Raw genomic sequence first — 72,089 nt, forward strand, 5'->3', positions numbered from 1 at the left:
ATAGGCGAAAAGAATTAGTGACTAGGGTCACCAAGTGTAGTGAGGTTTAGAAGCTTGTTCCATTACGTCTATTTTCCATTTGAGACTTAGTAGTTCGTGAGTGTGCAATCCCAATGGATAAGTTTTTAAATGCAGGTACGTGTAAGAAACGTGAACTGGACAAGATAGAACCTAGTGTTTTCGATAAACCAAAACCGAAGTACAGGAATTATGACTAGATGTATTTGGACTTCGGTTTAATCTGTAGCTAGTACTGTTTTTTAACTAAGAAATGCCTCAATATGTAATTTGTCTCAAAGTTTTGGCAGCAGAGAATATGCTACATAGTAGACCTAACCTGAGGCAAAATTTTGATACTGTACACAGAAATTTACAAGATAAAGATCGACAGTACTTTTTCCGTAAATCAACAGAAATAAAACGACATAAAAGTGCACTTTCTCAATAAGTTTCTGTTCCCAAAAAATCACTATTAGCATCGTACAAAGTAGCATATTGTGTGGCACGTTGCAAGAAACCCCACCCCATAGCCAAAGAACTGGTTCTGCCTTCATAAATTGACATATGATTGGTAAATCTGCTGATATACAACTGAGAAGTATACCTTTGTCCCATAGCACGATCAGTCGTAGAATAGCTGACCTGGCTCTTGATATATAGGAGCAATTAATTGAAGAAATTAGGGGTAGGTAATATGCTATACAAATGGATGAGGTAACTGATAGCAACATTGATGCGAACTTGTTCTGTTATATGAGATTCATAACCGAAACCAATATACTTTTTAAAGATCTATTTTGTGAAAGTATAACACTCTAGTTCTTTGACTTTGTCGACAAGTTCATGGAAGAAAACCAACTGGTCTGGAAAAAAATGAGTTTTAATATGCACAGATGGTGCTGGTATCATGTCAGGTGTTTTAGTATAATGTAACCTCTTATCTGTAAGAAAGCTCCTGATGCGTTGAGGATTCACTGTATTATTCACAGGGAGTTCCTTATTGAAAAAACCTCAGCATTGAGTTACACGACATATTGTCATTCGCAATAACACTTGCAAACTACATCAAGAATCGCCCCCCCCCAAAAAACAGATTTTTTTTTTCACAAAAATGTGTGTTGATATGGGAACTGACCACACTTCACTTCTGTGTTATTACAACTAACGTTGGTTGTCCCTTGGCAATAAAATTTCCCGTGTTTTTGAACAGACATGAACTCTACCAATACCTTCCAGAAGAAATCATTTCTATGCCGAAAAATATAGTTGACAACGACTTCGTCTACAAGTTAGCGTAGCTTTCTTATATTTTCCATAAGCTAAATATTCTAAATATATCTCTATAAGGGAATGATACCCACATTCTACATCTATCACACCAGGTGTCAGCTTTCAAAAGGAAGTTATTGCTTTGGAATAAGAAGATGGAATAAGAACACATGTTGGTTGTTTTCCTACATTGAGCACGTTAATAGAATAAGCAAAACTACAATTAAATGAAGAAATGAAATCTGTGTTTGTGCAGCACTTTTCTCAACTGCATGTCCACTTCGAAAAGTACGAGTATTTCCACAGGACACACACTACAACTGGATTAGGGATCCAATCAATACAGACCCTCCATCACATTTCAAAACAACAGAAGAGAAGCAGCTTATTGAGATTACATAAGGCAACATAGTAAAGATGATATTACACCCACCTGGTTTGGTTGAACATTATGTCAGTAGCCAGTTAGTAACATCTGTATTTCTGTTTTTACTACGGTTTGTGATTTTTCCACCGTTCAGTGAACTGACAGTGCCAGTGATATACATTAAAACATATATGTTTCTAAGCTTAATAACTCATATCTCATATTTAAAGTGCATCATCAGTAAATAAACATATGAAAGAGGGATTTTTGTCTTTCATTATCGCATATTAAAAGTAAATTGTCGAGAGAGGAGGCGTGTGCTGCTTTCTGAAGCTCAGGAGATCACGATAGCGAAGTTTGAAAACCCTTGTTATAGGTGATATTTGTTGTCGTAGCTTATACATATCACACTTAAACCGCACAATATACAAAATGTCTTTTGATGAGTAGCACAAGGAAAAATACCGTGGATAGGAAGTCATTGGCAACATAGTGACAAAACTAAATTGTTGTTACGAATCGTGTGAAAAGTCTTCATGAAACAATTATTGTTTCCAACACTAAAAATTTAAGTTTCAAAATGATTGCCGTTTGAAATGAGCCTTACTTCTCCATAACAAAGAGTTCAACTGACAATCTTTAATAAAACTACGCTTCCAGTGAGGTGGCGGTCTGGAAATGCGAGAAGGAAAGAGTCATGTTTGACTGAAAATAGCGACTGAACTGTGTGCTATCAGTTCAGAGACGCAATTGTCTATAATCTTCAGCAAAGACATAGGCTAAAGATTTCATGAGACGGGTATTCCATCAGTGAACACTTAACTTAAAAGAGTGCCTGGAATCACTAAGACAATCATCCTCAGCTCCCAGCATCATAGTCTCTGAGCTGGTGTGAGGGTAAAAATTCCGAATATATTGGTTTAGAATTCAAAGCGACAAGTTTTGACAAATAATACTTAAAATAGTTAGGCATAAAACTGCTAATAGTTCAATCTCGATAATCTTTTTCTCCTAGCCCTTATCGTGCTCCGAGAGTCGATGTTTTAAGACTCCATTCTTCCCTGTCTTCCCAGTTTTGAGTTCCGTCTGTTAATTAAATTATTCTTCTCTTCTTTAAACGTCCCTCTTAATAGTCAAGTCATCTGCTTCTTGGACTCTTGTATTTCACTGTCGATTCCAGCGATTTTCTTATTAATTTCTCATCATCTATCCTTTTATCATGACAAAATAAATCGTCTCAATTTTTGTTCTATAAAATATGTATGTACATTTAGAATAATTTTTTATTTATGATTATTATTATTAATTATTACTGTTTTGGCAGATAAGTGCAATGGATTTAGAATCTTTGAATATAGAATTATTCTATAAATAGTATTTATGTTTAGGGAGATTTTTGGTTTATTTATTATTTTTATTTTGTTGGTTGTCTTTGTTATGGTTGGTGTTGCTTTTTTTTACGGAGTACTTCTTATTTAATAAATTAATCATTTCTTCTATCCGACCCTCTCTTACCAACAATTCCTTTTATAAATGTTTTCCCTGAAACAGTAGAAGTTCGCTATAACTATGAATTTTAAATGGCTGACAATAAATCTAATATCAATGAATACATATCATCTCTGAATCCCGAATTCTATTAATGTCAAAATGGTTTTATGGTAGATTTTATATATCAATTGCTTATAGTTCACACATATAGTTTCGTTCTACAACAAACACTATTTTTATCAACTTATAAAACTTTTGAAAAAATAACGATATCAACAATAACAATAACAATAATAATACAACTTTGAAAGCTAACCAAATGAAATTCAAAACTTAATAAACTCTCGAAATTTGAATCATTTTCATTATCTAAAATAATTTTTATTTTGTTACTTAACAACGCTGTACCATTTACTAGGTTATTTAGCGTCGATGTTAAAAGTTATGTTTTACTTAATGACGCTCGCAACTGCAGAGGTTATATCAGCGTCGCCGGATGTGCCGGAATTTTGTCCCGCAGGAGTTCTTTTACATGCCAGTAAATCTACCAGGTCGATTTTAGCGTCGATGGGCTCAGTGATAGCGAGATGATATTTGGAGAGATGAGGCCAAGGATTCAACATAAATTACTTCACATTCGCCTTATGTTTGGGGAAAACCTCGGAAAAGCCCAACCAGATGGTCAGTCCAAGCGAGAATCGAACCCGTGTCCGAGCGTAATTCCGAATTGACAGGCAAGCGCCTTAGCTGACTGAGCTACCCCGTTGGCTGAAATAAAGTTTTAATGATAAGAAAATAATAATTAAATTTTACAAAGTAGCTTGAAATTAAGTCACTGCACGGGCTGTATCTATATTAATAATAAATCTGTAGCCGAGATTTTTCTGGTAATTTTCGATTTTCCAAAAGTCCTAACATATATAATTAACAACCCTGAAACCGAAAATCGCATTTTTGAAATTTTTGTTTGTATGTCTGTCTGTATGTTTGTTACCTTTTCACGCGATAATGGCTGAACCGATTTATATGAAAACTGGAATAAAATTAAGTTCGTTGTAACTTAGATTATAGGCTATATAGCATTCAAAATACTTTATTTAAAAGGGGGGTTATGAGGGGGCCTGAATTGAATAAATCGAAATATCTCGCTTATTATTAATTTTTGTGAAAAATGTTACATAACAAACGTTCCTTTAAAAATGATTTCCGATAAGTTTTATTCTTTACAAAATTTTGATAGGACTGATATTTAATGAGATAAATGAGTTTTAAAATTTAAATAACGCCATCCAAGACGGTGCAAAGAATTAAGAAAAAAATACTTCGTCTATAAGGGGCCTTGGACAACAACAATCGAAAGCTATTAACATAGCCTACAGACAGTGTTTCTGTGTTTGTATGACGTAATATCAGAAGCTAAATTAACCGATTTGTATAATTAATTATTATTTCACCATTGGAAAGTGTAGTTTCTCTAGATGGACATAATGCTCTAATGTTATTACAGTAACGTCTGAGTAAATCGAGGACAGGTAGGATTAAAATAGCTTCTTATGCACAGAAAATTTGATATAGACTATTTTGTACATTCGTTTTCTGTATCTCTTAAAATAATATTTATGTACACTCATTTTAATCTCAGAGAATTAACGAACAACGAGAGTGTATTGATTTAGTATGCAGTAATAGTACGTTAGCTTAGCAATCCATTATTTTATAATTCAAATTTTAACTATGCGCAATTGAATCGTGTTAAAATACATAAAATATATATGCAATAAATGCAATGCAAAAAAATTGGGTAATGAGCGAAGCAGTTTATCTTGCGCTGTTGTAAAAGTTGTTCCCTGGATCAAACGTCCTATTTTAATAATGTAATTACTTTATATTTATTTCTAACAGGTGCAGCGGAGCGCACGGGTACGGCTAGTAATAAATAATGCTATACGTTTGTTTGAATTTTGTGAACACAATATCAAAGTTATAGGATTGTTACATTACTCTTGGAAAGGCAATTCTTCAAAAAACAGCAATACAACACCACAACAATGCGGAGCTTGCGTCTTTAGTCAAGATGGCGCTAATCATGCAACAGCAAATTACAGTTGCATTGTGGGCAAAAATTTACGGTAATGATCGTGAGGCAAAAAATGGCGAGACGTAATTTTAAAGTAGTATTGCAGCCGTCGATTTTGGATAAGTGGAGAAAACGACTTCTGGTAACGGGAAGCATCCAGGAAAGAAAACTTCCTGGAAGACGCAGTTTTAGCACAGATGCAGCAACAACGGGTTGCATTCTGGAAGCGTTCGACAATAGTCGAAAAAGTCGACCCTCTAAGCTGCACGTAAGCTTGGTATCAGTCATGCCAATGTGTTTCGTGCTTTGAAATGTGAGAAGTACCATCCTTTCAAACCGATTCATGTACACGAACTTTACGAGAACGACCCTGAGAGGAGGATGGAGTTGTGGAGTTTGTTTTAAGTTGATGTGCAAACTACGAATATTAGTTAAGAAAATGACACTTTTCTGATGAAGTTGTTTTCCATGTGAACGAACATGTTAATCGATACATAAGTCATTATTATGCTAGAGAGAATCCTCAAGTTATTAAAGAGACGTATTTAAGATGTGGAAAAGTTACAGTTTAGACTATGATTGATTGGGTAGGATTGTTAGGAATACGAATCTTGGATGACTCTTAATGCTGATCAGTGTTGTGATATCCTTCATGAAACTGTGATGCCAGTGATGCAAGGTTCAGAATACGTACATTAATTATTGCAGCAGGATTATGTTATTTTATTGCGGCGAGGAAAATTTTTAATCGTGATTTGTAAAACAGGTGGGTGGGAAGTAGAGGACCGACAGAATGGCCAGCCCGTTCCCCTGATCTTACAGCTTGTGACTATTGATTGTGAGGTTATTTGGAGGAGAAGGTTTATGCCAGGAAACCGCAAGACGTCGACATGCTGAAAATAGCAACTGAGGAAGAATTTCATGCTATTCCAATGAACTTGTATCATAAATCACCGAATGACTTCCCAAATCGTTGCCAGTTTGGATGTAAATGGTAAACATTTTGAGACAATAAAGTCACTTGGTTAGTATTATTGTAAGTGACTTGTTTAAATTTGAAGACTTGCCTTTCCAACGGTAATGTGTTATTTCCTGTAACATTAACACTGTCATCATACAATGAAGTCACACGTGGGTATAGCTGTATTTCAGATACAGTCTGTATGTTATATTGTTCTATTGTTACAATTAAGTATATATGTGATGTCTCTTAAGGTGACATTATTTTAGCATATGATGTATGGTAAGGAAGATGTCACAGATTTCTGATACTCACAGAACCCTCTCTTCATTCTCATTAATATTTCATGGCATTACTCTACTTCGTTATTGGAAATGTTGTTAAAACATTGTCAATTTGCTAAAAATTGTTCTTAAAGTTTCAAATAAGTTAATTTTTATACCATTTGTAAAATTAAGATAATGGTTCTTGTTATATAATTTGTTCGTATGTAAATAGGGCATTTGCAGGAACATTGTTTCAAATGAAAGGTATCAAAAGGTAATAATTATTTATGTTTGTCAAGAATTTTAAAAATACGTTGCTAGTATTATTCCTTCCATAAGCATTTTTGATAATACGGATAACACGCTACCGTTCAGTAGTTGCTACACACGTTTTTCCACTCTACTGCATTGACTGATGTGAAAGGCCTAATATTCTATTGCGCAAGTAGAATATTATCGCAAGCGCAAGTTCGGAAGTTAGTTAAAAGACAATGTGAAACCAGAAAGAAAGCCGAGTTCCATTTATATATATATATATATATATATATATATATATATATATATATATATATATATATATATATGGCAGTACTGAAGTCGCCGATCTCTCATTGCTGTTGAAGCTTGCAGGAAATCAAGACAACAAAATGCTGAAAATTTCAGTCTTTGTACTGGTACTTGCTTATGCATTCTTTTTCACCTTTATAGGTAAGCAGAATTTTGCTCTAAATCTAGCATTACACTGCATAATTGAAATGTTTAATCAAAATTACAAGTTTATGTTAAGTTATGTGTAAGCGAGAAAATTAATACAAATAAGCTACATTAAAGATTGGTCGTTAATACCCCAGGCTATGGTGCAGTAATTGAGTTATTTGTTTCTTATGTAGAAATACATTCATAAATAATTTCGGAATTATGTATTGTACACATATAAATAAAAAATGTTGAATAAATAAGAGTTAGAGTGCTATTTTCGTCAAAATCGCGTTTTACTGAAATAATAATAATTATTCATGTAACATTAATGAGAATAAAATTCTAGACTCGTTTCTTTATCGTTTTATTAGATGTTCATAGATGGCGCAAAGTTATTGGATAAGGTATATTTGATTCACTTGCGTCTTTTATTCCTTGTCATGACTTAATAACAATTATAATAGTAATAATAATAATAATAATAATAATAATAATAATAATAGTAATAATAATAATATTTTGCTCTAAAGCTAGCATTATACTGCATAATTGAAATGTTATGATGCAGTAATTATTGTTATTATTATTATTATTATTATTATTATTATTATTATTATTATTATTATTTATTTATTTACTTATTCTGATGGAATTAAGACCATCAGGCCTTCTCTTCCACACAGCACAAATTGTATATGTCAATAGCTTCAACGTATGTTATGACTAGAGATCGAAATGTTAGTCAGTACTCTTTAAAATTAACTGTGTACGGAGTTTGTGCGATGAACCAAATGGCTTGAAGAGTAGTGGCGTACGGCGCTGTACCATGTAAACAAGAGTATTTTCGCATGAAGAACAACCACAGTACACACAGAAAAGAATGATTTCAAGAGTAGGACTGTGTTCTGTATTACAAAAGAATAAACATGGCCTTTAGTGTAAACTTTTAAATTAAAATGTTACTATATCAGAGGCACTGTTCTTAACAACATGTTTAAACTTATTGTTGCAATAGACAATGATGTAAAATTTTAACTTCAAATGTTACAGGTTTCGTAGGTACCGTTCTTAATGGAATGTTTAATAATCTTTGTTGCATATTTTAACTCAAAACACCGGTACAACTGTAACAAAGGTTCTTTATGCAGAGTTTAAGTCTGTACTACGATGATATTTGTTGTACGATTATAATTTTAACTTCAAACACAGGTACCGCTGTTATTGCAATTTTGAAGCTTATATTACGATAATCTTTGTTGTAAAATTTTAACTTAATACATCGGTACAACTGTAACATAAGTACGGCTCCGAATAAAATGTTGAAGCCTGTATTACAATAATATTTGCGCTGTAAATTTTAACTTAAAATACATGTACCATTATGATACAGGTACTACCTTGTGCAAAAGTTTATTTTCCAATAAAATTTTTAAAGTGCCTGTCCTCAACTTTGTTGAATGTTGGCCTGCACCATCATTTCATAGAGATCTCTGCTAAATTCGTCCGCTGATACTGTATTACTAGTAGAAGGTAGATCGTCAGATTCACTTCATTCTATCAAATTCGAATGGTTTATATATATATATATATATATATATATATATATATATATATATATTTTTTAATTACAGTGCTGCTGTAAATAGCATCTTTTAGAACAGATTATGTCAGCATTACATAAGTTACACACAATTATGTCGCCACTTACACAGACATACTGTCTTCCGAATTCCTCTACTCACTTCTGTACTTCCGCACTTGTTTCAATCACCTTTATTTCAACGAGTGGTTCATAATATCACAAACATTGATAAACTGAAGCATACTACACTTGTTTAGGAGTAAGGAACCTGTTTTAGAGTGACCCTGTAATGCACGGTACTTGTGTTTATGAGCAGGATGTCCACTGACGGATACGTGACGTAATGTATACACCTTGCACACTTATATTTATTTCAATATTGTTGGACTTTTTAATTATGACTAAATTCCTCGATCGAAAGTATAAAAAGGCACTTACGTACTTATTCACTTCAAGTCATCAAATACATATATAATTATTATTTATTCGAAGACTGAAAAAAATTTCTAACTACGTTTCAATATATCCTGACATAACAGGTATAACTAACAAATAAGCTCTACAAAACAAAATCGAGTTCCAAGATAAAAGAGAATTTAGGATAGCTTAAAAGTATATGGCTGAGGATTCTACTTGTTTTTGTGACAGAAGCGAGCATGTGCGACATTGGAATGTTATCATGAAAAAAAAGACAGACAATATGACTAATATGACTTGAGAAAATATTCCTGAATTACGTTCTATGTATATCTGTCCTAAAGTCAATCTTCTTTCTGTTAAATTCTCCTTCATCTAACACAAAATGTTAATTATAACTAGGTCTGAGGAATATATGCCGTTATACTACCAGTGCGCTTCCTGCACCTCTAACTTTGAGTACGTCTCAGAGTTGGGGTGAGTTAACGGAGTGTCTTTTGTTCGTTTGAACTCATGCTTATCATCACGGTAAGTCAGTCCTCAGCATTTGGGTGGTTGAAAGCCATTCCTTTGACTTCGAAACACAACTACCTGCTAAAGAAAAATTTAAAGACATTATTGTCTTTGTTAAAGAAAAATTACACTATTTTAAAGACATTTAATTTCCTGTCTGTAGAAAATACACCTAATAAAACATTCAAAATTATCAGCCTTTTCATTTCACTATGTTAATATGGTGGTGTATTAAATTTTTGTTTTACATAGCTTTTCAGTTCTCATATTGTTGCAGTGAATAACAAACCACATTTTCAAATTTTCTGTTGCTAAAAAAAAAGAAAACACAGCCTTACATCTAGAAAAACTTCATTCCACTTCTGCTGAAACAATGAGGATATATTTTTGAAATATTTTATACAAGCATTAACTATCTCATAATCTGTATCATATTATAAATTTCCTCATTCGAAATTGTCACAAATTTTACATTGGCGTAAATATTCATAATGTTTATCCAGTATTTTTTTCATCTTGTTTGCTACATTTTTTCCTATTTCGTGTTTAAACTATTCGGTTTGTCACAATATAATTGACAAAATAATATTTTATAAAAGCAGAAATACACCTAATATGACATTGACAGGTATCAGCCTTTTTATTTCCCTATGTTAATATGATGTTGTATTACGTTTTTGTTTTACATAATTTTTCATTTCATATATTGTTTCAGTCAATAACAAATCACATTTTAAAATTTACAAAGGAGAATGATTACCTGTTGCTAGAAAACAGCCTTACATCTAGAGAAACTCGTTCCACTTCTGCAGAAACAATGGTGGAATACTTGAAATATTTTACACAAGCATTATTTATCTCAAAATCTGTATCATTATTACAAATTTCCTCATTTGAAATTAAATCACAAATTTCGTCCTCGGCATCTTGCTATTATTCTTCTTTACAAGACGTTGAATGTTGCCTGTTACGAATAGCAGTATTCGGTCGTAATGTAACCGATCAACTAACGTTCACTGCTGAACGAAACACACTCAAATCCCCACCCCAATGCAATTACGTACTGGTATATAAAGGCAGGGGCGCATGAAGTGCACTGTAACGACATACAATTCTTAGCCCTAATTATAACACTTCACATTAAAGCAAAATTTCCGGTTTAACACCATCAGTTATCTCCTGGATGCTGATTACTTCTGAACCTGAATAATTTCGTATTGTTATAAATGCAATCGTTCTCGACATAATGAAAATGTCATATTTTGTATCCACACTTACCAACATTTAATCCAGTAGGCTACTGCTTGCTTTATGAATTCTATTACAAATTTATTCTACAATTTATAGTGGTTCGAAATTAATTCAAACCGATTAAAATTTATATTCAAAAGTTTTTTTTAATTCCGCATTCATATAAGATTTTAAGTTATAAGTTAAAATTTCGACTTACTGAACTATCCACATTCAAGACAATATATATGTTTATACCATACTTCATATAAACTACAACAATGACCTGTAAATACATAATTTGTTTACGTAACTGATCTCACATATTCTAAAATTATTGAATCTGGGAATGGTGTCTCTCATTAAGTGCAACACGCTTCGTTAACTTTCATAATCCTAAAACTCATGATATTTATTTTATTCTGAAAGAGTTTTTTTCTTCTCGAGGTACGATTTTGAATTTCGTGTAGTTTTCTCGTGAGCAAGCAAGACTTCGAAAGTCACGAAAGCCAGGTTCCTGCAGTTTTAAATTGAATAGAATTCTGAAAAGTAGTTGATTCTATATTCCAACAGAGGTTAAGCAAATAGTGTTACTTAGTTTTGTATTAAACTACTGAAAACATTCAGAACTAATCATGTGTTGTAGTGAACAATTGAAGAAATGATAGATTCAGAAAAGATATTGCTGAGCCATAGTTATGGTACTGTTCACGAATCTCATCGAACCATACACATTAAATAGAATAGCAGCAGCCAATGATATAATTTATAATTTAGTCAATTACTTACTCACTGTTCTGCTAATATATTTTCTTTGCCAATTAATTATACGTATATTGCTTTCAATATTTTCCACTATATTTCTGAAGAACTCATTAATGAATCATTTATGCAAATATTAATTTTCTATTTACTTACGTACTTAATGATTTATTTACGTAAACTAGTTAATAAGTCACTCACATACTATATGTATCTTACTCATTTATTTATCTTATCACTATTATTTTTGTTTTCTCTTAAGTTTAGTTGCTTATTTCCCCGATGTAAAATTAATAATATACAGGAAGATTCAAACCACCCTTAACTGTCATTTATGTCGGAAACTAGTGCATTAAAACTTTTGAGACAAAAATATTATAACTAAAGAACATGTGAACTTCCATTTGAGCTGGATTTAATCAGTCAGCCCTAAGAGGAAGTAGGGTTAGTGGCGTATTACTTTAACATTTCAAATGGGAATCGGGTCAAATAAGGTACCATTTGATAGAGTTCTTCAAAACAAACAACTTTCATAGGTAACGTTTTTATCGATTGTTACTCTTTCAATGAAAAAACGCATGAAAAGACAATTTCATCGAAATTGAGAAATGTTACAATATGAAAATGTAAACAAGACAATTAATGTTGACATATGTAACTAAAAGACTGGACAATGATATTAATTTTTACAAATGTTCAAACTGTCTGCCGTTCTGAGCAGCACACACCCGTTACTCTTCTTCTAACACTCTTAGTGACTCCTAACACTTCTGCGGGGTCAAGTGACTGGAAGGTCTCTCGGATTCGCTGCTTCATGTCAGTTCTTCTTGTGGAACGATCTTGATGGACGATGATTTTTAACCGTCCCCAAAGATATAAATCCAAACGTTTCAAGTCAGGAGATCGTGCTGACCATTCTACAGGTTCGCATCTGTTTGTAGTACATAGGAGGTATTTGTAATCACTCTTCACTTTTAGGTACTTATTTTATTAGTCAGTAGGTACAGAGAAAACAAAACAATTCCTTCTTACTGTACATTGTTGGGCAAGGCCACCTGAGCTTATTATCTGGCTAAGTGCAGTGTACATGTAGACCTGGCCGTAGATATGTATTGCGGTGAACTAGAGGAAATACTGCAAAGGGGAAGGGGTAGTTTACTTGTATTCACTCCTCGACGGTGCTGCAGGCCAACAAATCTACACTGAGCCAGGTAATTGTGCGTGTGTACTGTGTCAACATTAAATGTTCTTATCTTGTTTACATTTTCTTCTAATAACATTTCTCACTACTAATGAAATTACCTTTTCGTACGTTTTCTCAATGAGAGAGTAGGAATTAATAAAAACCTTTCCTTTGAAAGTTGTTTGTTTTGGAGAGTTCTATCAAATGGTACCCTATTTGACTCCGACTCTCATTTGACGTTTTAAAGTGATAAGCCACTGGCCCTACTTCCTGTTAAGCCTTGGTTTTTCTGAACCGACGAGGTAGTGAGTGGTTTCTCTAAATGCGAGGTACGCAGATCTCGCAAAACCACTTACTATCTCTCGTGTAGACCGGACTTGTGCGAGGCGCATGCGTCGGTTCAGAAAAACCAAAGCTTTAAGGTTGATTGGTGAAATCAAGCTCGAGTGAATGTTCACATATGCTTTAGTTAGAAATAACTGTGTGTGTGTGTGTATATATATATCACATTCACATCAGATTTTATACTTTATTTTGTGTTCACTTAGACTAATTATTTACTCCTAAAGGCTACTTATTTCTCCATTTACCCATTTCTTAAATCAGCCGAAACATCAGTCACCGTCTTTGTTTGGGTGCTTAGTAGGGTAAACATTGGTAATTTCATGGCAGTGGTTATTTCGTGACACTTTTTCTTTCCTCTTTTGAGAACTAACCAATGGTGTTACGAGATTCAAATTTCCGCCAAGGGATTGCATATGTTGTCAGGTTTCCAGAAACATACAACTACGCTTTGTGTGACTTTTGTAGCTGCTTCAGTGAGCTTTTATATTTGGAGAGAGCAAGTTAGCGTCGATTTCTCAGGCGTACAAATTTTGTGGATGTTTGTAATTACATTACAGGCTTATTACTAAAGGTAAGCATATGATATTTGGTACAATGATTTATTATATCTTAATGAAGTTTTAGGATATGTTTTTGGAATTTTAGATACAGTTGTAGTCGCCAAATAGGCTTAGATTTACTGATAGAAATCTTAGCTGTATGAGGCGAATTTTTGTTGAGCATTAAGCGTTACATTTTATACTATTTTGAAAATTGTATTACAATACGAATTTTAGAAATCTGAAGATAAGATGTGATAACAGAAATGAAAAGGGAGACCCAATGGGTTCAGTGAAGCTTCTTTTTTATTTGTTATCATGCTAAGTGCCAATGATAAGTGCTAGATGACTTACTTGCAAGAATTGTGACAGAAGATGAAACATGGCTCCAACATTTTGGACCGGAAACAGAGGCAGACAATGGAGTGGTATCATGCAAATTCACCAAAGAAATAGAAATTCAAAAGTGCACCTTCGGGAGGAAAAGTTATGGCTAATGTGTTTTTCGATTCAGAAGGACTCTTGCTTGTGGACATCATACCACACGGAACCACCATTAATTCTGACTCGTATGTGGCAACTCTCACGAAACGTCAAGCTTGACTGAGTCGTGTTTGACGACATCGGGAGAAGCAGGATGTTCTGCTATTGCACGATAGCCATATGTCAGTCACAAGACCCCAGGCCAGATCAGAAAATTCGGATAGACAACACTGAAACATCCGCCTTACAGACCTGAACTGGCACCGTGCGATTACCATATCTTTGGTAAACTGAAGGATCCCTTCGCGGAACGAGGTTAGAAGATGACTCCCTTGTGCACGCTGCTAAACAGTGGCTCAGACGTGTTGGTCCAGACTTTTACCGTGCTGGTCTACAGGCCCTCGTTCCTAGGTTAAGCAAGGCAGTTGAAAGGGATAGGGATTATGTGGAAAAGTCACATTTTGTTCCTAAAGGATGTATCTACATTCTGTGAAAATAGCAAAGCTGTAGGATAAAAATATAATTTTTAAACAAATCTTATGCATTACTTTTGGAATTACCCTAGTAATATAGGCTATAATAAAGTCCGTTATAAAAGGGTTCACCCTTTCAGGGCAAAGAAGATCCCTTTTCAATTTCAATTTTTACTTTGATTTCAATCTTATTATGTGTTGATATGTAATTCTATGTTCTCTTTCTATGAATATTAGAGGGAATTACTATGTTTGAAGTCTTGTAACAAGAAATGAGAATTTCATTTGACTTTAATGAATTTTTCCACAATTCTTCTATCTTTCATTAAATTATCAAGGTTATCAAGGAATAACCAACCTTTAAGTTCAAGTTGTGGTTTTTGGCACTTGTTCAAGAGCGTGTCCAATCTTTTATGTCTCCAGATATGTACAGCAAATTATCGTCTTTTAGATGAAAAATCGGAATAAGGATATATTTACACATTTGAATTTTAAATTAATTTTCATGAAATTATCACGAAATTACCAATGTTTAAACTATATGAAAAACCATGTTGTCTTATGAAAGTTTTCAAATTCATATTATAATGTGTATGCAAGTATGTTTTCATATGGCACATATTTAAATTAGATCTAATGAAGTATTATAATTTTATTTTAGAAATTTCAATTACATACATAATTTTGTTAACATATATTATGTGATCCTTAGAAGATTTTACTCAAATATTATTAGGATTTCTACTTCTCTATAGTTTCTTTAATGCCAAGTTATTTGGAAATATACCTAAGTGTAATACAGCATTAAACTTCTTTCGACTGTTTGTATATATAAGAGTTTGCATGGGTTTTTTTCTACAGGAATCAGCGGAGCTCAAGATGCGGAAGGTGTAACTGAAGCAACTGAGGGGAAAAAGGTACCATTAGAAATGGTGAGACAGATAGAGCAGTTTATCAAATTATCTTTTTAATCTAAATTTCGAACAAAATATTTATTTTAATATTAATTTACAATTTAATATACGATGCATCAATGGTTAGTACGCAACTATAAAGCCACAAATATGGCGATGTGTGGAAGACAGGATCATGGAACACTCAAACTTGCGTTTAATATACGGTATGGTTTCATCCTATGGCCTGTCAGCTACCTGGCCTTACATATTCTGAATTACATGGTCCGAAAATCTTGTATTTGGCGTAGAAATGTTGGGAACAATGAAAAACATTGATACGAAAAGTAACATTACTGCTGAGGAACTTAATCGGAATGCAATTTCCCGGAAAATTTCCTTTCAATCCTTCTCTCATTCCCACATTTTGTCTTATTTCCTCTCTTCTATCCCTTCAACAAGTTAAAGTTTAGCCTGCTAGTAAGGAATTTCTGTTTTTAACCAGTAAGTGTTTATAATAATTATTGATACAGCGAAAAAATATTTTTTTTTGAGTTAGAAATGTTATTACATATGGGAATATTGTAGTTTTAAATGCCTTTTCCTGGGCTTACCACGCTGATTTTGGTAAGTGGTAGTGATGTTTGCTTTTATAAGGGGTTTATTTTATAAGTTAAACATAAATGAAACAGTCGGAACTTTTATAAAGTGAGGTAACTGTTCTTTAAATCAAGATCAACTCTTAAAAAAGTAATAATCATCGATCCTGCAATACGCTTTAAACAGTCCAAAGCACAACCTAAGAATGACGAGAAGGAGAAGAAAAGAATTATACTAGTCAACAATACAGTACTTTACTTCCGTAACAAATACAACGTCCAGAGTAGCACAGTGACAGGTCTGTTGTTGGGGTTCCGAGGGAGAGTCCCTAAATTTTTTGTGATGTGCAAAGGGAAATATAAATTAGGCAAAGATATTGAGGACGAAATTATGGAAAACATAATTAAATACTCAGTTGCCACCTTAAGAAAGTCATCTATATGGTAAACACTCCACATAAATGTCAAAATTATATTGTGATTAAAAATCTGTATTTTTATCTAAAATTTTTATTTTCATATTTTTTTTTCGTGTGCTCATTCATATACAACCATTATTGCAAATTGTGTGTTAATCTGTGTCTATAGGCAAGCCTTGGAAGGTCAGACAGTAGAGTAAATAATAATGAAATAGTAGTAGTAGTAGTAGTAGTAGTAGTAGTAGTAGTAGTAGTAGTAGTGGTAGTATTAAGAAGCAGTAGTTGTGGTAGCAGTAGTAGTAGTAGTAGTAATATTTCAACTACGATTTCAATTTAAGTTTTTTTGAAAAAAGAGTCATAATCCAAAGAACGCAAATCTGAGATATTAAGCATATGTAGCGGTCTTCTACTCCATTAGTTATTAGAGGGAAATACATCATGGACCTATGTTACACCATACGAGTGGAAATTATCAGTGGTGCGCGTTTGGCAGCGAAACCAGATGGCAAGTGTTTGATTCCCGGTCGGGGCAAGTTACCTGGTTGAGGTTTCTTCTGGGGTTTTCCCTCAACCCAATATGAGCAAATGCTGGGTAACTTTCGGTGCTGGACTCCGGACTCATTTCACCTGCATTATCACCTTCATCTCATTCAGACGCTAAATAACCTAAGATGTTGGTGAAGAGTCGTAAAATAACATACTAAAAAAATCAGTGATTTTCATGAAACAACCATAGTGCAAAGACTTTTTTTTGTAAAAAAAATAGTTATTGTCCAGTCAGGACGATGTTAACATTCATAAATATTCCATCCGTATCAATTTGAAACATTTATCCATACAATTTCAAACTCTACTACATTGGCAGTACTGTTTCTTACGTACGCGGCAAAAGCAACCTCAGAGAAAATACGTGAATTGTTGTATTATTGATGGAGTCATTTTTGGGTGCAGAAATAAACCCATGGAAGAAACGTATCAACAGGAGGAGAAGAAACGGGATAGCATAAAGAAAAGAGAGGCACACTTCAGCCGTAACAATTTTTTTTCTTAAAACAACCATTGTCCACAATTACCTGAACATATATTTCTATGAGACAATTTACGTTATAAATGGACTTCAGTTTTCCCAAGTTTCTACAACACCTTTAGAAATGGCACGATGAAGTTCATACTTTAAGTGTCAACAACATTCATGCCTCTTTCGTATCTCTTTAAAATTTAGTTTTTACACAGTGGTTGTTTAAAAAAACCTTCAAATGCTTATAGTCCCTCGCCGTAACGCCATGGTCTAAGTCTAAAATTAGACTCTAAAACATAAAGCTTGGACTCGTCTAATAGTTCAGACCTCCATGGGAAAGAAATAATTTCTCATAAAATATAATCCTGTACGTGTAAGCGACCGTTGTTCACGTAGCAACATGACGAATTTTGGGGAGCTGCGATTGCTTGAGAACAAAAGGTCTTGTAAACTATCTATAATGGACTAGGAGAATCATCGTTCTGAACACATGATACCTTCATACAGATTCACCTCTGCAGAAGCATATGGACGTGAGGCCAGCGGTCGGCTGGTCAATCTTGGCCCTACATGAGCTCTTGCTTACAGGTGCTTTTGAAATTAATTTGTTATTCTGCGTCCAAATTCGCAATAAATGCGTTAGATATTTTGCACGAAGTTCTTAATCCTGGACAGAGTTTCCTTATAATATACTTTATTTAACACAAATGTGAATACAAATTGACCCATTATTTTATATTTTTGTTCTCAAAGCGTGGCTCGATACCTCGCAGAGTGAAAATTATTTGGGAATATTGGTGGAATGAGAATAGTAATGGAAAAGGGTTGAACTCTAAGTAAATTCCCTCGCGTACGTTTTTTTTTACCAGAAACACCTTTATGACCTAGACGGAGATTGAACCCGGGTCACGATTGACATAATTAATTATCACTAATCTAGAACATGTAACACAAAAATTTTACTTCTATTTCAGAAGAAACGCTGGTAAGTTTTCTGACTCTTTAAAATATAGCGAATTTGGTTGAATTTTTCCCACCGAACACACGTCCGTCATGGTGACCACTATGCCACCAAAAATTGGGAAATTATTCAATATTTGTTTCTTCCATATTCGGTACAATATTTTACTCTCAAATCTGGCTCAATCTTGACCCATGAGTTTGTTGTTATAATATGAAATATATGCAATGCTTATTAAAAATATTATTGGAATAAAAGAGAACTAGAAATTTTACAGCTAACTTGATCCAATATAAAGTACACTAATTTTGAATGTTTTCAAAGAACCAATATAAGTCATCTAAAGCCCACATTGCTCTCCTTCAGACAGTTTTTAGATAATTGTCACCACATTGAAAGGCATTCTTCGTTCATGAGTTCTGAGTATTATATCTAAGGAATTTAACTATCAAGTTAGTCGCTAACTCACGCAGGTGGTCCCGTTATGTTGCAATGATTGTTGAAGTCCATTTAGGGTAGCTCTTCAATTGAATGATTCACTGCATGATGCCATTATTATACTTAATCACCCATTTAAAGTTCGTGTGACTCCAACCTATGTATATATTTGTGTGGCTTTAGTTTTTTTTTTAGTGTTCTTTTCTCTCTGTTTATTTCTTGTGTAGCTTTGCTTTGTAAGTGTATGTTTTCTGTTTATTTCTATTATTCTATTTGCATTCCAGGTGTTGTGGAAGAGAAGGCCTAATGGCCTTAACTGCACCAGAATAAATAAATAAATAAATAAATAAATAAATAAATAAATAAATAAATAAATAAATAAATAAATAAATAAATAAATAAATAAATAAATAAATAAATAAATAAATAAATAAATAAATAAATAAATAAATAAATAAATAAATAGTATCGATTCAGCCACAGCATCGCATCCACTTCTGATTGGACACAGTTCCTCTGCCTCTCTGCGATGTTATTATGTAGTCTCCTCAGATCGATGGCATCTATTCGAAATTTATGTTCCTGGATTTGGTGCATCCTAAACCAGAATGCGTCGATTCCACAAATCACCAAGGCGCTATCTATCCGAGGGAGCTACACTTCCTCGATCTAACCGCACCCGCTTATTGAAGCCCCTGCGGCTTCTATGCATATATGCAGCTACCGCATACAGACGTCATCTGTAGGCGGATTCTGGAACCACGTCCGTCATGTCCTCCTGGTCAAGCTGTAACTAAAGATGATTAATGACATGATACTAATGAAGGTGAAATGTATCTGAGATCTAACGCCAAAAGTTACCCAGCAATTCTGTTTTGTGTGGTTGAGGGAAAACTTTAGAAAGAACCCCAACCAGGTAACTAGTCTCGACCACAATTTGAACCCGGACTGTCTCCTTTCATGGTCAGCAAGGCAGATATCTGAATGCAGCTTTTTAAATGAGTCCAGTACTCACAAATATGTTCCAATTTAGTGACTTTCTCTTGAAAATTTGATAACTTTTTTCTTTTCACTTCGTTCCTCAGTTTCCTGGAGTCGGATAACTTCGTTGCTTGTCTTCCTCTTACTTTTTTCCGACATATTTACTTTGCCTATTAGCAGGACATGACCTGAGTTAATATGGTGAACACTGAAATGCGCACGTATGTGCATGCAATAAGTATCTCGTGTGATCTGTGGCTATCATATTCTGCGCCCGCGTACTGCGAGACAGATTTGGTTCTTCTTTTGGAGCTTTCGATATGATATCGTTCACATTTATTACCGCAGAGTTCACATATGTACGAATCGTCTGGGTCGTGGAATTTTTTAGTTCTGCACAAGGTATGGTGGAAGCCGTGTACCGCTATTCTCGTTATTATGTGCCTTTCCTTTCCGTTTGGTCCTGTCCATTCTCGTTTTGTCATGACTTCGCTGCAGTTAAAGTCTCTCCAGATTTCCGACTTCTTTGCTTAAGCAAGTTCGTTAGGTTTTCAGTCTGGCAGGAGGAAGTTAGTACTCAGTTCTTCAATAAGGAATGGTTCTCTTGTTAATTCATATGTGAGGCGGGATGGTGTTGTCGTTGCCACTCCTAGTGCCTTCTTTAGAAATCTTGCCTTCACTTTTTCCAGAGTGGCCAAGATTGCTACATTAAGGCTTGACCATATGATTTCGATTCCGTAACACAGCATAGGCACTATTTTTGTGTGGAAAAGCTTTATATGCCGTTTCTAGTGAGAGCAGTCTGATATGCAATATTTCGTTAATTACTCTTACTGCCAGCGCTGCTCTTTCTGTGACGTGTCTTGTGAAGCTTTTCGCAGTCGGTTGAAGTATGACTCCTAGGTACTTCACTTCCCGAAGTATTCTTATACTTTCGTTGTTAATCTTGATGTCCAGGTCGTTTGAAATTCTGCCGCCCTTTCTGAATACCATGAGCTCTGATTTGGCGGGTTTAATTTGAAATCCATGCCTTTTGCACCATGTTGCCATTTTGTCAAGGGTTTGTTGCAGTGTCTTAGTGTCATGTGCTGCAACTGCGATGTCATCTGTATACGCGAAGATTGATATGTCTTTGTTTTCTTTCGCTTCTTTAATGAGGTCTCCTGCTGCTAAGTTGAATAGCAGAGGGCACATGGGTCACCCTGGAGGACTCCGTTCGTTTGTGTCACTTGATGGGAGTGATTTAAATTGTCCGATATTATGACGTTATTGTATATCAATATTTTATTTAGGAATCTGTACCAGACACTGTTGTTCCCGAGGGTGAGTCGAAGTTTTTTTTTAGCCAACTTCTGTCGAGGATGTCGAGGGCTTTTGTGAAATCCAGGAAGGAAAGCGACAAATAACTTTCCTTTTCTTTGTTTTAGTGCGTCATTAATTTCCCTCAACAGGAGGGAAATTGGGATCAATGTGGATCTCCCAGCTCTGAAGCCGAACTGTTCGTCCGGTATATTTTTTTTCTATTACGTCACGTATCCTGTTGTAGACTAGCTTTGACAAGGCCTTGAAGGAGTTACATTCCAGCGCGATGCCTCTATGGTTATTGGTGTTGGTTGGCTCTCCTTTGCCTTTGTAAATTACTTTTATTGTGGATTATTTCCATTCTTCTGGGATATCACCTATTTCTATGCATTTGTTGAACAACTGTGTCCATGTAGCATTTAATAAATGACTGATTGTATCAGGTTTTCGTTGAATAGGTGGTCGGGGCCAGCAGCTTTCTTGTTTTTGAGTGCGTTTAAGCACTCTGCTACTTCTTTGGTTGAGAAGGGAGTCCATGGCTCGGGGGTTTCCTTTATCTCTGCGAACGCTTCTTCTTTTCCTTTTCTGTTTAATATGTTTTGAAGTGGTTTTCCCATTCTTCCATAGGTATGTGATATGTGGCGTGATTTTTCTTCTTTCGGAGTGCTATGTGAGGGTTTTGAATTCCGTCCTGAACCATTCGCTTTCCTTCTTCCTCCCAGGATATTGCTTCTTTTTCCTTAGCAGTGCTTTGTAATTTCGCCTTGCCTCCGCGTATCTCTTCAGGTCTTCAGTGCTCTTGTTTCTTTTTGTTTTGATACGGTGTAAGGCAGTGATCACTTCTCTTCTCTCCCGGTAGCACTCGGTGTCGAACCATTTTTCTGTTATCTTGGTGTATGTATGTCTTTATTTACACTGAAAGTGGGCAAGCACCCGGTGGTAGTGGTATATACAATATAAACAATACACAATAAAATGATAAGGAATACACAATAAGATTTACAATACTCAATACGATTTTACAACACATATAAAATTTTATACACAATACAATAAGGATACACAATACAATTTAACACAATAATAATAAAACATAAATAAAATACCTAATGTTACAATACAACCTACATAATTATGTATAGGTCCTACATAAGTTTCAATAGTCTTTCACTTTACTCTCATATCATTCCCTGTAGTGGCACTATGACGCATTTCACTGACACTCTGTAACACATTTCACTGACACTATAGAACACATTTCATTGACGCTATAAATTATCACTGATCGGAAATATTCACTGCATTGTAAAACCATAACTTCACTGACTCACATCGCTGCACTGATACAACAGTTCAAATAAGTCAAATAATTACATCCTTATCCATAGTTATAAACAGAACTACATTTAAACTAAACATTTCTATCATGAAAGAGTGATGGAAGGGAGAAAAATTCTCTCCGGCGCCGGGATTTGAACCCGGGTTTTCAGCTCTACGTGCTGATGCTTTATCCACTAAGCCACGCCGGATACAACCCCGACGCCGTTTAGAATTGTCTCAGATTAAGCTCCATCTCTTGGGTTCCCTCTGGTGGCCGCCCTCTGCACTACGTCATAGATGTCTATGAACGCAGGACCGAAGTCCATACATGTGTTGAGGTGCACTCAGATGAGTGACTGATTGGCCGGGATCCGACGGTATGGGCGCCGTCTTAAATCACAAAGTGATTTATTACGCATATCATATATATATATTTTGATGTACCGAAGTACATACGATATTTCCATGCAGATATTCTGCGTCATCACATGATGAAAGAGTGATGGAACGGAGAAAAATTCTCTCCGGCGCCGGGATTTGAACCCGGGTTTTCAACTCTACGTGCTGATGCTTTATCCACTAAGCCACGCCGGATACAACCCCGACGCCGTTTAGAATTGTCTCAGATTAAGTTCCATCTCTTGGGTTCCCTCTGGTGGCCGCCCTCTGCACTACGTCATAGACGTCTATGAACGCAGGACCGAAGTCTATACATGTGTTGAGGTGCACTCTGATGAGTGACTGATTGGCCGGGATCCGACGGTATGGGCGCCGTCTTAAATCACAAAGTGATTTATTACGCATATCATATATATGGAAATATCATATGTACTTCGGAACATCAAAATATATATATATATATATAAACTTTTCTAGTCTAAGGCCCTCTTACACGCTATTTTTAAATAATTTACAATTCAAACCAAGGAAGTAAATTCGTCAGGCTAGATAAATACATGTCACCTTAAAAAATTAAATGTTGAATGTCACCTTAATTTTAATTCGCACTTTATACACAACTTTTTAAGTTATTCTTGAATCTCCTTAAGGATGGACAGCCCTCAAAGACCGATGCAGGTAGGTCATTCCAATCATTTATAGTCCTATTTAAAAATGAGAATTTACCTACATCCGTTGTCTGTTTCCTACATTTGATTTTAAAATCATGATCGTTCCTACCATAGTACGTTGGCTTTTCTAACCGAGTCGTTATGTCTACCCATGCTCTCTGACCTAGATGTGCTCTATACAATGATGTTATTCTAGTTTTCCTACGTCTGTTTTCCAAAGTTTCCCATTTAAGTTCTTTTATCGTATCGTTTCCATCTTCTCTTTTACCTTTAACAAATTTAGCTGCCCTATACTGGATTCTTTCTAAGGAATTTATCTGATATATTCTATAGGGATCCCAACATGTAGTTCCGTATTCCATTAACGGTCGCACTAACGTTAGATATGCTATTTCCCTCGATTTGGGGCTAGCCTTTCACAAGATTCTCATAATAAAGTGAAGTACCCTCCATGCTTTACCCGTAACATTATCAACATGCTCTCCCCAAGAAAGTTTGGAGTTTAAATACACTCCTAGGTATTTACAACATTGTTCTTGCGGAATTAGAACACCACTGAATTCGTAAGTAAGACTAGTTTCCTCTCGGGTTTTACAAAATATTATAGATTTACTTTTAGAACCATTTATTTTCATCCTATGCTTTAACACCCAGTTATATATTTTATTCAAGTCCGTTTGAATAGCATCTACATCTGAATTATTTCTAATCTTTCTATAGATAATGCAGTCGTCTGCAAATAGCCTCACATTTGATGTAATATTCTGGCATAGCTCATTTACGTATATTATAAAGAGTAATGGACCCAGAACGCTGCCCTGTGGCACCCCTGAACTTATATTTCCAATTTCCAGTATTTCATGACCTACTCTAACTCTCTGGGTTGTACCTTTTAAGATTTCTTGCATCCATAGCACCACTCTTTTATCTATTCTTAGCCTACTTAACTTATCTATTAATATGCCATGTGGCACCAAATCAAATGCTTTCGAAAAATCAAACACAACTGCATCGATTCTTCCGCCTCTATCTACCTCTTCAGCTAGATCCTGAACCAGCGACGTAATTTGACTATCACATGAGAAGCCTTCCCTAAAACCATGCTGGCGGTTGTAAAACCAATCTTTCGCATTTAGAACATGACGAATATAATCCGATATCAAATGCTCCATGACTTTGCATACGACAGATGTAAGGCTAATTGATTTGTAGTTTCCGACATCAAATTTATTTCCACCATTGGCGGCTTATACATATTTAATGCCTAGTGCCAAAATCAGTGGCAGATCCAGGATACCTTAAGGGGGAGGGTAACTCTTTTTCCTACTATTTCTTCCCTGGATCCGCCTATGGTCTAAACCAAAGACAAGAAATAAGCAATAATAATAATAATAATAATAATAATAATAATAATAATAATAATAATAATAATTAGAGACGAGAATTCCATGCAAATGCATGTTTTTATAGGAACATAGGACATACCTCAAACTTAGTACTTATCCATTTCATTACCTTCCGGTTCCAAATATGTTTACTTTTCCCGTGCATATTTGCATGTTTTTGACTTTTTAGGGATAAAAACATGCATAACGCATATTTAGGTAATTTTTAGCTTAGTAATGCATATAATATACATTACATTCAGTTTAAGTGCATGTTTTAATGGTTTTGTGTGGACACCTCAGGAATCAGGATTGAAGAATAAAAAGAAAAAACTAAATAACAGAAAAATTAAGTAAAATGTTAAGATTTTCACAGTAACGTGTCAGAGGACATTTCCGTGGACGGAATTCCACTTTCACAACACTTTACCGACGACCCTCTAGACACTGCGTGTCATAAATGAATTTATTACGTTGGATATTTTGAGAATAGTAATTAGAGAGGAAATATAGAGGGTTCAAGGAAATTGCGGACAAATAATTTAGGTCAAAAGCATCCTCTTTCAGGGAGGTTCTCTTCCTTTTATAGTACTAGTAGGAATTTAGATTCTTCTAAAATTGGAATCATCGTTAAACTGTGTTTGGAGTGTGTGAATATCTAAGTTGTTAATGTGCTTGTTTATTCTATTTGCGCGTGTTAATGTGGTTCTAATGTGTTTCCAATTTAAAGATTCTAAAAGTGTACTCTTTGCGCAGTGGATTACTGTAAAGGAAAAGATTTTATTAGGTCAGATGAGGATGTCGTATTTTGCGACTGTTGGAGTAAAGAGTTAAGCAATGCTGTTTTGTTTCCGAATATTTTATATGACAATTGTACTTTGTGAAAAAATTACAAAACTTGTTTAAAATAATTATTAAATTACGATGTCCATTTTTAAATCGTATCTAGGTAACCGTAAGGTCTATTATAATTTCAGATGAAATGTACTAAAAAATTTCAAGTCGACCAGCGATTTCGCATCTGTTTCACATATTGCAAGAATCCAACAAAAGAAAAAATCTTCAAAGAATTTCATAGATCCCTCAGTTATGCACGTGGGAAAGTGGATGTAGCGGCGAAAAACAAATTGGACAGGGTCATAAATGCTAACCCGGGCTGCGGATTCTTTTATTCAATGAAGAAAGTTATTTGTGGCGAAAACTTGAATGAAAAATTTGACCTGACGTTGTCACAAATATGTTCATTCAAGTTTAAACCCGTAACTTCTTGCAATATAGAGAGGTCATTCTCTGCCTATAAAAACATATTGACTGACAAGTGCAGGAATCTCACAGAAACCAATTTAAAAATGTTGTTAGGTTTTTAACTGTGCAAAAAAGTGAAGTGAAATAAGACATTTGAAACACAACTAAAAGTGCATATTTTAATGTATTTTTCGCTTGATCATGCATATTTCATTGTTTGATAGTGCATGAATGCATGCATATTTTGGGATTTTATAGTGCATGAAATTCTCGTCTCTAATAATAATAATAATAATAATAATAATAATAATAATAATAATAATAATAATCACTCACCAAAATTTATACAACTGGAGCACTTGAGCACTTTTGTTGACCAGGTTAATATGCACGATAGATAAAACCCATTCGCCGATTCTCCTGACTTGAAAATAAATCCATAATTTTTTTGTTGAAGTTGTCTATTTTTCAAACAAAACTCCTCAGATTCATCGTGCCCTCTTAGTGCTAAATCTAGTACTCCACAAAATCGTATGCAATTTATTATTAAATTTAACACATATCTGTTTTTATCAACTTGCTCATTGTGTTTTGCAATCGCGAGTCTATAGTGTGATTCATCGTGCCCTCTTCGTGCTAAATCTAGTACTCCACAAAATCGTATGCAATTTATTATTAAATTTAACACATATCTGTTTTTATCAACTTGCTCATTGTGTTTTGCAATCGCGAGTCTATAGTGTGAATTTAACTGATTTTCAATGTTCGCTTTACCCAGCATAGACAAACTGACGACATTATTCATATTAACCTTTGGCTTATGATGTGTTTTTATTTTATCCCATAACTGTACTAAATCTGTTACACCCACTTTTGACCAACTACGTTCACCTCCGAACAGAACACACGGGAAACAGAAGAACGCATTTTTCACATCACATCCAGACAACCAGTTGTTTTTTAAATAAATATCTGGGTTGAATTTGCGAGATCTGTTAACTTTAGCACTTTGCTGCTTTTGATGAATATTTAAGTGCGGTGTAGGTCTGCCTAATTATTTAACACGAAGTTTGTTTCCATATGTTAATGTTGAAAACGGAGATTTCAATAAAGCGCCAACCGAATTCGTTTTTTCACAGTACACAACACGATAACACGACGACTATTACGACGACAACCTCACGACTTAACACGTTCACACTACAATTGGTACCGTTGGTAGAAATAATAAAGTGAAAACTTTTCAAGAAAGTTATTTTGATAGTCGAATTTGGTTCACATTCACGGTCTGTGACACAAACACTCCTATCAGCGGGATTATTATTATTATTATTATTATTATTATTATTATTATTATTATTATTATTATTATTATTATTATTATTATTTTTATTATTGAAAACCGAAATGAAATAGGAATTTAATAAGTCGGCCTTTTCTTTGTCATCAGTTATACTTTCTCCGTTCTGATTTCGTAAAAGCACTACTCCTTCATTTTTTCCTCTTTTCCTGCGTACATAATTATAAAACTGTCTCCAATTGTTACTTTCATCTTCTTTTAAAATAATTTTTAGAAAATTTTCCTTAGCTAACCTTTTTTCACACTCAAGTTTCTTAATTAATTCGACATATTTTTCCCAATACTCATGGCTTCGTTTAAGTTTACTAAATGCGCGCCTTGTCTTTTTCTTTAAGTAGCGAATATAATTAGTGTATTAATCTGGGTCCGGATTTTTCTTAATTATTTTAGAAGGTACAAATTTTACTAATGCCTCGAAAATTATACTCTTAAATTTATGCCACACATTTTCCATATTTCCTTCAGTCCTTAGAAAGTCATCATGATTTTGTCGTAGAAACGTTTGTAATTCATGGACATCGGTTTTGTTGAAATTCCAGACAGACAGTGGACTTTACCTCGGATTTACTGTGTTTTCCCGGAAGATTTCTAATAAGACGCTATTGTGATCACTTATTTTATGAAGACTTTCAGAGTTGAAAAAGAGAGAGGCAGGTCTTAGTAGGTAAACATCTAAGAGGGCATTGTCACGCGTCGGACCATTTACTACCTGCGTGAAAACTTTACGCCAGATCAATTCATTAACAAGGGTCTGTGCATCTGAATTTGTACCTGAAATCCCGTTCCAGTTAATTTTCGGGAGGTTTAGATCCCCAGCAATTACTACATTTCGGTCTTCTGATACTGTATTAAGATATTCATTTAGTTTGTGCAAAGTTAAATTGTTTAATTCACTGGGTGGTCTGTAAAATGCTATTACATCTAAGGTTTCCCGCCCATTTCTTATCTGAACATTCAATATTTCAACTTCCTTATGTATACACAGATGATTGCTACTTATTTCTATCTTAGTACAAACAAAAACTCCCCCTCCCTTTTCACTGCTATCCTTTCTGAAGACTCTATAATCCGACCTAAACATTTCCGAGTCATTTATGTCTTCCCTAAGCCATGATTCCGTCCCAATTATTACATCTGGATTATAAACATCGACCAAGTTCCAAAACGAAATAAGTTTATTTCTAATACTTCGGCAATTAACCTGCAGTAGTCTTAGTAGGCCTGTCCATATTTGAACATTCTGAATCCCTGTGGCACTTCGCCGTCACAACTGGTCTACGCCGTCCGCGGATAGGTCTTCGACCGCAACGCCCCACAGTGGTCCAGAATGCAAATTTAGCGGGACAAACTAATAACTTTTCAGCTACCAAACAGATTTTTATGAAATTTTACACAGTAATTACAGGTAGCATATATGTCTTGTATACCAACTCTCGTTACGTTGGTATAAGGGCAACTACCCCTTACATGGGGGCGCAATTAGACAAAATTAGTAACTCTTCTCCTATATCAATGACTTTTATGAAGTTTTACACAGTGGTTACAAGTAGCATATCTGTTTTGTATACGATCTCTAATTATGTTACCGTAAGGGGAACTACCCCTTATAGGGGGGCGCTATTAGACAAAATTAGTAACTTTTCTCATACGTGACAAATTTTTATGAAATTTTACACAGTAGTTGCGGGTAGCATATATGTTTTGTGTACAAGCTCTCATTACAGTGGCATAAAGGGAACTACCCCTTATATGGGGGCGCAATTAGACAAAATCAGTAACTTTTCTCCTATCTAATAGTCTTTTATGCAATTTTACACAGTAGTTACAGGTAGCATATATGTTTTATATACAAACTCTGATTACGTTGGTATAAGGGAAACTACCCCTTATAGCGGGCGCAATTAGACAAAATTAGTGATTTTTATCCTATCTAACATATTTTTATGAAATTTTACACAGTAGTTACGGGTAGCATATATATTTTGTATACAAGCTCTCATTACGTTGCTCTAAGGGGAGCTACCCCTTATAGGGGGGCGCAATTAGACAAAATTAGTAACTTTTCTCTTATCTAACATATATTTATGAAATTATACACAGTAGTTACAGGTAGCATATATGTTTTGTATACAAACTGTCATTACGTTGGTATAAGGGAAACTATCCCCTATAGGAGGCGCAATTAGACAAAATTAGTAACTTTTCTCCTATCTAACACATTTTTATGAAATTTTACACAGTAGTCACAGGTAGCATGTACGTTTTGTATGCAAGCTCTCATTACGTTATCCAAGTGGAACTACCCCTTATAAGGGGGGGGGGCGCAATTAGACAAAATTAGTAACTTTTCTCCTATCCAACATATATTTATGAAATTTTATACAGTAGTTACACTAGTACATTTGTTTTGTGTACAAACTCTGATCACGTTGGTATAAGAGGAACTGCCCCTTATAAGGGGATGCAATTAGACAAAATTAGTAACTTTTTTCTGTCTAACAGATTTTCATGAAAGTTTATACAGTAGTAAACTTGTTTTGTATGCAAGCTCTAATTCTCAGGATTGCTTTTGTTTCGACCTCATATTTGATATAATGGAAAAGCTTTCTCGGGCAGCCACGACTTTTTCCAAAGGTACGTTTTCTCTAAATTTTCATTACTATCACGATGAGAACATAATTTAATAAATAGTTCGCTAAGACAATGTTCATTTTATTAAAAAGAAAACATATTCTTTATCCTCTTTCTCTCCAACGATAAATTTTCTTATGGGGAAAATGTATCATTTCAGGTACTGTTGCACATTTTGGGCCCTCGGGAAGCTTATTTGATACATAATTAACAAGCTGCCACCTCGAATTCCCTAAATTTTACTTCGGAAGCAGATTCAATTCACAGATATTTAAATAATTGTAGCCCTAATGGAGAAAAATTGGATTCCTGCACCTGGAAAGAAGAGTGCGCATAATTTATTACTTCCACAAATCTGCGCACCTTAAGACTGCATTTAAAATAGAGTTAAATACTCGAGGAAGTGAAAAAATATCATTTTGGGACGGAACAAAGGGTGTTTTTTTCTCTCTACCTTAGTCAAGTCTGCACTCAATGGTTACATTTATGTTTTGTCCCGTGTCCATTCATGCTAATGTGACATGCTATAATAACATTAAATGTAACAAAATAAACAGTGTTACATACCTAAATAACTACTTGGCATTTGATACCAAATATGAATTGGAATCGACCACTTATAACAGAGTTACAGCACAAAGAAAACGGCAGACTCGCGGCACTTGCTGAGTAAGAACGCTGGATGGCGAAATGTAATATGTTACCGGCATCTTATCCCGCTTTGCAGCCACCTCCGCTGATTAAGATTATCAATTCAGTGTTTCTCAGGTACATAGGAAAACTAATTTTAGGGTTTTATTTCATTTTTTTACATGTCATTTTTCTACTTTTGCCCTTCTAAATATGGATTCTGGACCACTGTGGGACGTAACAATTTGTTAGAAAAGAGGGAAATTTTACTGCCTATATCCTCTTCCTTAATTTGAGGAACTGTCGATATTATGAAATCCACCATTTGCTTCTTTACATCGATAGTATTTGCTCGAGAAAGAAGACTTCCGTTGAAAAGGAATTCAAACAGGTCCATTCGTGTCACTATCTGACTCACACCTGGCAACGTAAAACATAAAAAATAGTTAACTTCCGCAGATCCACGCACATTAAGAGTGGTCTTATTAGATAGATATGGGTGTAATGAAGAATATTAAACAATTTTTTGGCCGAAAGAAAGGGGGTTATTTTTTTCCCATCCTGTTGAATTTAGTTCTAAACTCGCTGAGACGCATTTTCCCTCTTAATCCAAAAATGAATTGTATTATAGTGATAGAATCAAAAGATGTTGATAAAAATAGTACATAATTTACCTGAAGGACCAGCAGCCATGATGACACTCAAATATTCACAATATACTACAGTAAGCACTTGCTATAAGAAAACGGAAAACCAACTGAAAGCGCTGACGACTGTGTATATTTTGTTCCATTTAACGGTGGTGTTATTGCTCTCTTATCTCCGCTGATTTTATTAAAATATACGTAGAAGTGCTACGCAACTATCTGGCTATATTTCTACGCCAGTGTTTTACAATTTGAGCAGGTTGAGTTTTAGGGCAAATGTCCTTGTAAAAGTGAGAAATAGACCACTGTGCGCCCGCCGGCAGTGCCCGCTGATGGATCCTCGATCCCGCCCCGCCATGTAATAGTAACCACCCGCGCGAAGAGGGAGCCCATGTCTGCAGCTCCCCTCCGATTTAGGTGGATTCCGTCTCTTCCGAAGCATCAGTCGTCTATCCAGGAATTTTGATTGACGAAACGCGCACCAAGACACTCCGCTACCCACTCGAAACTTTATTCACACGACCCACTTTTCTCCAGTTCACATCCCTCCGTCTGACGATTCCACTGATGACAATCCCAGCTTCCGGATATTTCTTCTTCGTTTCCATCACCAAGTCATATACATCTGCCATGATATAATCAACACCTCTTCGCAAATCGTTTGTTCCTACGTGAAGGACGATTTTTTTCGGGTCCCCTCGTTCCTGATTCTCGATCACGCTTTTCATCTCTTTCACTCTAATCCCAGGGTAACACTCTGTCGCCAGCTCCGATTGTAGATTTCCTACGTGTCAAATGATGGAGTCTCCGATGATAACACTTGCCGCACCATGCTTCCTCTTCTCCTCCCTCTCTTCGCCATTTTCCTTTTCCCGTCGCAACAACTTATTTTCGTCCTCCAGAAACATGATCCGGTGCTCCGCCGTATCTAGATTCTCCCGTAGCTTCTTCACCTCGCTCCGAAGACCGATGAGCTCCCTGTTGCCTGCCTCGTTCCCGCAGTCCTTGCACAGCCACGTTTCTTCTACTATCTGTTCCATGTTGATCTCCTGACAAGTCAGATGGAACCAATTCTCGCACTGGTTGCACAGCACGCCTACTCGTAGGTTCTTTCTGCAGCTTCCACGTTTGACATTGGTAGCCTCGTTGTCGCTTGCAGGTCCTGGATTCAGTTCGATACCACCAATAATTAGTAGTATCGCGATCACTATGTGAAAGAAGAGACACTCAGCCAGACCTGCCAAAGCTGTCCCTTTCACGCTCCGCTGCATCCTTGATCTGGCCGCCCAGCCGCCTATCCTTGCCCGGTACAACTCCAACTCACAGCCCATTGTTCTAACCTTTTCTCCGCTGCGTAAAAATGCGTCCTTCCTCTCCACCGGCCTGAAGGAGATTGAGGTCTGTTTTCCTGAGTTGCGCCTTGGATTGTAGATTCTAGTTGTTTCAGTGCTTCGTTTATTTCTTCTTTCAGTATTGCTTCCATTATTTTCCCTATGTTTGTTTATTGTTATAGGAGTTTCTCGGTAGTGATGTTTCGGATTATCTTCTCTGTTTTTTCTTCTTTAGATGTATAATTTGGTAAAGTTATGCATGCTCGAATAGGGAGATACTGCCTTATGGGAGTTAGATGTCCAAATTGGGGCTGTGTTGTTTCTGAACGCTCCTCTTGTGAAGATTAAGTCTATGGAGCTCTTCCCGTTTTTGGCTATGTATGTTGGCTTTGTTGGATCATTTCCTAGCGAAAATCCTTCTTCGCAGAGATAGTTAAGTACTGTCAGTTCTTTGTTGTCTGGCTTGTCGACGCGGCAATTCAGGTCGCCGGCGATGATTGTCGGTAATGTGGCATCCGGCGTGTTTAAGGTCAGGCTCAGTTCGTCGATAATGTCTATGGCTTGAAAATGTGGTTGGAAATAGCTGCAATTATGTATATATATATATGGTTTTTACTGCTATTACGTTGTCCGACTTACACTTTATTTTCAATTCCTGTAGCCTTGGTTTGACAAGTACTATAATCCCCCTATGGGTCTGCCAGCCTCGCCTTTTGATGCTAGAACGTGTTCACTGTAGAAAAGAAGGTGGTTCCATGTTTCCAATAAGAATGTGTCCGTGAGAATTGCGATGTCGTATATTGAAAGCATGTCTGCTGGGGCGAGAGTTAATGCTCCCTTAATACCCTCCACGTTCCATGTAGGGACTGTAATTTTGGAAGTCCCTCCGTTCCTCGTATTGGGGGAGTCTTTCGCGTCATTGTCTTCGTCTTTGGTTTCGAAAACGAAAGGGTTTGATCACAATATCGGTTGGCCAAGCTTTCGGTTTCTTCACAAGTTTTAGTTCATTCGGGGTTACTCCAATTTTGAAGGCTTTCGCGAAACGCGTCGTTATGGTTTCACAGATCGGGTACTTTATTCCTAGTGACCTGCAGTGTTCTCTTACGTCTCCCTCGTTGGCTTGCGGGTCGACATACCCAACGAAAATCCATTCTCTCCTTTGTGCTGCTTGCAGATAATTGTTACTATGTGTGGCGGTACCTCTTATTGCGGATCATTGTAAAGTTTTTCCGTTGTTTTCGTTTCCTTCTCTGTTTCCTAGACCCGTCTCCGTCGTACTTTGGAGTCGATTTGAATCTGTATGATTGGGCGATGTGTTGCTTGTATTTTTGTTGTACGCCGCACAGTGGTCTATTTCTCACTTTTACGGGGACATTTGCCCTAAAACTCAACCTGCTCAAATTGTAAAACAATGGCGTAGAAATATAGCCAGATAGTTGCGTAGCACTTCTAAGTATATTTTAATAAAATCAGCGGAGATAAGAGAGCAATAACACCACCGTTAAATGGAACAAAATATACACAGCCGTCAGCGCTTTCAGTTGGTTTTCCGTTTTCTTATAGCAAGTGCTTACTGTAGTATATTGTGAATATTTGAGTGTCATCATGGCTGCTGGTCCTTCAGGTAAATTATGTACTATTTTTATCAACATCTTTTGATTCTATCACTATAATACAATTCATTTTTGGATTAAGAGGGAAAATGCGTCTCAGCGAGTTTAGAACTAAATTCAACAGGATGGGAAAAAAATAATCCCCTTTCTTTCGGCCAAAAAATTGTTTAATATTCTTCATTACACCCATATCTATCTAATAAGACCACTCTTAATGTGCGTGGATCTGCGGAAGTTAACTATTTTTTATGTTTTACGTTGCCAGGTGTGAGTCAGATAGTGACACGAATGGACCTGTTTGAATTCCTTTTCAACGGAAGTCTTCTTTCTCGAGCAAATACTATCGATGTAAAGAAGCAAATGGTGGATTTCATAATATCGACAGTTCCTCAAATTAAGGAAGAGGATATAGGCAGTAAAATTTCCCTCTTTTCTAACAAATTGTTACGTCCCACAGTGGTCCAGAATCCATATTTAGAAGGGCAAAAGTAGAAAAATGACATGTAAAAAAATGAAATAAAACCCTAAAATTAGTTTTCCTATGTACCTGAGAAACACTGAATTGATAATCTTAATCAGCGGAGGTGGCTGCAAAGCGGGATAAGATGCCGGTAACATATTACATTTCGCCATCCAGCGTTCTTACTCAGCAAGTGCCGCGAGTCTGCCGTTTTCTTTGTGCTGTAACTCTGTTATAAGTGGTCGATTCCAATTCATATTTGGTATCAAATGCCAAGTAGTTATTTAGGTATGTAACACTGTTTATTTTGTTACATTTAATGTTATTATAGCATGTCACATTAGCATGAATGGACACGGGACAAAACATAAATGTAACCATTGAGTGCAGACTTGACTAAGGTAGAGAGAAAAAAACACCCTTTGTTCCGTCCCAAAATGATATTTTTTCACTTCCTCGAGTATTTAACTCTATTTTAAATGCAGTCTTAAGGTGCGCAGATTTGTGGAAGTAATAAATTATGCGCACTCTTCTTTCCAGGTGCAGGAATCCAATTTTTCTCCATTAGGGCTACAATTATTTAAATATCTGTGAATTGAATCTGCTTCCGAAGTAAAATTTAGGGAATTCGAGGTGGCAGCTTGTTAATTATGTATCAAATAAGCTTCCCGAGGGCCCAAAATGTGCAACAGTACCTGAAATGATACATTTTCCCCATAAGAAAATTTATCGTTGGAGAGAAAGAGGATAAAGAATATGTTTTCTTTTTAATAAAATGAACATTGTCTTAGCGAACTATTTATTAAATTATGTTCTCATCGTGATAGTAATGAAAATTTAGAGAAAACGTACCTTTGGAAAAAGTCGTGGCTGCCCAAGAAAGCTTTTCCATTATATCAAATATGAGGTCGAAACAAAAGCAATCCTGAGAATTAGAGCTTGCATACAAAACAAGTTTACTACTGTATAAACTTTCATGAAAATCTGTTAGACAGAAAAAAAGTTACTAATTTTGTCTAATTGCATCCCCTTATAAGGGGCAGTTCCTCTTATACCAACGTGATCAGAGTTTGTACACAAAACAAATGTACTAGTGTAACTACTGTATAAAATTTCATAAATATATGTTGGATAGGAGAAAAGTTACTAATTTTGTCTAATTGCGCCCCCCCCCTTATAAGGGGTAGTTCCACTTGGATAACGTAATGAGAGCTTGCATACAAAACGTACATGCTACCTGTAACTACTGTGTAAAATTTCATAAAAATGTGTTAGATAGGAGAAAAGTTACTAATTTTGTCTAATTGCGCCCCCCCCTATAAGGGGCAGTTCCACTTGGATAACGTAATGAGAGCTTGCATACAAAACGTACATGCTACCTGTAACTACTGTGTATAATTTCATAAAAATATGTTAGATAGGATAAAAATCACTAATTTTGTCTAATTGCGCCCCCATATAAGGGGTAGTTCCCTTTATGCCACCGAAATGAGAGCTTGTACACAAAACATATATATGCTACCCGCAACTACTGTGTAAAATTTCATAAAAATTTTTCACGTATGAGAAAAGTTACTAATTTTGTCTAATTGCGCCCCCTATAAGGGGTAGTTCCCCTTACAGTAACATAATTAGAGCTCGAATACAAAACATATATGCTACTTGTAACCACTGTGTAAAATTTCATAAAAGTCATTGATATAGGAGAAGAGTTACTAATTTTGTCAAATTGCGCCCCCATGTAAGGGGTAGTTTCCCTTATACCAACGTAACGAGAGTTGGTATACAAAACATATATGCTACCTGTAATTACTGTGTAAAATTTCATAAAAATCTGTTTGGTAGCTGAAAAGTTATTAGTTTGTCCCGCTGAATTTGCATTCTGGACCACTGTGCGTGGGTGCGTTCTGTGATGTATTCATTATAGTTTCTTTTGGTGGGATTATCTCATTATTCATTGGTTGTTTTCTTACTGAATTGTCTTTTCTTATAAGCAGATAGGTTTGTTATAGCTGGGCGTCAAGTAGAAGTGCATCAGGGCGGCACTCATCTTCTCGATCTGTGTTTTGAGTTCACTGCATCAATTCTTATTTTCTTTTATTGCTTCTTGCATTTCTAGTGGGGCTATGTTAATTCCATAATTTTCTAGCAGCATGTGGCATTTATTACAAATCCGTAACAGAGTGCTTCCTTTTTGATTTATAGCGTTGTATTCAGTTGTTGTAAGGGAGGTGCAATTTTTGTGGAACCATGATTTGCAATTTCCTTCGCATCCCGCGGCGCCGCTGTCGTTTTCGACACTTTTGTCACATTTGGGGCAGTTGGCTGCTTTTGGTTTGTCATTTCTGGTTGCCATGTTTGTTTGTAGTCTTTGCGATTTTTGTGTTCTGACCATATTCTTGGGAGGTCTTCTCAGTTCTCCCTGAGTTAATATGCGTCCCTGTTACAATCTTCCTTTTTTAATACTATTTCGGAGTCTTTCGTGTACCAGTTATTATAGATCATCAGATATATATATATATATATATATATATATATATATATATATATATATATATATTTCGTTCGTTAGGTATGTTGACGTGTATATCGTTCTTTTGTGTAATTGGGATAGTGTATTTTCAACACTCATTGCATTATATTCACAGAAACTCACCGAAGACTCTTCTCTGACATCTTTTTCCAATCCACATTATATGAATCGGTTTTATTTTTAAGGGCGTAAGTGAGGAAAAGTAAATTTGTGGGAAATTAAAAAAAAACTATGTTAGAGGAAAACTATTGGGAAATATAATCCGGACATGTGGACTGATAGTCTAAGTTACATTTGTTGGTTTTTAAAGTAATTATACCCTTTATACGGATATTTAAGTTTCTTATTGACATTTAAAATATGAAAATCGCCGGCTTAAATAAATCCACTTTGAAACAAGAAATTCAAATAACAATAGATATTTTTTTTATATATTTTCATGCTATTCTTGAATTGCTTTACTGTAAATCATACACAATCAACGTAGGTAATGCCACCGGTGTAGCTCAGTCGGCTAAGGCGCTTGCCTTTTGATCCAAAGTTGCGCTCGGGCGCGGGTTGGATTCCCGCTTGGGTTGGTAACCTCGATGGGTTTTTTCCGAGGTTTCCCCCAACCATAAGGCGAATTGCAGGTAATCTATGGCGAATCCTCGGCTTCATCTCGCTAAATACCATTTCGCTATCACCAATCCAATAAACGCTAAATAATCTTGCAGTTCATACAGCGTCGTTAAATAACCAAGTAAAAACACAAAGAGAATGTATATTAAGTACAAATAAAAAGAATAGGAACATATCTTGAATGGTGAAGAAAACTCAGTCTTTTCACTTGAGATGTACTGATTTGCAGCCATCGTACGTTGCATTACAGTACTGTAAGTACGACAAATAACAGTTTCTTCATAAAATGCCGTACGTTCACTTGAGATTTACTGCTTCATTTTTTCCAAGTCTTGCACTTCATTTTGTTTTATTGGCACTTTTCCTGCTGGGTAGACTGGGCTTACTGGTGGAGGAACAGATTCTCGCAGAAGTGCCATGAAGAATGTGTGGCTTACTATTTCATTGATGCTGCTATATACTTTGATGTACCCAACTCTGTCATATGTATACTCAATGTGGAATAGGGTACACAATGCAAAATTTTATTGATTATCTCATTTATTTGCTTGTTCCTTCTTTCTCCAGAAACATCAGTCTTTTTGTAATATTTCTTCTGTTTTCAGCTGATCGAACTCAATCACCGCTTTAAATTGAATAGATTTAAAAAGGTTCATGTCATTGACTATAGTTCATTTAAAACAAATTGTGATTTTAACTTGCCTCTAACAACACATAGAAGAATGATATTGGCGTCCTTTCCAAGAAGAACTATGGGTTTATCCATGTACTTTGGAAACTACGATAAAAATGGAAATGTCAAAAATGATTAATTATATTCCTTTAAAAAATGCAATTCATATTCCAAATGTTCTTCGATTTCTTTCTTCCCCAACTACAACGTTTCAGTCACCCATTAGGATTACGCACACTCTTTCTCCTTTTCTACCATCTCCTCAATCTTGTCAAACATTCTTTCACTCCCACATCTGTAAATCCACAATGTGGTGAGTAAATTTGTACTAGCTTTAAGTCTATTTTCTTCCTTATTAGTTCCAATATTCTCCGGTCATCTATATACAGTATATAACGCACTGATATCACCTTATCTTTCACATTTGGTTAATTTAATACACCCGCACCATGACTTCCTTTGCTTTCACCATTTGGATAAAACATGCTAAGTTCCTCACTCATCAACTCACAATCTGATATTCCTATCACATTCTCTCTGTTTCTCCTCATTTCCTTCTTCAAGTTTTCGAACTCACCCGATGCAATAGAACCCTACAGTCTATGTTCAAATCATCTGTCTTCTTTTCTTCTCTAGTTGGATCTCGTCTCCCAGTACGCCCCTCCCGGACATAAGGGATGTATATCTCTTTTTATTTTAGTTATATGGTTAAAATAAAATTCCAAATGTGCTCCTAGGAATTAAAATAACCAAAATTAATTAGGATACAGAAATAAGAGTAAAATATTTGTTTAGTAAGTTTCATTGGCGTTAAATTTTTAGATGTAATTTAGTCCCTTGTATTTGAAATTAAACTTAATTAAATGAAAAGAGAATAGTGTTCAATTCAATGTTAATGAGCGCTACAAAATCTAAAATAAAACGTAATTCAAAAGTAAGTTCCTATTTTGAAACGGTAATAAGTTTGTTAAATTTTTAGTTTCCACAAAAATGAAAACACTAATTTGTTCGTAAAGAAATGGGATTTTATTTAAACACGAAAAAATTAAATATGACTACCATTGTGTTGTTCAATATTAAATAGTGTAGGGTGGGGCTACATGAACCAATTTTACTTCAGTTTCAATTAACAGCTACAGAATTTTTACTTTAAAAATTTGAACGTCATTGTACACTGCAGTGATGTGTTTTCTATTTAAAATAGCAAATTTAGTTTTCATACTCGGGTATATTCCAAGCTAAACAAGATTTTATATAAAATGTAAAAAAAAAAAAAACATCGATTTTTCAGAAAAGGTGGGCTGTTTGGATTATATGTTATAAACTAATAAAATCACAATAATATAAATATTAAAAACTCAGAACATGAAAATACTTATAATATAGGCGAACTAAACACATTTTCCACAAGTAAATTGTTTTCGTCCAGCGGCTTCTACACACATTTCATGGTACCAGGTTTTGCATGACTGACATCTTATGCAGTCACCTTTTGTGAAAGACTTCTTATCAAAATAATTGACCCCGCAAAAATCACATGGATCACTGTCATCTTTAGTCGTTTTTTGTGACGATTCTTCATCTGTACTGCTAGTGTTTACTTTTTTTGTTGCAAACCATCTTCTTGCCTTTTGTAGGTTGGTTTCTTGATTCCTTAGCAGTTATGCTCTTCTGTAATTGCAACTTTCTCTTCGCTCTGCTTTTCTCAATATTTTCAGGGGACGTCAGATGAGAAGCAGCTTCCTTTTGTCTGTTTACATTTTTCTTTGCTACTACTGTGGTGGGAGTGGGGAGTAATGTTGAGAAGTTTGATTCAACAGGTGATGATTTTGATGGTATTTCGTCATCAGTTTGAGAATTGGGCTCGTTCAGATGGTTGTTCTTATGAATATAAGAAGGCCCGGGGGTTGGACTATCTACATTGTTGACAGCAGTAGACGATCCAGAAGAAAATATCTTTGATGGTAGGAACTTATATTCTGTTATCTTGTTGCGGTGGTTTCAAATCCTTTCACTGCATTTTCTACAGTGGCACATTTCTTCCACGGTTCATTGGAAATCTTGCCAAATATAAATTTGTTTATTGAGGTTGTTGGGTTGTTATGAACGAATGATGTGGCTTCTTGGTGGTAAAAGATTTTGAGGGATTTGAAAACTGTCCGGTCAAGAGGTTGCAATACATGGGTGGTGTGAGATGGAAGGCATACAAGCTCAATATTGTTTTCTAGGCAATAATCAAGGCATTGGAGGGAATTATGGGATAAGTGGTCATTCAAAATCAGCAAACTTTTACCCTGGGCACGATGTTTCACAATATGCTTAAGCCAGAGCAAGAAAATATCTTCATTTATGTACCCAGTTTCGAACATAACTACTGTTGTTCCAGATGGCATTCCTTGTTTCTATTCTTCTCTCATTCTTTGCCATTTAAAAATAAACACTCCTCTGGCACTACAACAGGCAACAACTGTTACATTTTCACCCCTCTCTAAATTAGTTAAGGAGATAACGTCTCTCTTTCCCTTTTAGGTAATAATTTTTGATGGCTTGTTATTCATGGGAAATCCACTTTCGTCCACGTTGTAGATGCAGTGGGGATTAGCCTGGATCAAAATCAACTATTCAGCAATTCATAGAATTTGTCAACAGCCTCTCTGTTCATTGCTATAGCCCTCAATCTTGACAATTCTTCTGGTTTCCTCACAGAAATGTCTATATGCCGCTTAATAATAGGCGTAAACCAGTCCTTGCCTGCCATCTTCGTATCATCACTTCAAGGAACCTTAATCTTATTAACTATTGCATATTGGTAAACTGCTGTTCCTATACTAATAGGTGTGAGACCAAACGCACGGTTACTTAATGGTTTCAATCTTTCAACTAGATCTCTTTCCTGTTGAAAGAGAGTAAAATTGGATGTCCTTGATGTGGCTTTGCTTTCGTGCAGAAATCCTCCATTCCAGTTCTTGAATTTTCTAGCATCCTGGACGCGTTTCTGGAGGGTTGTAAATGAAATTTTGAATATTTCTGCAGCCCCACGAATACTTAACTGACCATTACGAACACCGGATATGGCTTGACGTAAATCTTCCTCCTTCCAGTGTAAATAGGCTTCCTTCCATTTATATTCCCTCACCATGTAACAATAACAAAAGTAAATTTTATTGTATTTTTCATATGATTTAAATAGCCCCAGTAAAAATTATTCATCTAACCCCATCTTTTGGATTTACTTTTAATTCATGTAGTTCCTATTTTTCGCAACAGAATGCGCTAGATGTACCGTAGAACAACGCAGGGAGTGGTATGGATTCGATTGTTGAAGTCGTTGATAGATACGCAGCTTGATTTTCTAGTGAAATATTTCAATTAATAAGAGGTTTAATAATTTAATTGTGTTGTGTTCATTGTGTTATAGTTATTTGTGTTGTGTGTGTTCATATTTTGTTTGTCAGTAAGTGTAAAAATGGCCCCAGGGCCACAAAACGTGAACTCTCAAACATCGACATGTAATGATTCACATACCAACAATGGTGAACCCATTTCTAATATGTCTGACATGGCTAAACCTTTCATTCTCAATCCTTATTCACGACTTAAAAGCAATGCTACCCCAACTTCCTCACCTCACAAAACGCAGACGACGGCTAATCTAAACGCAGTAAGTACAGAAAGTGTACAATCTTCAAATACGTCACAACAACCTTCAAATAAAAAAAAAAATAAAAATTTCTGACAACATTACCATCACTAAAATAACTCCTGTTATGCCCTCAATTCGTCAAGATGTTCAATTACACAACAGATTCGGACCTCTCGCAAATGATATGGAACAGGATTGGACTTTAATAGATCAAGTTACTTTTACTACTAATGAAGCTACTACAACTTCACGCCCAGTGCGTACATCGCACAAAACAATAAATTACAATCACTACTAAGTCAACCAGTCAAAATTAGCTATTCCAATGAAGGCATCAAATATTACACAGCCTGCAAATCCGACTACGATAAGCTTTATTCTACATTGCAGAATGAAAACATAGAATTCTACTGTCATGAGCCATGCGAAACAAAGCTACTTCAGATTGTTGTTAAACGTCTCCCCACTTCCGTTGATTCTCAAACTCTGAAAGAGGAACTAGAAAAACTAAACTTCTCAGTTCAACATGTAAGACAAATGTCAGCTCCTCACCAACAATCGGACAGCACCTACACCAGACGCAATCTTCAAGTCTGGGTGGTAAATCTCCCTAACAATGAACTTTCTCAGACTATCTACCAACTAAATGACATTAACCATCACCTTGTAAAAATAGAATCTTACAAATGAACTCCTCATATAATACAATGCCATAAGTGCCAAGGTTTTGGCCACACCTCCAAACGATGTAATATCGAAATACATTGTGTCAAATGCGGACAGAATCATTTCTTTTCGGCTTGTCCATCAAAGGGCCCAACACATCCTCCAAAATGTATTAACTGCCAAGGACAGCACAATGCCAGCTACGGTCAGTGTCTCATACAGAAAGAACAGCGAGCAGCACTACAACTTAAATTGAGAGGAAAACAAAACAACTTCACTATACAGCGCCAAAATAACTTTACATTTCATGGCTCTGAATTTCCAAACATTAGAAAACCTCATGAGAATGACTTGGCATCATTTCAAAATGTATATGGTAATGGAGACAAACCCCAACTGTCTTCAGATTCTGAATCTCTCACAGAATCGCTCAAAGAAATTGTTGCTATGCTTAAAAGCTTCAATATAAAAAACATACTTCATATAATTAACTCAACACTTCTCTGAAGCAAAAGATCCCCTATCAAAAATGTTAATAATTCTGGAAGCCTTCTCCGAAATTCACACAAGCAACAAATGGTCCGTATAGATCTAACATTAATGAATTTCAATGAAAACGGAATTATTAATCAAACATTTGAATTACAAGAATTTCTCACACTGTATGATGTTGATATTGCATGTCTATCTGAAACTCACCTAACAACAACAACAAAATTCAAGATACGCAACTACACAATATACCGTTCAGACCGGCTAGGACGATATAGAGGCGGGACCGCTATATTAATTAAATCACTCATTCCTCATCGACAAGCAATTATGCCTCATTTTAATACATTGGAAGCTACTGGTATCTATATACAGTTTGACAACACAGAAACCCTAATCACTGCGGTATACCATTCACCATATAGACAACTAAATGAAGCACATATGAATTCACTCATTTCTTTTAACACCGATTTCATAATATGTGGCGAATCTAATGCCAAACATAACATGTGGAACTCCCGTATCAATACACCACGAGGAAAATTTTTACTAGAACATTTCATAAAAAATCAGTGCTCTGTCACTGGACCGGAAGACCCTAAAAGATATCCTTGGTCAACGACACACCGACCTGATGTACTCGATATGTACCTCATTAAGACAAAGGCATACCCTGCGACACAAAAAGTATCTTAGCGCTTGACTCAGATCATGTACCAGTACTATTGATATTCAAGATCCCAAGAATAACCGACTGGAATGAATATACCAAACACCTTCATTCATCGATAACAGCGAATCCTCAGTTTCTACAGCCACAATATATAGACGTTGCAGTTAAGATTTTCACAGACACAATTACCACAACCCTGAACTCCGTCACCACATCTTATTCGTCTCCTCCAGAGGAAAATCCAAATGAGTTAACTTATCTACTCAAAGCCAAAACTGAAGCCAGGAAAAAGTGGCAAAATACTCGAAATTCACAAGCAAAAAGGGCCTACTATCGGTATCAAAGAGCCATACGACGGAAACAAAAACTTCAAAAATTAACTCTTTTGCAGATAAAGTTGAAACATTTCAACAACTGGAAAATAGTTCTGGAACATCACAAAACATTTCTTAGGCAAATCCACTCAAGTTAAGAACACACGTTTAGTAAATGCAGAACATCAGATGGTGTATGATGAACAACGCAAAGCAGAGACATTTGCAGACTCCCTTTTCTGGCGGCTCCAATCTCATCATGTTAACTCTGATCCAGCCTTCAATAAACAAGTAAAAGATGAAGTAAATCTATATCTCCAACAAACTCCTGTTGAACAAATTCCAAATACCTCGCCAAAAGAAGTGAAGGACATAATAAAAACATTACCGCTCCACAAAACCTCTGCTCCCAATGGTATTTCCCCTTTAGCCCTTAAATGATTGCCCAAACGGGCATTAATACATCTAACCAAAATTTATAACGCCTGTCTGAAATTTTTACACTTCCCATCACAATGGAAAGAAGCAACCGTCATCACAATTGCTAAACCAGGAAAAGACCCCACACTCCCTAACAACTATATACCGATAAGTCTACTTGACTTCCTTTGCAAAGTTCTGGAACGCCTAGTACTAGCCCGCCTAGACCCACTTCTAAAAGAGCCAGATAGAATTCAACATGAACAATTCGGCTTTAAATCCAAGCACAGCACAAGAGATCCACATCATATGCTCACTCATTACATAAACAATGCATATCAACATTTCGAACACACAATACCAACATTCCTGGACATACAACAGGCATTTGACACAGTGTGGCATGACGGACTTCTTTACAAACTGTAGAAAATTTCAGTTCCTGATGCATACGTACATTTTATTGCAGACTACCTGAAAAACAGATCATTCAGAGTGCGACAAGGTAATTGTCTTTCCAGTTCAAGACAAATTGAAGCAGGAGTTGCTCAAGGATCTGTTCTGAGTCCAATTCTCTACGTTACATACGTTCATGACATTCCCAAGCACAGCATCTGCCGACACGCCTTATATGCGGATGATACAGTTCTTTATACAAAACATCATGACATCAAATGTGCTTTACAACAGATGCAAAAAGCCTTGGACTTACTCACCCAATGGTCTACAAGATAACGACTGAATATTAACGGCGAAAAAAGTACAGCAGTAGTTGTAAAATCTGCTGAGATTTCCACGATTATTATAATGGCTCTCTGTTCAGAATCAACACATTCCCTTCAAAAAACCGGTCAGATATCTTGGTCTAGTACTGGATAGTCGTTTGACATACAGGCAACATATACATTTAGTATGAGACAGACCTTTGCAAAGATTCTTAGCATTATATCCAATACTTAAAAGCTTCATTCCCCTCAAAACCAAACTATTGCTGTACACATCACTTATGCGATCATACATGTCCTACGCGTCAGAAATTTGGGCTCAAACCCATCCCTGCCACATCAAGAAACTCGTTGCCATTCAAAGAGCTGTGTGCAGAACCATGACAGGTGCTGATTTTTACATTACTAACGTACAACTGTACAATGACCTGGAAATCATTTTATTCAGTGACTACGCGCAGCATTTACGTAAAAAATATCTTCAGACACTACAAACACATCCTAATCCACTTATTAAACCATAATTACACATAGCATTCAGTGAACAATCAAGCAATATTAACTTTTCTGAAAAATCATTGACTCTAAAAGTTTACCTACATATTCAGCTTACCAGTCTCCGTTTCTGATGGAGAAGATGGTCACACTTCATTTACGTACTTATGTTATACTAAGCAATATTCTTGTTAAGGCAAGGACCCATGTGACCTGGAACTTGTAATGACATGTGTCTTTATTGACACCACCAAATAAATAAATAAATAAATAAATAAATAAATAAATAAATAAATAAATAAATAAATAAGTAAGTAAGTAACTAAGTAAGTAAGTAAGTAACTAAGTAAGTAAGTAAGTGACTAAGTAACTAAATAAATGAATGAATGAATGAATGAATCAATGAATGAATGAATGAATGAATCAATGAATAAATGAATGAATGAATCAATGAATGAATGAATCAATGAATCAATGAATGAATGAATTAATAAGTGAATGAATGAATGAATAAATGAATGAATGAATGAATAAATGAATGAATGAATAAATGATTGAATAAATGAATGAATAAATGCATGAATAAATAAATAAGTGAATAAATGAATGAATAAATGAATGAATGAATGAATAAATGAATGAATGAATGAATGAATAAATGAATGAATAAATGAATAAATAAATGAATGAATAAATGAATGAATGAATAAATGAATGAATGAATGAATGAATGAATGAATGAATGAATGAATAAATGAATAAATGAATGAATGAGTGAGTGAGTGAGTGGGTGAGTGGGTGAATGGGTGAATGGGTAAATGGGTAAATGGGTAAATGGGTAAATGGGTAAATGGGTAAATGGGTAAATGAGTAAATAAATAAATAAATAAATAAATAAATAAATAAATAAATAAATAAATAAATAAATAAATAAATAAAGGGAGTGTTATGTTACTTGACAACAAATAGGTTATACGGTAAAACTACATAATTTCAACACTAAGCCGTATTTACTAACGTTTCAAAATTGTATGGCGTTAATAAGAAAGCAAATGGCGCTTAGCTCAATGTCTTTGAAGTGCTCCTGAAGCTTGAAAAATGTATGTAATCACTTAAAAACGCATGAAAAACACTGCCAAATAATCTGTATACGTTCTCAGTGGCAATGGCTGGCTATATGTGCAACAGTTTGTGTGCAGTAGGCCAAATACTTAAATTGATCCTACTAACCCCTTGAATGAAGTAACCCCAACCTTAGTGTTTCTTATATGCTATAAACGTCATTAGTAAGCACATTCCTAGGGATGTTTTCAATGACATCCTACAGTTTCATTTCCTCACGTGTAGTAGGTCTACAAAGAAATACATTTTCGTTTAGATAATCATATAACCAGTAGTCAACTATATTTATGGCTGATGACCTAGAAGGCCAACTATTCGGAAAATGCCTACTAATTACATGAACGCCAAATGTGTTGCGCAATAGTGTTTTTACATTATTGTTCCTTTGATGTGGAGCGCCGTCTTGCATGAAAACAATTTTTCTGATTTTATCATCCTGTAACGCTGGTATTGGAAAATCTTGCAACATTTGAAAATATCGCTGCCAGTTACGGTCACTGCTTTTGTTTGTCCATTTTCAATTTCTTCATACGGTCATATTATGAAATGTGACGTAAAACACACCACACAGTAAACTTGATATCATATAAAGGCAAAACCATTTTAAAAATTATAAAAATACTCTCATACAGCCCTCTGAATTCTGAACAAAAATTGTTTATACGAGCGTGACACAGTTACAATAGCAACAAAAAAACGTATCGTTAAAAGAACCAAACTTTCTAAACAGTAATGGTAGCTGTAAGAAACCAAACTGCTAATAGGTACAGAATATACATCTGCTCCAAAATGGAAACTTTCTTTTGAATAACATTATACAATTTATAATTTAATTAATATTAATATTAGAAGAGAAAAATTCACTCCGCCGCCGGGGATTGAACCCGGGTCCTTGGTTCTACGTACCAAGCGCTCTAACCATTAAGCTACGCCGAAGCTACATACTTATTCTACAGGACCAAAAATTTAAACTTTACCTAAACTCATAATTTAGTTTGCATAGTAATTGTTTTTTTAAGTCGACTGCTCTAATATTAATTTATTTTGCCTACCCTTTGCAATATAATTTTAATTTCTTTTCTCAACTCTATGTATAATCTTTAATATGTTTTTGATTTCAGATTAAATCTCTCTTATATAAACTGTATGATGCTATTTCTGATGCCATCGTATACTTAACCGGTGCGAGCAAAGCTGTGGCTGATAACATCAGAGACAAAGCATACGAAGAAATCGTACAGATAATATGGACTGCCGTTAACCTATCTCCGTTTATACTTCCTCTCCTTAACTTAAATTTTGGAGCAATTCTCCCTTCAACAGAAGAACCAGCATCTACCGTCTGACTGGAATTGTCTGAAAATAGCATTCAGTTCTTAATATTATGTGGTTTCATAAATTTATTTATAGTTGACATTTAATATAAAGTTGTATTACTTTGATGAATACGTAAATTGAAAATAGTGTGGTTTTTCATGAAAATAAATTTCCAATGTAACAGTTATAAAATAATAATTGAATTGCATTTTATTTTACTATAATTTCAACAATCACTGTTCTTTCGATATCTCAATATAAAGTGGCAAAACTTATCAATTCATTTTGAAACTGTGAACTTAATTACTTGTATCATTAAGTTTCCTTATTTTATGAAGCAATACTTAATTGGGCCGGTTGGCTGCCAAGTGGTGTAAGTCACAAAAATTGAAAAATGGACTAACACCACTTATAGTTACTAGACATCCAGTTCTGTGTATCTGACAAGTAGTGTATGTCCAAGTTCAATAGTTCGCTGACAAAATAGCGCAGAATATTATTACACTGAATGAAATTGCTGAGCGCCTTGGCAGTCAAGTGGTGTACGTCCAAGTGCACCTGCCAGTGTTAACAGCACACAGACTCTGTCCTGTCGCCGCCTGTGAACATTGTTTACTCTGTTGTGTTCCAAACATTCTTATTATTAGGTAAGTGTTGTTCAAGAATAAAATAACGTAGCCTGAGTATGAACCATTCATATTGAGTGCAAGTTGTTTGCAATTGTAAATAACGTAGTCTGTATGTGAAACAAGTGAGTGATAGGAGACTGTCCTGATCTTTGAAAAACTACAGAGAAGGCAAACCTCCTGGTGAGGACTTGAAAGGGCGCAAGCCTAATCCACGTAAGATAGATACAGATAAAATAGCTTTAATTGAACAGCATATAAACATTTTTCCTGTTAGTGAATCGCACTACAAGCGAAATGATCATGTAAAGAGAAAGAACTTGAGTCTTCTTCTAACTATTCGAAAGATGTATGATTTGTACAAAGAAGCATTCCTTAAGGACAATTAGGAGTTTCTAAACGAAAGTTACTATCGTCACATTTTTAATACACAATTCAACTTATACTTATAAAAACCGAGAAAATATACTTGTAAAAATTGTGACTCTTACAAAATCAAGAAAATGGATACAAATCTCACAGTGGAAGAAAAAGCAACATTGGAGACAACCCGTGAACTACATTTAAGGAAAGCTGAGAGAGCTCGTGAATGTATGAAGCGCGATTCTTCGAATCCTAATACTGAAATGTACGTGATATCCATGGATATACAGAAGGCCCTTCCATTCCCAATACTGACAGTCAGTGATGCTTACTACAAAAGAAACCTATACGTCTATAATTTTGGCATTAATGACATGAAAAGTAAAACGGGATATTTCTATTATTAGGATGAAGGTATTGCAGCTCGAGGCTCCCTGGAGATTGCATCATCCTTGCTTATTCACTTCAAGAGAGTGTTGTTTTCTAAACCAGCTATAAAGCATATTGTGATTTAGTCCGATTCTTGTACTGGACAGAATCGAAATTTGAATGTAGCCCTCACACTTCTGCGTAATGTTCTGTTCAGTGACAATGGCATCGAAACCTTTCAACGATAATTTTTGGTTTTGAAACATGCATACCTTTCCAAGGATGGTGATTTTTGGTGTGTTGAAACTGCCAGTAGAAACAGAACCATTTATGTACCAAAGATTGGTACAACGTAATGGAGGAAATCCGAAGAACCATTAAGTTCGTGATTTATGAGATGCGACGTCCAGATTTTCTGATAATCAAAGGTCTTCAACAGTGTCACGAAGAGAAAATAAAATGTGGCTGGAAATGAAAGCAACTAACTGAAAAAGCGTCGTATCAAGTACAGTAAGGCGCATGGAACCTCTATCTTTTATAAAGAAAATCTGAACGAAATATTTGAGTTCGAAGAGCTTGACTTGAGAAAAGGTCGTGACAGAACTGGGCGACCGTCAATGTGCTCGACTCGGCATCAACTTCAAACGACTTATCCTGATGGAAGATTCGTCACAAAAGCAAAGAAAAAAGATATAGGGGATCTATTGCAGTTTATACATCCTTATTAACATTCTTTTTTGGTTGGCTTAAATTCTGATCATTGAACTGTTTCTGATGACGATGAATAAGTTGATTAAATTATGATATCAGATGACATCGTGTGAATTTTCAATTTGACCTTTTCAATGTTCATTTTTTTTGTATTTCTTAACAGTAAACAACAGTTTTGTTTTTGAGTAGGCTTTCAACTTTTATTCAATCTCATTTCCTTTCCTAATTTATTTTTGTATCCATTAAGAGGAAAGCTATTTTTTTTTTCAAGATCATGACTTTGAAAATTTCACTTTTGATGTAGTTAAAACAGTTGCAAGATAGATTTATAACTTCTAATTGAAAGTACATACGTTCCACTTATTACCAAGCCATTATTTACTCAAGACATATACAAATCTGAAATTACAGTGAATTGCAAACTTTAAATTTGCTCTCTTCAAGACATAGAAGTTTGGACAACCACTTGGCAGCGAACCCGCCCAATATTGTTTCGAGCTTTTGATTGATTGCTTAAATTGGTAATAGGGATAAAATACATTATAATATACTAATATGACTGCACATAAGAAATAATTTAATGTAAAATCAATAGAGTTTTCTCAATACTTTCACCACAGACATTCTATTATCATTACGTATAGGCAAAGTCGAATTTTATTTATATAAAAATTACATCTTAATTATTATGTAAATTTTATTTTAGAAATAAATGTCTGTTATTACTTTAATTGATATTCTTATTTTATATCTTATGGAACAATTTTAATTTAGGCAGCAAACAACTAATTATATATAGAATAGACTTTTTGACGTACAGGAGGTTGGTTGGATGGGAATGGCATATAAACAATTAGAGATTACTTGTTGTACTATGGGGAAGGAAATAATAAACACCAATTAGGAACAGGATTCCTCATTCATACAATAATTCAGAATTTAAAAAGGTCGAATTTATCAGTGACAGGTTATCGTATTTAGTACTTGGTGTCATATGAGGGTTTACACGTAACTAGTAACGATAATAGAGGTAGTCAATTTTTCCACATAATTATGTAAAAGTACAACATTCCCGCATAAAGATGTAATACAAAAATACTTGGACTTCTCTAGATTGATTGACACACAAGCGAATGGATCAAATTTTGATAGCCCAAAGAAGACATACTGTTGTATTATACATTCTATCCTTCAGAGTGGCACATTGTTATTCTGATCCTAATTTGGTAATTGGAGAATTAAAAGAAAAACTATCAGTAGCGAAGCGTGTAGAGCAACAAGTTAAAATTAGAAGATTCAATATTCCGAAATTATAAGAAACTAAGTAACATTATCAGGTCCAAATTTCAAATTAGTTTTCCCCTTTAGCAAGTTCCGACGAAATTGAGAAGGAGTGAAACATTAATAGCATGTGGGAAAATATCAGAGACAAAATCAAAATTGCAGCTTTGCAGGGACATTATTATGAAAGTAAGAAAATGAAACCATTATTTGGTAAGGATTGTACCAAGGTAAAAAAAGGAGGAAAGGGACAAAATTGAAAGTCTAACAGGATTCAGTTCAGGCAAAGAGAGATAACACTGAACAACAAATGTTTACTTTTTGTCTTGCTGCGAAATAAAAGTAGGTGTATATTACTAATATGTGTGCTCTAAATATGAATTTAAAATCTATATTGTCCTATCACGTACCATTTTCCGGGGAAAATTAATTGAAATTTTCATGAAAAACTTCATTTTTTATTCTTAACTGCTACTGGTAAAATTACAACATACTTGGGATTCAAAATGCCTTATAATACTTAAAAATTGCGTACTGGATAGAAAAATGACGTTACATAGTTCAAAGCACAACAGCAATAAAAATATTTCATGCGTAAATTGAGAAAAATATCGGAATTTAAACTTATATTTAAAAGAAATTTCTGGGTGACTTCTGTTTATAACTAGACCCGGGATTGTCTTTTACAAGGAACCAACAATAGTCTGCAAGCATGTTGGATGATGATCTTCATTTATATCGCCTTTCCATTTCAGATATTTCTTGATGAAATACTTCCCCATGATCTCGCTTACCGCTCCAAGATTAGGAGGAAAGAAATACAAATGAGAATATAAGTATATTTTGTATATAAAAGTATATTTTGAGAGACATATTACACCCCATTTTCACATATGCACTTGACATGGTTTCCACAACAAGTTCTATGTAGCCTAGTTGTCTGAGCTAGAATTTCAAGAATATTTCAGCGAATATTTTTGGAAGTGCGCCATGTTATTTTTTCTGCAACGGAAAGTTTTACCTCAAACAAAGAGTCAGCCATAACTTTGTGTATTTGTGGACTGATGAAAATGTCATATTTTAATTTGCCTTCACTTTTCTTTTAAATACTGAAAACCACACCCTTATTTGTTCATTGCGTAGACTTCACTTTAAGCTGTTATGAAATTTACTGAATAGAAGAGACCTATATCTGTTTATTTATTAGAGGTACAAAAGAACATGCAAACCACCAAAAGAAGCCGGAAATAAGTTATAAAGTCAAAAAATGCATTAGCTTTAGTTTTGGTTTACAACACACAACCCGCGCCAGATTTTCCTGGGGGAGCGCTTATCGAAAACTGAAATCATAGTATATCTTAAAAACCTTATGTGATACGAAGAAAAGAGATGCATTTTCTGATTCAGCGCACACCAAACCATAAGGGACATATTGTTTTAAGTCAGAGAAAAATTCTTGTTGTTCAGTGTAATTATTTAGATGAAAGCCGGGAAGCAAATCGTACACTTAGGAACAAAAAGAAAGGCTACACGAAGGAAAAAGTCAATGAGATAGAAACATATAGTAAGCGTAAGAACATTAGAGATTTATATAAAGGCAAAACATTAATTTAAAAACTGCTATCAGACAAGGATAAGCGCGATCAAAGATGAGAATGGTGTCTTACTTGCAGACTCTCATTCATGGAACAACTATTTTGGGCAACTACAAAAACAATGTACATAGCAGAAATGACAGGGACGATATTCAAATGCAAAATGCTGAGCCATTTAAACCCAAATCCACATTTTTTATGCCAAAATATATATAGAAAAGGTTAAAAATTACAAGTCAGCGGTATCGAACAAATTCCCGCGGAATTAATACAAGATTGTGGAAACGCATGAACTAGTGAAATGTATAACCTTGTACTTGCTTTTGGGGAAAAGGGAATTATACCAGAATAATTGAAGGACTCCAGTAATCTTTCTATCTTTAAGAAGTGGGACGAGACTAACTGTAGCAACTTTCGAGGAATTTCACTTTTATTGAACTCTTACAAAATTTTGTCGAATATTCTTTTGAGAAGATTAACTCCATATGTAGATGAAATTATTGGAGATCCTCAATGTAGTTTTAGGCGTAGTACATAGATAATAATTGATCAGATGTTTTGTATTCAACAAATATAAAAAAAAGTAATTATAAGGGCACAGCACATCAGTTACTCACAGATATCAAAAAGGAATATGACTCTGTTATGAAAGACGTTTTGTATAATAATCTTATTGAATTTGATATTCCCAAGAAACTAGCTCGATTAATTAAAATGTGTCTCAATGAAATATACAGCAGTGTCCGAATAGGACAGTTTCTATATGACGCTTTTCCAATTCACAGATGACTAAAGCAAGGAGCTGCACTATCATTCTTACTTTTTTAACTTTTCTCTAGAATATGCCATTAGGAAAGTTCAGGATAACAGAGAGGTTTTGGAATTCAACGGGTTATATAAGGTGCTTGTTTATGTGGATGACGAGAATATGTCAGGAGAAAATCCACAAACTGTTAGGGAAAACTCGGAAATTTTATTTCAAGCATGTAATGAGATAAGTAATCCCTCCCAAAAAGACAAAGAATATTGTGACAACCACATCGAGACTCTAACACGCGTCCCGTAAGAGTCGCGCGGGAGTCGACACGGGCTCCACGGAGCACTGGGGGGCGGCGCGCGGCGTGGAGAGGAGAGGAGAAACTGCGGCATGCTGGGCCGCGAGAGAGAGGGGGAAGTAAGCAGCTGGTGACTGAGGGGAGAAATCCAGAGAAGTCTGGGCAGGCGCCATCTTGTAGGAATCTGTCGATAGATCGCGAAATCGTACTCTCCAGAAACTATGGTTTAGTTATAACTACAACACGCGGGTGAAATTGAGCAGTTTGTTGTTATAGTCGGTGGACAGCAAGCCAGCCAGTCTTGTGTAGCAATGAAGCCAGCTTCGAGACCGGAGTTCGACTTGAGAGTGTCCGCAGCTGTGTGAGCGTCCGAAGTCCTGAGTTTGAATGCAGTGGACCGCAGTTGGGGGACCTGAGTTCGAAGTTCAGCGGATTGTCTCTGAAGGTCTGGGGTTTGAGATACTGTGAACTCGAGTGACTGAGCTAGAAGAACTAGCCAAGGCAAACGAACTGTGAACTGAGAACTGACAGTTCTGATTTGTAAATAATGCTTTCTGAACAATAGTTAAAATTAGCAGTACATTGTTGTTCTCAATAATTCAATTAAATTTTCATTGTCGTCTGTGGAGTGCAATAACGAATACTGTGTTACTGTGTGGAGTGGAAATCCCATTGTTGACGGAAGTGTTTACAGTCAATTAAAAGAAAGTGATTATTATTGTTGAAATAATAAAGTTACATTCTTATTTTGTATAAAAGTTACAATATGATTATGTCTCCTGAACAGAACATAGTACGAAATGGAAATATACAAATTGGAAAATTATCCTTTGAAGAGATGGACAAATTCAAACATCCTGGAGCAATAGTAACAAAAATAACTTACATTCGAGAAGAAATTAAACGCAGAATAAATATTTGGGAAATTCCTGCTGATATTTAGCTCAGATGCTATTGTCATCTATTCTGCTTTCAAAAAAACTGCATTGATACTGTATGTTTGTGAAACTTGGACTGTCACTTTGACAGAGGAACAGAGGTTAAGGTATTCTAGAGTAATATGCTTAGAAAAATATTTGAGGCTAAGAGGGATGAAGTGTCATGGTAATGGGGAAAGCTATACAACGCAGAACTGCACACATTATTTTCTTCATTTAACATAATTAGGACATTTTAGATTGTCAGGGTATGTAGCACACTTCGGTGATTCCAGAAAGGCATATAGGCAAATACTTGAGGGAAAAAGACTTTTGGAGAGGCCGAGACGTAGATGGGAGGACAATATTAATACAGATTTGAGGGAGGTGGGATATAGTGACAGGAACTGGATTAATCTTGCTTAGGATAGGGGCCGATGGCAGATTTATTTAAGGGCTGCAATGATTTTTCTGGTTTTCTGAAAGCCTTTTGTAAATAAGTAAGTGAGTAAGTAAATAATTAGTTGTGTAATAATTAATTAGTCATTTCTTAATACGCTATTGATTTCTTTCTTCGTGTTTCTTACCAATGCATAATTGCCAAATATAGGTATTTTAAGTAACGTATACATGAACACTTAGGTTATCTCCTCTAGTTATGCCTGGAAAAGAGAATCATACTTCTGCTCTTCTTTCGTCTTATCTCCTTATTATAGTAGTAGTAGTAGTAGTAGTAGTAGTAATAATAATAATAATAATAATAATAATAATAATAATAATAATGATAATAATAATAATAATAATAATAATAATAATAATAATAATAATAATAATAATAATAACGTATGCTCCTTGCTATCCTTTATCCTATTGAAAATGTTGAAGAATATTATACTGTTGTCAGAACTGTTTTCTCTGCATCACATGTCCAGTCTTATTAACTGGGCCAATATGTAGTTACATAAAGTCAATTGAATCCAGCTATATCCTAGGGGATTTAAAATTTCTAGTATCTGTACATTCATTAACCAATAATATATTACTTGTTATCGCAATCTGTTCCAAAGATTTTCTCTGTTGGTTTGGGAGTATATCGTACCATAATTTGCTTCTTCCGTTTATCCGTGCAGAGTATTACATCTCTCTCTCTTGTCTAAGCAATGATTTCCTCGACTTTATCGATGTCTCCTTTTATTTCTTTACGAAAGTCACAGTATATGCTGGCACCAAGGAAGTGAACATTCTTGTGGTTGATCTTCATTACAACACAATTTTCATCAGAGATTTGCTAAGGGTACTGGGACGTGACGAGTGCCTATTTTAGCTCTTGAACTAGCAAATAACATATAGGCTCTACTGAAGCATTCCTATGTCACAGGTTTATGAAATTTATACCATGCATTAAACAATGTTTATATTATCTTTTCATGAAAAATTAAATCACTTATCTCCAATAGAATGTTTATAGGATGTCCCCAAATAAGGTAATTAGAAAATAAATTCTTATGCATGGTTCATCAGTTAGGTACACATATCTCGTAGAATTTTAGTGAGACCTCTCTCATTTTTTGTGGTACAATAAGAACATATCAAATGACAAAATTAATGCACTACTTTCTTGACTAAACATCACATGTGTAAAAAATTTAAAAAAAGTTATTAACATAATTTTTTTCCAAAATTTTCCTTAGATTTGAATTTTTAAAAATTCAATGATGAAGTTTAAAAGAAAACCACTCCATTCATTTTAAAGAGTTAATTAATATGTACCTGCCACAAAAATTTCATGACTCTATCTTCATTAGTTTATGAGATAAGTGTACCTAAGTTTTGAAAAATCAAGGTTACGGGAAAATGCAAAAAACTGAAAACGTGTATTTTGTAGCTACTTCACTCACCAATCTAGAACATTCCAGCCCCATACTCATCCTGCTCCTGTGTTTCTTGGTCCTCTCTCCTCCTTTTGGCATTCCTCTTTCTTGTTCTGGCCTCTTTAGTCATTTGCAAAGCAAACTTTTCACCGTCTTCGAAGCGCTTCTTGTCAATGGTGTAAAGTGCAGTTTTTGTATTTGAGCCCACTTCAATGCCCAAACTCTCCAACACATTTAGTCTACTTACACAACCATCATTAAAACAGATGACTGCATCTAATACACCCAGTTTTAAGGTTTTTATACCCACAAAAACTGTTTTTGGGATGCGCTCCCATATACAAAGATTAAAGCTTTCATTAGGGTTTTGTGTATTCCCTTGTAAGCATTTTTTCAATAGTTCCTGGTTGCTGAGGTCCCTAAAGATGGGTTTTATTTCATCCATCACAGCTGGAGGCAGTGAATGCTGAAGGGAATACTCAAATACAAAAACTGCACTTTACACCATTGACAAGAAGCGCTTCGAAGACGGTGAAAAGTTTGCTTTGCAAATGACTAAAGAGGCCAGAACAAGAAAAAGGAATGCCAAAAGGAGGAGAGAGGACCAAGAAACACAGGAGCAGGATGAGTATGGGGCTGGAATGTTCTAGATTGGTGAGTGAAGTAGCTACAAAATACACGTTTTCAGTCTTTTGCATTTTCCCGTAACCTTGATTTTTCAAAACTTAGGTACACTTATCTCATAAACTAATGAAGATAGAGTCATGAAATTTTTGTGGCAGGTACATATTAATTAACTCTTTAAAATGAATGGAGTGGTTTTCTTTTAAACTTCATCATTGAATTTTTAAAAATTCAAATCTAAGGAAAATTTTGGAAAAAAATTATGTTAATAACTTTTTTTAAATTTTTTACACATGTGATGTTTAGTCAAGAAAGTAGTGCATTAATTTTGTCATTTGATATGTTCTTATTGTACCACAAAAAATGAGAGAGGTCTCACTAAAATTCTACGAGATATGTGTACCTAACTGATGAACCATGCATAAGAATTTATTTTCTAATTACCTTATTTGGGGACATCCTATAAACATTCTATTGGAGATAAGTGATTTAATTTTTCATGAAAAGATAATATAAACATTGTTTAATGCATGGTATAAATTTCGTAAACCTGTGACATAGGAATGCTTCAGTAGAGCCTATATGTTATTAGCTAGTTCAAGAGCTAAAATAGGCACTCGTCACGTCCCAGTACCCTTAATCTGCCCATTTTTAGTACACACACACACACACACACACACTAATAATGCTGAATAAAACTGATGCAAATAACACCACAAAGATTCTTTTTGCAACAAAATTTACACGAGGTTATTCAAAACAAAACAGGAGTGCTTTCCACTGGGCTGTGTTATGCTCTTTGCAGTTTCAGAGTATCCAGAAGCACCAACAACAGCAAAGAAATTTACCCGGTCAAAATATTCCAATAAATAGCCCAGAAATTATAACATATTTAATAAGTTGAATTGGGCATTTAAAAAAAAAGCGTGCAACTACGACGCCAGTTTTAAATTCCCTATTTTAGGGCATTTAAACTCAGAAACCCCTACAATATATATATATTTTTGGATAGAGAATTTATTCAAGAATTCGAAAACAATTAAAAAAAAATGACATTTTTGGCCGATTTTCACGTCCTAGTACCCTTAACTGTTATTGCATCAATGTTGCTGTTGTTTATACGAGGCGCATCCAGAAAGTAAGTTTCCCGTTTTTTTCCCCTTGAAAGTAAACGTAATTAGCCGTGTCAATTGCGCATGCGTAACAGATCTATGACTATCAATCATATGCCAGCCGGACAGGTCCCACCTGGTGCCCGTAGCGTGGCAGCAGTGGTCCGAAATGGAAGCTCTTATTGGTTCTCCCGCCGCCTGAAAAGGTTTGGTCGGTGATAAAGTTCTTTAATGCACAAAGCATTGCGCCAGTTTAATTTCATCGGCAGCTCTCTCAGATCTATGGGCCGAACATCATGAGTAAACAGATGGTGCGTCGCTGATGTACGCAGTTTTCCGAAGGTCGTCAAAGTGCCCATGCTGAAGAGCGCAGTGGGCAACCGTCCCTCATCAATGATGATCGTGTTGAGCTGGTGCGGCAGTGCATCATGGAAAAACCGTCGCTTCACGATTTTCCGAAGATATTGCGATCCTTGTTGCATGAGATTGTCACTAAGCACCTGCTGTTCAAAAAAGTGTGTGCCAGGTGGGTGGCGAAAAACCTGACACCCGAACACAAGATGCAACGTTTAGGAGCAGCACTGACATATCTGCAACGGCATCACGATGACGGCGACGAGTTCCTCGACAGGATCGTCACGGGCGATGAGATTTGGATTTCGCACTTCACCCCGGAAACCAAGCAGCAGTCAATGCATTGGGGGCGGCATAGTAGATCTCCGGTGAGGACGAAATTCAAACAGACGCTGTCGGTACGGAAAGTGATGTGCACGGTGTTCTGGGACAGGAAGGGCATTCTGCTCATTGACTTCCTTCCAAAATGTGAAACAGTGAACGCTGACCGTTACTGTGAAACACTGCGAAAATTGCGACGTGCCATTCAAAACAAGAGGCGTGGAATGCTTACTGCAGGTGTTGTGCTCCTCCATGACAATGCTCGTCCACATACGGCTCGGCGCACAGCAGCTGTTTTGACGGAATTTGGCTGAGAGTTGTTTGATCAGCCACCCTACAGTCCTGATCTTGCTCTCAGCGATTTTCACGTTTTCTTGCACCTCAAGAAATTCCTGTCCTCCGGTGAGCGTTTTGGCAACGACCAAGAGCTGAAGACGTCTGTCACATGCTGGTTCCATTCACAGGCGGCAGAGTTCTACGACAGAGGGATACAAAAGTTGATCCCACGATACGACAAGTGTCTCAATTCTGATGGTGGCTATGTTGAAAAATAGCTGAAACATTGCTGTACCTGTTGCCAATAAATGTTTTCCTGAAAGAGTGTGTTTTTTTTAAACAAATAGGAAAACTTACTTTCTGGATGCGCCTCTTAATTATGGATGATCATTTCCTTCCCTTTCTGTATGTAAAGTATTTTGTAAATCCAGCCAGGTTGTTGGAAATTTTGTAAGGTTATTCTAGAAAAGCAATATATATGCTTTTATCTAATGTAATTTGGGCTAAATTTTAAGTTTAATTCCGTCAATTTTGTAGATTTAGTTGCAGGCATTTGATGTATGTTGGTTCGGTAAGCCTATTACATCCTTGTACAGGTGTAGATTTACAGTTATGTGAAGTGGCCAGATTCAGTAATCTGTGATTTGTCTATACTTGTTCAAGACAGCGTGCAGACTCGAACAGATTTTGTGGAGTGAAGAGCGATTCCCATATATGCCTACTGGGTCATTTTCGACTCACCAAGGAATTTTAGTTTGGTTTCCATTATTAAAGTTTATTTTATTTTATTGTTGATGGAATTGTTATTTATACTACCTACTGCGAATCACTTCTATCTTCCCTCTCAAATTTTCTTCTTATATGAGCGTTGTTATGCATGACATTATTGCACGTTGCATTTAGCGCTACAGATGAACCCAAATAATGCAATATTGGTAATAAACCATGACACATTTTCTTTCAAATTAGTACACACGTTTTGAGCTAAGGCATGTAAGTTAGAAATCATTACATTGTGCTTTCTGCAATGCAGAGAGACTGATATCAGAAGTGAGTCGTGTTCGATCCAGTGGGCACATTTATTGCCGTGATTCACTTTCTTCACATATATCTAAAATCTTCTTCTTCTTCTTCTTCTTCTTCTTATTATTATTATTATTATTATTATTATTATTATTATTATTATTATTATCTTTACTGTTTGGCTTGCCAGTGTAAATACGCATAAGATTTTGTATATTCTAGGAGAGAAGGGGTTACAGTAATTTGAGAAAATATTTCCATTATACATATTTCTTCCAGCTGATAATGCTGATGATACTGGCCATTACTCATCGAAGACGGAAAAACAACTCTGATCATTTAAGCCGTAACGAACTAAATACATGTGCTCAGCTTGGCATCCAGGATAACGAAGATGGGAAACTTATTCGGTTTGTCTATAAAATTTGGGTTATGGTTAAAAAATTAGGGTATTGTATATATTTTGATATTGATCAAGGCCTACTGAAAATACTAATAGTAATAAGCTTGAGCTCATAGAATCTATCATTTATTACTTTGTGAGCCAACAAACAGAAATTCTCCAAATCAACTCTTATCTTTGCATCGGTACTTCGACAATTTTTTTTCGTCTGCTAAATTCGTCTCTGCCCTAGGGAATGACAACTCCAGTGCTATTGGTACCATAATGAAACATAAGAGTGATAATTTCTAATCGGCGATGTTTGCAATGGGAAAGGAAATAGCAACCCTACCGCATTATTTTGTTCATTTTATTTTCTTGGGTTATTTTACGACGCTGTGTCAACATCTAAGTTATTTAGCTTCGGAATGATATGAAGGTGATAATGCCGGTGAAATGAGTCTGGGGTCAAGCACCGAAAGTTACCCAGCATTTGCTCGTATTGGGTTGAGGGAAAACCCCGGAAAAAACCTCAACTAGGTAACTTGTCCCGACCAGGATTCGAACACGGGCCACCTGATTTCGCGGCCAGACGCGCTGACCGTTACTCCACAGATGTGGACACCACATTATCTCATCGCCTAGTTGCCTCATAAGTGGTGCCTTGTTGGTATCACTTGAGGGATTCAGATCTGTCTTTGGATAGTTGACTAAACAGCAACAATTTCCCATTGACGGCATCCAACAGATGAAGAATATGGTTCGCAGAGTTTATGAATGTCTCGTATCCAAAGAGAATAACATTGCTACAGTCAAATGGAAAGACAATGCTATAGTCACACTGTTATTCAATCAAATGCAGTTGTACATATTTGGAAGGCAAATGTTTCCTTCAAAGAGAAAAAAGGATGGAAATACCTCAGCCTAAAATTATTTGCAACTATAAAAGAAATATTGGGGGAGCAGGCAAAATGGTAAACAACATTTCAAATGAATTATAGAATTGAAATCCAGGGTAACAAATGGTACTGTACATGTCAATATTTTGGAGAAGCTGTGCTTCGGAACCATAACACAAGTACGACAAAGTTCCCCTTCAAATATGACCAACAGTACACAGACGAAATGAAATAACATGATATTTCTCCATCTGTGACAAATAATTGTAGAGGATATATGAAGGACTTGGCAACTTTGTCACCGATGTGCAAGATGTCGCAATAAAACAACCAAGGTATGCACTTGATGTGAAATACCCCTAAATGAAATTGTTTTTCTGAACTCCACAGTTCGATTCCCGCTTGGGTTGATTACCTGGTTAGATTTTTTCGAGGTTTTCCGCAACCGTAAGGCAAATGTCAGATAATCTATTGCGAATCATCGGCCTAATCTCGTCAAATATCATCTCACTATCTCCAATCTTATCGACACTAAATAACTTCTTAGTTTATACAGCGTCGTTAAATAACCAAATAAAGAAAGTGAACTCCACATGGTTAAGAAATAAGTTACACGCTCTTTTCCTTTTTGTAGCATATATGAGATATTGCATTACTCATTATATTGCATGAATTATAATGACTGCTTGAGGCTCTGAAAATAAGTAAATAGACTGAGTATTACATGTCATTACTGCACCTGATTTGCGGACTCGGTCGTTTTCGACCCACCCTGAATGTAAGTGCCCAGGCATTCAAAGAGTCTAAAACAGCATTTGGATTTAACTTTGGTATAAGAGCTTACAAATATTCTTTTTTCATCAAATTTGTACAAAAAAATAGTTTTGGGCGTAAATGGGTTAACACATATTTTCTCCAGCTTTGTGTACTTATTACTTGTCATGCAGTTCATACATTTATGCTCATTTTCGGGTGCCGTGCAATTACCCAGTTTATCATTGCTGAGCACAGGCCCAAGTCTCCTCATCTTTCATTCAGTGTCCCTAAACTTAAACCTGATACAGCAAAAAGATCCCTAGGTACCAGTTATTTCTTTGCATTGCTTTTCTATGTATGAATGAGTTTCTTCCTCCGCATCTCACGGCCTGCTGCAAATGTTCTTTGTGTTCTGATAAAGTATGAAGCTAATATTTCGCCCTTGTCTAGGACGAGTTCAGGAATCTGTGCTAGTATTCTTTCTTCCAAGTTCTCCATGTGATATCATGAGGAATGTAGTAAATAATTAGCCATAATTTCTATAATTTTTGTCACATAAATTTGAATTGATTTTTTTTAAAGGCGTAAGTCATTATTTTTTATATTTTCAGTTTCGCAGTTTCGAAAGTAGCTGTCACGGTCTGCTTGCCTTTTTAATATTGTTATCCGACAAAATGAAAACTTAGCTATCCTTCCTCTATATGTATTTGGTAAGATCGTTTCCGGTGTATCTAACTTTAGCTATATTGGTGCGCATGCGTCCACCTTCTAATTGAATTTTTGAGGGGAGGGGGTGATCGCGGTTGGAAGGAGAAAGGCAGTTGGGTACTGGCCGTGAGATGGATGATTAAGAAACCAGAATCAGCTCAGTTGGGGGGATCAACCGACCTAAATTTTGGTATTGGGATGTGATAAGTATACACCGGGAACTTGAGATTGTGGTTGTGAGATGGGATATGAGTAGGTCAGTAGATTCTTTTAAATATACGTAAAAAGGAAATTGCTGTTGAATGAAAAGGTTTGGTCAGTTCCTTGTTTTTTTTTTTTTTCTGAAAGTTAGCTGTTATTCTATATTAAGAGAGATTATAGTGCAGGGAGATGCTCTTGTGACTTATTCTTGGAAGTTTCTTGTTTATTCCTTTTTAAGAGAGTGATCATGATTAAAAATAATGTTCTTGTTATTGAGTGTTGAAGGTTTCCTGCTAATTTTTTAAAGAGATAATTATAATAAAGGAAAGTATTGTAATTTTTGGAATCTTTTTCCTTTTCTGAATTCATTCTGGTTTTTTTCTAAGTTCCTGACTTAAATACTGGTGTAGTGAGGCATCATTACATAGCCTACATTAATAAACCGATCGATTTTGCTTGAAAGAGCGCCAATAACATTGTTCGTTGGTTGTTAGGGGCAAGTTAAGATCACAATTAGCTTTAATTGGTCAGTAGTCAGTGACATGCATCGATTTAAAACTATTCAATTGGCATTGGTGACCGAGTGCCAACAGCTGAAAACAGGAGAAACATTACAAAAAGACTGTTGTTTCAGAAGAAATAAAGGAAAAACAAAGAAATGAGATAATCAATTTTGCAATGTGTACCCAATTCCAATTTGAGTATACTCATGACAGAGTTGGATACATTAAAGTATTTATTAGCATCAATGAATTAGCAAGCCACACATTCTTCATGCCACTTCTGCGAGAATCTCTTCCTCCACCAACAAGCCCAGTCTATCCAGCAGAAAATGTGCCAATAAAACAGAAAGAAGTGAAAGACTTGAAAAAAATTAAGCACTACATTCCAAGAGAGCAGACGGCATTTTATAAAGTACTTTTAAGCCACCTGGCCTACAGACAGTAATGCAATGTACGATGATTGGAAAACAGTAATTACATCCCAAGTGAAAAGACTGATTTCTTTTCATCATTCATATGTTCCTATTTTTTTTAGATTTATAGTTTTTATACTTTTTATTGATTGTCCATTATTTCCAGTAAAGTAATTCAAGAGTAGCACGAAAATATATGTATCGTATTTGATTTACTAGTTAGAAAATTAATTTTTTAAGGGTGGCTTTTTTCATAATTTAAATCTCAATACAATCTTAAATATCCGCTTAATGCGTATAATTTACAGTACTACAAAAACCAACAAATGTAACCTAGAGTGTCAGCTCACATTTGTCTGGAATTATTATATATTTCCAAATAATTTTCCTCTAACATACATTTTTCGATTTCCCACAAATTTACTTTTCCTGACTTACGCCCTTTAAAACAAAAAAAGCGATTCAATTCTACTTGTCCTCCACATTTTGCACTATTTGTTTTGCTTAGTACACTTACATCTTCTTGGGTTCTAGCCTCTACTAGAACCCGTACATCTTTTAGTAATTTAAACTCCGTTGATCCCTAGCTTTATTTCCGTAGAGTTGAATTTTTTTCTCCAGAAGGCTCATTTACTCCTTAGGACGTTGTTTCCCTTTGGATTTAACTGTTAATTTGTACCGTTTTTCTGTATACCTTTTCAGTGCCCCGGAATAGGATTTCTTATTCTCGTCAAGATGTGGCAGCACTTTTCTCACGCTACTTAGCGGAGTTTCCAAAATGCCGTTTACAGATGTCGCGACGTGTGTTAACTGCATAGATTACTTGCCTGGAACTTAATTTAGGCTTTTAGTTTATTGACTAGTTTTTCTTTATTCTCATTCTGATGGTATCACCACTGAATCTTGATTTAGTGGTTTTCTCCCACTTGTTTTCATCTCATGTTGTTCAGTTTATATGCGTAGGCAAAAAACCTAGTGGTGCTGACACTACTTCTTTATCAGTTATGCATTAAAACATAATAATAATTTTGATTTATTGGTTTTGTCCCACTTAGTTTTCTTCTCGTTTTGTTAAGTATTTATACGTAGGCAAAAAACATAGTGGTTTTGATACTATTTAGTTATTAATTTTGCATTAAAAATCCTTATTTCATTAACCTCATTCTCCAGTTCTTTAATCACATAATCCTTTTCGCTCAGCTCTTCTTTAACATTCAAAAATGTTTTCCTTACCTTGCTTACTCTATGTGTGTATGTGTGCATGTGTGTATGTGTACATGTTTGTATGTGTGTATATGTGCATGTATGTATGTTTGCATGTGTGCATATGTGCGTGTGTGTGTTGTGTGTGTGTTTGTGTATGTATGTGTGTAAGAATTTTTTCTTTCCTTTTTGGAATATTTTATTCCTCTGCATGCTCCATTACAATGCTGTATATTTTTACTTTTACACTGCAGAATTTTGTTTACAAACTGTTATGTTTCTTAGATTAATTTAGGCTAATAGGAATATATCTGCCGCTAACTTTGTTAATTATAGAGTGCCCAGATCAATTAATACTATATATCTGACAAAACGTTTAAGATTATCTTCACTAGTTCATCAATTAGACAATTTTCCACAATCTTTTATCAAATCAGCCACCGGCGTAGCTCAGTCGGTTAAGGCGCTTGCCTGCCGGTCTGAAGTTACGGTCGGGCGCGGGTTCGATCCCCGCTTGTGCTGATTACCTGGTTGGGGTTTTTCCGAGGTTTTCCCCAATCCCCAACCTTAAGGTGAATGCCAGGTAATCTATGGCGAATCGTAGACCCCATCTCGCTATTACGAATTCATCGACGCTAAATAACCTAGTTGATACAGAGTCGCTAAATAACCAACTAAAAAGAATTTATCAAAGGAGGACTACGTAGTAACTGTGTCCGTGTGAGAGGGGTCTGCCGCAACCGCGGGGAAGAGGGTAGGTACTAAAGGTTCGGGATGGGGGTGGCCTTTCTATGACATTGACAGACAACTACCAGTTCTGAATATATATTGCGAGAGTGCAGTCAACTTGAGTTTACAGTATTCTTTACATTGTTCAATTCAGAACTTCCTTATACAGTAATTACAGTAAATCTGTGTAATTCAGTGTAGTGCGTATATCTAGTATAGGATTAGTATAGTGTAGTGTAGTGATAAAATAGTATAGGATGTGTATAGCTATAGTATAGGAATAATAGTGCGAGATTATAGAGCAGTGATATTAGCAAGAACGATAGTCTTAAACACTTTCGTTTAGTATGGCTAATAGAAAGGCAAACACAACTATTCATAGTGAAGCAAGAGAAATAATAGCTAACATCATAGAGAAGTGCGATGAGGAAAGAGTGCAAAAACATTTGAGGATTCCCTTAAATAAATCAACTGAAAGAGCGGCCGAATACACTGGAGTAGGGTATAGTACAATAAAGAAGATTAGGAAGGAACATAAGATAAGAAAAGAAAACAGTCCGGATAGACTTCTGAAATCGCCAGGAAAGAAGAGACGAATAATATCTCGTAATATACTGCATGTAGACGACTTCGACAAGTGTGTTATAAGAAATACAATACAAGACTTTTATATTCAAGAAAAGAGAGTGCCGACAATACCTAAACTTTTGACGGTAATTAAAGAAAAAATCAATTTTCCTTGGGGCAGAAAATCACTAAACAGAGTCGTGAAAAGCATGGGGTTTAGATGGAGGAAATACCAGTCAAAACGAAAAATCTTGGTAGAAAGACCGGATATTATAGATTGGAGGGCAAACTATCTGCGTAAAATGAAGAAGTATCGAGAAGAAGGACGTGAAATTGTGTACGTAGACGAGACGTGGGTCGACAGCAATCTAACTCACCGAAGATGTTGGCAAAGTGATGACGTAATGGGAGTTCAGGACAATATGAATTCGGGGAACAGACTGATAATACTACATGCCGGGGGCGCAAGTGGTTTTCTTGCCGGTGCAGAACTAATATACAAAGCTGGCTCTACAACAGGAGACTACCATGGGCAAATGAATAGCGGCAATTTTCAAAAGTGGGTAGTTAATCAACTTATGCCAAATCTTCAGCCAAATTCTGTTGTCGTTTTAGACAATGCACCATACCATTGTATTCAGGTTGATAAAGCGCCATCACCCTATGCCCTCAAAGGGGACATGATAGAGTGGCTGAGAAAAAAAGGAGTCGAGTGCAATGAGACAATGCGTAAGAACGACCTTTATAAACTGATTCTTCCACTGAAACCAAAGGCGAAGACGTATAGAATAGATAACATGTTGTCAAGTAGTGGACATGTTGTGATACGTCTTCCTCCATATATGTGTGATCTAAATGCCATCGAACTCGCATGGTCGAAAATCAAGAGAATTGTAAGGGACACGAATGTTACAGGAGATGTGTCTTTAACAAAGCTGCGCGAAACTACGAAGAACGCAATACTGGAGGTAACACGGCAAGATTGGGCAGGTTTCTGCCACCACGTCGCCAATTTAGAAGCAGAATACTGGGAAAAGGACGGAGTAGTTCCAGATGTAATTGACCAAATATCAATCAACTTGAACACTGATAGTGATAGTGAAGCCGGGGGCAGCGATAGTGAAAATGGCAGTTCATCTTCTGAAGAATCCGAGTGAAACGCGACTCCGTCTGCAACACACTGCAAGCCTAGGCGAAGACAAGGTAAGAGGAAATGTTTCTTGCACGTATAATAGTACGTTTACCAATAAGCTCAACTCCCCCCTCCCTCTTCGCTTCCCACAGAAAACCTTTTCCTCACCAACAAGACCGCGGACACAGTTACCAGTCCTGTACAGTAGTATTTGTAAAACCTGTCTTTTGGCACTTAGCAGTCGACAATCCCACACAAGGTGATTTACCGATTTACTATAATTTTATTACATGAGATGAAGTAGAGAGAAAGGGAAAACCGGCGCTGCATGTAGCCTACTCCACTCGAAAAGCACAAAGGGTGCGTACAGGTATAACTTCCCCGTCCAACAGACAAATTACTATCATTAGTGACATATTATGCCTTCTTTTCATATATAGTGCGTAGAGATTCTGGATTTAACACAGGTATACTGGTGCATACCGAGCGGGCTAACAGAATGTTAGAGGGCTGGCCTTGCATTCGGGTGGTCCGGGGTTCGATCCCAGGGGCCGGCAGTCCTAACTGAGGTTTTTCATGGTTTCCTCAGTTATTTCCAGGTAAATGCCGGGATTGTACCTCTTGAAAGTCCGGCCATGGACGACGATCCTTCCCTTAATCCTTTCATATGTGTGAGTGAATGCTATGTCCCTGTAAGGCCCGTGTGGCGTGGGTCGTGTAAATGAACCTAAAAGGGAGAGGTTAAACTAAGGGGAAAGAAAGAAACAAGATACTGGTGCATATTCTAGTGATCCACCGCCACCTCTCCTAGGCGCGAGGTGTAAAATTTACATGAAAATATCTGACCCCACCGAAAAAGAACCAGACGCGCTACCACAGAGCTGACTCGGAAGACTGAAATATCTAATTTTTATTATTTTATTCAACCCCTTCCCACATTAACTTTGGCCTCCCAGAGGGCCGAGAACCCCCGTTTGAGAAAAACTGCTAATTTTTTTGGGGGATTTGTTAGTGGAAGTCAAATTCCTATTCAGTCACCGAACAAAGATATAGCTGAACTTTATTGAAACAGAAAAAGATAATTTTCTCTTAATGTCCAAGTTGTCTGTAGTCATTCCTTGAAAGTTTTGCACGATTCCCTGAATCGTTCCATGATAGAGCAAACTTCATTATTTCCCATATTAGAGCAAGATCTGAAGCTAAGAAACTTGATGGCATATTTCTTGGTGACAGTGCTTATCCTTGTTGTTCGTACTTCATGACTCCAATAATATAATAAATCCTAATACTGCAGATATAATGATCATATTAGAACAAGAGTGTTCTGTTTTTTTATTTTTGATTTTTTTTTCTCTTTTTTTCCGTTTTCTTTGTTTGTTTTCCGCTTTATTAAAATAGTACGTACACAACACCCATGCCCGAGGAAGGACTCGAACCCACAACCCTTCGGACCAAGCGATACAGTCATGCCGTGCCCCTACCACTTGAGCCATCCCGGCCGGCAAAGTTAAATATGTATTCGGTATCTGTAAGTAAAATTTCTCTGTTTATATCTATGGGTCTAAGAATTAAATTGAATAATATTAATAAAAACATAAAATGCAAATTAGACTGTCGTGGCATTTAGCAGAGATTTGTGAAACTTGATCAATCAATCAACAGATGACAGTTCGGTAAGTTAGAGCCTGCGATGTTCAAGGAACATGAGAAACATAAAAAAATATACAACTTGAACAAATAAATAGTAATCGAATGGATATCTCATTATTCGAGAAATAGGGCGTCAGTGTTCTCTTGCTTGCTCAAAATCCAATTCCAGAGTACTTTGTTAATGATCCGTTATATATATATATATATATATATATATATATATATATATATATATATATATATATATATATATATATTAAGGTGGCTAAGTATGGTGACTATCACATTGCCTGTTTATTTTGCCGAGGTGAGGACATCATATGAACTTTACCTCTATGCAATCACGCGAACGGAATATCTTTATGTTCTTATGAATATTAAGCCCCACCAGTAACATTACATTCGGAATATGGGACGTATAGAAACTTGGATGGTTGTCAGTTTCGTTCGGAAAAAATAAGTACAAGTCAAGAGGATACAACTAATATCATAGGTGAGGCGTTTGCTGCTGAACCGAAGTTATGCCAGGGCGTGTGTTCTATTCCCGCTTGTACTAATAATCTGTTTTTTTCAACTTTAAGTCTAATGAAAAGTAATTTCTTGGGTGAGCCCTTGGCCTTATCTCGCCAAAAATCGTCATTCTGTCCGTAATTCTTTCATCTCTAAGTAAGCCACTATTTGAAACAACGTTTTAAGTTAACGGACTGAAACATAAAGTTACGGTATGTGAATTGGAAAGTAAGGGTATTGCACTAGTTCGGACGACTAATAGCGAATTCTAGAAAATTCGAAATTAGGGATTATACATACGAGTATAAAGTAAACCTTAAACCTCTTTCGGGACCATACGATAATTTGACTCTATAGAGTAAAAACAGGTTAGGCTGGTCGAGGAAACGCCGAAAAGTGAAATCGTGAAGATGAATGGCGTAGATGTCTTCAAAATATATTGGAACAAGTAGGAAACTTTGTAAAAGTTAAAAATGGATTCACAAGGAAACATCAGAAATGGGAGATGAAAACTTTAAAATGATAATTGAGAATAAAGCATACAAAAGTTTTAGTTTAAAAAGATACAAAAAAAAGAAAAGAAATTAACATCATAAGGAAAGTGGTAGCTAAAAGAGAAGTAGCATGCAAGAGACACAAAAATATTGGAAAAAGATATGTTTCTTACAATATGACGTAACTTGGCCTCAACCGAATATACAGGTGAATCTTCCCATCCTGCGGATTGGTAACTAGGCAAACCTGCATTTTAAAGACGATGCGAAATGCAGGTGCTCACATCGCATTCAACAGCCCGTCCGATGAGGCTACGATGTTGAGCTTTGTTAATGTGCTGTCATAGCGCAGCGGTTAACATGCTGGATTGTCCCGTTGTAGGTCCGGGTTCCAATCACGGATTTGGATACATACTTATTTTTCATAATCTACTTGTTTCGAGAATGGTCTAGAAAAACATGTTTTCTGTCCGAATGCGTAGAACATTCTAGACATTGAATTTGCCTATAAATAGGTGGTTCCAGCCGCTCGTGCTCAGTGCGGTACGTAAGAGTCAATTCCGTCGAAAATTATATGACTTAGGGGACTGTGTTTACGGTATAGTTTGTAAGACGCCGGTACTGCATAAGTTTCCAATCAGCAGGATGAGACGATTCACCCGGTATAGGCCTAAAAATTTCCAAAAAATTTTAACAGCGCAACAATAAGTAGAAACTTCATATAAAAATATAATTTATTGCCTACCACTTTCATAATTTATGCACACAGAGCGTTAAATTATTTCAC

General features: G+C 35.8%; 1 long non-coding RNA gene across 1 annotated transcript; it reads left to right on the forward strand.

Moving 5' to 3' along the window:
* Positions 1-7,004: 7,004 nt before the first annotated feature.
* On the forward strand, positions 7,005-51,457 carry LOC138711855 (uncharacterized). Its single transcript, XR_011335502.1, has 3 exons — positions 7,005-7,139; positions 15,519-15,589; positions 48,462-51,457. It is a non-coding gene; the product is annotated as an uncharacterized lncRNA (long non-coding RNA).
* Positions 51,458-72,089: the final 20,632 nt, after the last annotated feature.

This window comes from Periplaneta americana, chromosome 13 (assembly GCF_040183065.1).
Source record: "Periplaneta americana isolate PAMFEO1 chromosome 13, P.americana_PAMFEO1_priV1, whole genome shotgun sequence".
Lineage (NCBI taxonomy): Eukaryota > Metazoa > Arthropoda > Insecta > Blattodea > Blattidae > Periplaneta > Periplaneta americana.